Here is a 72089-nt window from a genome sequence, read left to right on the forward strand (position 1 = left end):
TTGATTTTGACCACCAGGGGTTTGTTAACGTGCACCCAGTGCACTCGAATCGACATGCAACATGTGCTAGAGCTGCCGAATGTGAGCACTAAGGTACCAATTAATAATTAAAAGTAATTAGATAATAAGATCTTGAAAAAGACCCGCCACGGTGGCTCAGTGGTTGTTGGGTTATGCTGCTGAGCGTGTGATCGCGGGTCGATCCCTGGCCGCGGTTCCCGCACTTCGATAATATAATTACCAACGCTCGTGTACTTATATTTAGATTCTCGATAAGGAATCCGAGGCGGTCAAAATTCCCCCGGAGCCCTCTACTATACGGAGCCCTCCATAGCCCTAGTGTTACTTTGGAACGTTAAACCTCATGGATCATAAATAAAAAGGCCAACTAAAAAAAGACAGCAAGCAGGCTTCAGCCATTCCTTCGGCTCTGAACTCATTACGACAGCAGCATTCTCCCACATTAAAGACCACCATCTATTTTGGTTCGCCTGCTTTTAGATGCGAAGCAGCTTATGGCGGGGGCTTTGTCAGTCCCTCCCGCGGCGTCCCACACCCCCACAGCGCATGAGCGTACCCTCCCCCTCTCTCTCCTCTCCTACGCTCCCCCCCTTTCTCTCCTCTAGGAATTCTTTACTGTACGGAGCGGCGCCCGCGTGCTACACCCCCACAGCGCATGCGCGTCCCCTCCTCCTCTCTCTCCTCTCCTACACTCACCCCCCCCCTTTCTCTCCTCTAGGAATCCGGAGCGGCGCGCACGACAGGTGTGCGACAGCTGCATACTCCGCTGGGGGCGCCACGGTAGTTCCGCGGTATGAAAACTACGGAGCGCGCGCGCCTCATTCTCTCGCCTGTGCAGCGCCGCGATGAGCGCTCGGGCCGCTGCCGCGAAACCATCTCCCGCTCAAGCTAACCATCTCTTCGCTGCTTCGCATCCACACATGATTCCCTTTAGCGGGAGATGGAGTAATTTTTTTCTTCAAATAATTGCGCTCACCTTCTGCGGGGGAATGGGCAAGAAGCCAATGGTTACATGGTTCTTGCTTCTGGTGGGGTAGGATTGCGGTCGTAAAACAATGTATTAAGTTTAAGTGAGAATTAGAAAAAGTTGAACATTTCTTATAATATTTAAATTATAATTACTCACTCTGTGATATTACAAACAGAAAAGTGTTTAAATCAGGGTGTCGAACCGAATCCGAACCCGAACCGCAAACCTCACCAGAACCATAATTCTTGAAGGTACTGAGCCCGAGCCGATATTATTAGAACGTGCTTGAACCCAAACCGAACCTGAACCAAAAAAAAAAAAAACATAATAGCAGTTACCGGTTTGGCACGAAGTGGTCCACGCATATAAGGTGCAAACTGGTGCTCAATAGATAAGCGATTCTTCGAAATAATTACTTTTCAGTCGGCGCACACCACGAGAACATCGTTACGACTTACGAGTTATGTGTGACAGTGGGGATAGACGATAGAAACGTGCTGGTAACTATACGGCCACTTCGGCAGAGACGCTTGCATTTATGAATTCGGCCGTGCCAGTTGTGTTCCGTCACTGAAACGTTGTTTCAGCGGCACCTCAGAATCACTGTTTCTGTTGAAGTTCCTACTATACACGCTGTTACGTACGCCAGTTCGCCGCTTTTACTAGACACATCGTAAAACGCACAAGACACACGGAGCGGAAAAAAAGACGGTGACAACAAGAAGGGAAAATAGGAAAACCAACTACTTCATCAGAACGGCTTCTTCTGAGAATAACAAAGAGTAGCAGTGCGGTCGTTACCGCATACTCAGTGCGTGGTAACAACAGCTGAAAACAGCACGGCAAATATGCCTTTGTTGCGTGCCATGGTTCAATGCACGTTCAGCGCCTCCAAGCATAACACAACGCTCTTAGGTTTCTGCAAATTGTTCCCCGGGTACAGTATGCGTGAGCTGGACTTTTTTTTTTTTTTTTTATCAGCGCTTAGTCAGCGCAAGACTCTGCGCTACATGCAGTTGCGTAAGAAATATGGTCGCGGTGTTAGGCGCAAACTGTACTTGTTCATGGTTCAGAAGCATCAATGTCTTCACCTGCTTTTGTCGAAGAGCAGAAAACTGAGCAAAATGTCACTTTCTGGCTACTTTTTTTGCTACAGACTAGAAGTTGCGAGTTGTCATTTGTGTAATAAAATGTGATTTTGCTTTGTATCACATGCCATAGTTCGCTCAACACCAGTTCAGTAGTAATTACTTGAAGCGGAACAAAAAATAGCTTACTATGCTGATGTCAAGGCATAGAAACTAAGCCTACCCATGTAGAAACAGGTATTCTCACTAATTAACTCTGTCTGATACGTACATAAACACTTCTCCGTGTCCGTGCAATCCATTCCTGAACTGAACGTTAATGAGAAAAACTCCGTCACTCATTCTTATAAGAAAAAATGAAGGTGCACTGCCTCTGCTGCTTTCCGATAGCTCATTTTCGACAAGATCATTGCTAGAATCACGGTGCTGCCGGCAATGCGAATAGTTTGTCTGAGATATCTGAGTAGTGCGCATCATGCTTCGAACGAGTGTCAAAAAAAAAAAAAATAGGACCCAGCGGGTCATCGCGCGGCTGCTGTTCGCGTCGTCGGCATCTCGGCGCCTAGATCTACGCTGCACCCTCAATCCGTGCGCTTATACGTACGTATACGTCTCGGAAGACTAGTATTTTTTTTTACTAGGTGTGTGCGAGTATTCGAAATATCGAATGCGAATTGAAGTCTCTATTCCAGGATCCACTATTCGAAGTTTCCGAATATTCGTTTGTGCAGATGATCGAGTTCCTGAACAAACCCACGGAGGTCATTTTTACGCACAATAGTTACCAACCGTTGAGTAAGCATGTCTCGTATGAAATCACTGTTTCGGCTTCGACAAATAACTTTATTATTCGGCCAATCTCGTCATGTTTGTGTGGGATGTCGCGACTGCTGAAGGAAGAGCCCCAACATAAAAGCGTAAAAACTATTTATTTGACTGGAAATGGCAGCGGGCGAGCATACCTAAAGCCCCTCAATGTAAAAGTAGCGACACGCTTTGAAGAATGCCGCCTCCTCCTCGCACGCCCTGTCGGCGATCGGCGAAATCTGATCAGCGGCGAAACGCGTCGGCTTTTCTACATAAGTCATCGAAGGTTCCAGAGTAATCCTTGGTGCCCGCGTGTCTTCCAGAAAATACTAGACAGTTCGCGTCGCTCATACAATCAGATTACATAAGCGCCGGTGACGACAGACAACGGATAGACACATCGATAACGTTCGAGAAACTCCCGATACATGCAGGCGCGTCCTACGCCGAGCGATAACGTTTAACTTTTGTTAGCCGGTGAAAAGCGGTTAGCAGTGAAAGTTAAACAATTGCGCGTGTCAATATATTTATAAAACCCTCCGTATAGAAATCCTATGCTATACACGAAGTTACTCGGAGCTAGAACGCCAACGCGAACGCTTAATAAAGCGGTGGGTGTTGCTATGGGTGTATTCACTCTGCGAAATGTCGTCTGCTACGCTCAAACGGTGCAGGCGGCGCCACGGTCGAGGAAGGAGCGAGAAAGAGAGGAGAAACAAGGAGGAGTGAAGGCGGAGGAGGAGAGTGTCGCTACTTTACGAAGTTTAAGGGGCCTTAAGTGCTTTAAGTGCTTTAAGCATACCGACGCTACGCTCGTCTCGGTAGCGAAAAGAGAAAGGCCAATCTTCTAGGCCGGGCAGTCTGTTTTTGTAGCCGCCGTCGGTGACGTATAACTCGGGCGACGCTGCGCTGGCGCTGTGTTTTATCGGAAACGCAGTGTGGCGTGTAGCCGTGTTACGCTGGGCCGGGTGATAACGAGGCGGAGGCTCCGCGGAAATATGAGCAGAGTGTGTCGCCACATTTGGATTCCCTCAAAATGATGCGCGGTGCTGTACCATTGCCCTCTGCTCTTTCAATGAGCACTATACACTCTTACAAGCCTTTGGGACGTCCTATTCCTTTTTCCTTTCACTACTTTCAATGTCACCATGCACCAGATGTGAGCTTACTGTATCACGATGTACATGTATCGAATAATGTATACCAGTCTTTTGTTGCCTTTGTTGCCGAACAGGCCAACCCCTCCACCCCCCCCCCCCCCGCCTCCGAAATTTTTCATTTCGCTCTTTTTAGAAATTGGGCGGTCGTTTTTCCTAAGTATTTGTACTTACGATTTGTTTAGCAAATTTTGCCATTACAAAACCCTTATAAATTTTTGTTGTTTTGCCCGTAAATAGTACGGATGACAATCAAAGAAAACGCGGAAAAGAGGCAGAACGCGTCGAGGCACCACACCGCGTGCACCACTCTCTTGCGACGACAATGCCTAAGATGACCGTCTTTATTTGCATGGCTGCTGTAGCTGTAAAACAGTAAACTTCATTGATAATTATCTATGAAACATTTATTTCTATCTCATGGGCCAGAAAGCCCATTTATTCCACCTCCTGACAAAGTCTGCGCATGCGCCATGCAAGCAAGTCTATAGCACTACGCAGCATTTTGTCATAGGGCAGAATGTTTACTATGCCCAACCGTTATGTAAATTTATTTATACGAACAGGTACTGAACCGGAACGAAATCGGAGCGCGCTGAACCAGAACTTGAACCAAAGCAATATTTTTTTGGTACGACACCCTGGTTTAAATTAGTAAATTGTTGCACTATCTTATTTGTACATAATTTCTTGTCTGTATGGCGTACGAATGGGATTTTTTTTTTTTTGAATTCCAAATGCGTGGACAGACTTCAGAATCCAGAATTCAGATACGCATGTCTGAATAGGTTAGAGTTATTCAGAGATAAATGTATAGCTTTATAGAGCCTTATGCTCGCAGCTGTTGGCCTAATGCTTATGTGAATACTATTTTCTTCGAAGCGGTCCAAAATTTTTCTATTTGAATATATTTGATGCAGACAATCTTGGTGCGTCACGTTTATTTTATTTCTTTGCGTGTTATCATGGTGAGGTTACCCTGTGGTTTGTGGTAAGTCCAATAGGTTTCGAGAAGTTTTGTAAAACATACTGTTTTCATTATTCAGTAGGACGCCTATGCTCCTACGTGCCCGACTAGTAGCTGCGTGGCACTTGAGATGATCTTTAAAATTGAAGTTTTCTTACATATTTTTTCAAAGTCAGTCTTTGCGTAAATCAATGCTTAAGCCGCAGGTGATGAGGAGGCTGCTGTATTAAAGGCTTCTTGCTTTTCGGGCTCGGTGAGTCGCTTTGGAAGCCCCGGAGGGGGATTGATCAACTCCGAGGCCAAAACTTCTCCAACGAATGTCATAAGCGAATTGCAGAGCCGCGAACAAGATTTGAGTGAGTATTTTTTTTTTTTCTGTACATTTGGCAATGCCGCGAAATCGGGCACTTAGCGGCTGTGAATCTCTGAGCTACTATGTAACAAACTACGTGTCGTAATTGATGCCACGTAGTGTTCCCGTGCTTCGAGTTGTCGGTTAATTTGCCCTCGCGGTGCGATCTGTTACCTTCTTGGTTAGCTCAGATGGTAGAGCGACCGCCCCCGAAAGGCCGTGGTCCCAGGTTTGATCGCCGGACCAGGACGAGTTTTTGTTCAATTGTAAAGCTTTCTTTCAGAGAAACCCGTATGGGTTTCCTCTGTAGCTTCGTGCTCCAGTCGGGTGGATGACAACGTTCCCTTTCTTTAGTGTGAATGCTGCTCAGGGCGTTCCCCACCGCATGTTATTACGACAGGGGCGGTTTCATTGCTACATTCCACAGTTGTTCCGTGGAGATTTTATTGGAGGTTTTGATTGTAGTGGAGGTTCCTCCGTGCAGCTTTTCCGTGACAAGCCTTTCAACAGTCATCATTTCATCCCATAGAAGCATTGTTGGCGCTGATGGAGCACGCGGTTGTTTAATGCCACCGGAAAAACTATTGTATTAACGCTCGCAAACTAGCTTGAAGACCGGATAACGTCTGCAAATAGAGAACAGAAAGAGGGTGAGAGCGATATACTTAAAGAAATTCTACTCAATTAACAGATTATTGTACTTGAAGCAAGCCCCCCCCCCCCCCCCCCCCCCATGCAAGTTCAAACTGCCAAATCTCACTAGACAGTCATCTTTTATTTTTTAATATTTCCCTGGATTTCTGAAGAAAGCCCGATATTAAGCACCCCGAACAAGATGGATGAGGTTCAGAACCCTCTGGGGCTTCATGGATGCAAATTCATTGGGTGTTTCTGAACACGCTCAAAAAATTTTTAGAGTACACCTTATACGCTTTAAAAAGAATATTTTTAAAAATGCATAATGAAACTTAACTAATCAGCTAAATAACTAGTTATCGAATTACAATGTAACTCAAAACCACTACGAACAATATGCCGTTGGTCTCATTCGCCCAAAAGGTAATTCTTTTCCTCTTTCTTCTTCTCAGATAAAAAAAAAAAGTTACGTGAAACATCCAGGTCAAGTTATCCAGGTCCAAACAAATCTTGAGAGGTTGGCTGCTGCCTGAAGACGTCTACATCGTCCTTAGACGACGCTCTGCCAAAGTACTATCTCGTCCATGATTTTAGTGTTTATAGCTGCTGAAAAGTGACGACAAAGATTCATAATGCAAAAAAGGTAAGGCGTGCAGACACGGACACAAGAGAAGAGAAGTGGACAACACAAACGCCGTTTGTGTTGTTCACTTCTCTTCTCTCGTGTCCGTGTCTGCACGCCAAACCTTTTTTGCATTATGAATTCTGACCAACTAACTCAGCTTTCTGTCGTGACTACAAAGGATCAAGCTTTTTCATTACATAGATTCCCATTTGAAATTCAGGCAGCAGACGTGATTTCAATTTTTTTATCACGGCATTGATCGTGACGAGGAGGCCCCCGGCATACACCTTCCTCTTCGTACCCGAGACACGCATCCATAACCTCAATGAACCGAACAGGCAAGCCATATCAGCGTTTCTTGTGGCGCTTACCCCGTATGAGATCACTGACATAAAAAAAGAAAAAAAAAAGAAAGAAAGAAAAACTTGCTGTGGTTGCTTAGTGGCTATTGTGTTGGACTGCTAAGCACGAGGTCTCGGGATCAAACCTCCGCTACGGCGGCGGCATTTCGATAAGGGCGAAATGCAAAAACACTCGTGCACTTAGATTTCTAAGCGCACATTAAAGAACCCCAGGTGGTCCAAGTTATTCCGGAGTCCCCCACTACGGCGTGCCTCATAATCAGATCGTGGCTTTGGCACGTAAAACCCTATAATTTAATTTAATTTTAACATTAAAAACAACAATCGAATAAGCATTCTTGCAATTATTTTAATTAATCTCAAAAACCGAAGTGCATTGTACTGGGAGACATCCTTGTCCGCGGCCCCATTCCAACGGATAGCGGCAATAGAGCAAGCGTTGCTTAAAAGGTGGTGAATCTACCTGTCTGTCTTGGGCGGACAGTCGACAATGACAGACGTGATACAAGAAGTTCATAGCCTCGGAAAGTATAGTTGTGTCAAGCTTACGTTCAAGAGGCATTGTATTCCATCTCGTGACGGCCCAATGTTTTCGAAATACCGTTCGACATTTCTTCCCGAAATCGCTTCAGTGTTGGAAGTCCCAGAGTTTGGGCAGGTGAATGGGTTTTGCTGCAATTCGCTGGTGTGCCTCAAATACTTGTAGGAGCACAGCCCTGACGCATGCAACGCAAGTGATCTCCAGTGTGTCAACTGCAAAGGCTGCGTGTCCTATCAAAAGACTGCCCAGAAATCAAGAAGTAGATGGCGGTTCTGAAGCCAGTGGTCAGAGACCACTCATCGCAAACAGAGGCCGCAATCAAAGTGCGACAGCATCGCTCCCACCTCTGCCGCTTTCCTGAAATAGCCGCTGCCATTGTAGGGTAAACGTCTGTGGCTAGGAGTTTGCTTCGCGAAGGCTTGCACAACACTAAATGGAATGACTGACACGGCTGTTTGCGATGTCTGCGGCTGCGGAGAAAGCCTAGACATAAGCAATTGTACCCCTGTCATCGATTATTATTACAAGTACCGTCACTCGGCAAGCGTTGAGACTGGACGACCGGCCGTTGTCCGTGCTGGCGCTACTGGGGCCGTACACATAAAGCTATTCCCATTCTGACTTTATTCCAAACTCCTGACGTCAAATTTACATAACCACCGACGCAAGCATTGGGCGGTAATCCGCAGTGTTGTTTGTACAGCCCAAACAAACGCTCTGCTCGTTTATAGGAGTTCGCTCTTGTTTGCTTCCAAAGCGAACAGCATTAGCTACCTTCACACGTTTTTCTTACCTGATTGACTGACAAGAGGCGAGGAGCGCGCACAAGTGGAGAAGGGTTTGGTGGGTCGAGCTAGCGCAGTAAATGTAGATAACCGGATGAGAAGGGCAGTGCCGGTGTCTGCGATTGGTCCGCTTCTTCTTGCTACAAGTGTACTAGAAGGCTTTGTAGTGGGCTCAGAGGAAGGCACGGGCTGATGCGCTGTATGTTGCCTGCCGAGAGGGGGCGCTGCAAGACGTTGCTCCTGAAGCTTCGCTCCGGGACACCGAGGCTGCCGAGGCGGGCGGCGTTAATTTTAGCATTTCACTGCGAAGTGCCGGTTTCTGCACTGCCGACCGGGCAATCATTTGTAGGGTACCCCGACGCTTTGGCAGGAATAAAAAAGTGCGATTCTCGGGACCGGCTCGGGGAAGATTTCACGTCGTTCCCGCGATGATATTAAATGTCTGCCCAGTTTGTTGTTACAATCATTACGCTTCCACGGGAAGTTTATTTGCCTATGTCACTGCCACAGCCTAATCCTACGCAAAGGGTTGATCCGTTACCTTCGTCATATGTCATTTGCTCTAACCGCATCGGGTTTGATTCTTTAACTGCCATGGTACATTACGCGGCTGCAAAAAAGGTAAACTTGCCAAGCTCTGGCATAGGCTCGAAGGCCAATTTGTTCAGTAATTATGGATATGCAACCTCAAATGGTTTGTCTACGGCACTCGTGCATGCCAGCTTTTACAAGAGCACTTTCTTACAATACAAAGCGTAAGAGTAAATTGGCCGAAACAAACAAGCATTTTTCAGAGCATGTATAAACATTTTATTTACAGTGACAAATACAACATAAGGCGCATCTTGCAAACAATGTAGCAGAACAGCATCCAGAAGCTAATCAGCATCCCAAACGACCACTCATATCCCCCCCCCCTGTTGCATATTTAGCCTACGTCTCATCTTTCGGAGTTTCATTGCTTGTTGCCTCGCTTCTCTGCATTAACCCCTTTTACGACGAAGTACGGCCGAGTATAGGTAGAAACTGACCACCTTCGTTGTTAGTTTAGCCGCGTGTTCGCTACAACCATACAGGTTCGGGAGATTTGTGGGGATGGCGCCTTCCGATAACAAGGGCCTTCCGCTGGGCAGAACCTAGGTAATTTTTGCCGTCGCTTGAAGATACTCCGATAATTTTTTGCATTTCGTCTCATTACCTAATTAGTCTTAATTAATTAGGCAACTTCTCAAATATTATAATTAGATGAAATGTGTCAGAAAACTGTGGAGCAACCTGAAAAACTCCCGATACAGCTTTCTGTTGATCAATACGTGCTGCATAAAAGTTTTTCCGAGCGCGAGAGGAGCCCGCGAATACACCCAAATTGCCGCGCGACTGGCCGCTCGAGGCACTTTGCCTATATTCGCAGGCTTCTTTCACGCTCGGAAAAACACTTTTATGTAGCATGTATTGAGCATCAGAAAGCTGTATCGGGAGTTTTTCATGTTGGTCTACAGTTTTCTGAGACATTTCATCTAATTATAATATTTGAGAAGTTTATTAATTAATTAAGACTAATTATGTAATTACACGGAATGCAAGAAATAATCTGAGTATCTCCAAGCGACGGCAAACAGCATTACCTTGGCTCTGTCCAGCTACGTGGCATTTGCATATTTTTAAATCTCGGTGCATGATAGTTCGGACACCCTGTATATCGCTGCACGAAATGTAGCTCGCAGACCGCGCATGTTTCATCCAATATTTTATCTGCACGGTGAAAGTTCCGTTCCCACTGCTTTCTTCGTTCTTCGTCTCGCGGAACATTGAATAAGGATGCCTTCGGTGCCTCATTCGCGCGGCTGAACCCGTACGGCCCTCGGGCGTGAAACGGCGACGGTTAGGCACTTTCGCCTACCCGGGACACACGTCTGTAACGTGAGCGACACGCAGAGACAGTCACTACACGGAAATGAAGCCGGCATCAAGCAACGAAGTCGCAGAAGACCGACCGCCACTGCAGCATAAAACAACAAATAACCACCTGCACGCGAGACAGCGAAACGGGCGGGCGGACTGGCGAGTTCAGGTGATGATGATGATGATGATGATGATGATGATGATGATGATGATGATGATGATGCTGATGATGATGATGATGATGATGATGATGACGACGATTTATTGGCATTCCCTTTGAAACGGGGCGGTGACAAATAGTCACCTAGCCTGCTTGATTTGATTTAATCAGGTATACTATACATGTTCTTTATCTAGCATTTTTGTATACCTCTCTATATTTGTCTTTTTTTTTTCAAAAATTTACCTTGTACCTGCTGCCTATGATTTTAAGAGATCAGGTCGCATCCATCTTTTCCCTGCTTTTTTTCCACCAGTACTCTAATCGTCTCTTGCTTCAGGAGGAAGCTGTTGCAGCGCCTCTAGCGGGCGCATCGGCAGGCGACAGCGGACGCTTCAGTGGTGAGCATAGGAAGAAGGGGCGAGTGAGCCCAATAGAAGAGCTTCTAGAACACTGTACCCTTGCTTAGCTTGCGGCGGCTTGTCGAAAATTGCGGCGGCGTGCCACGAAAGGTTAAAAATACGAGGACATCTGAGCACTTCTTATGGAGTTGTGAATGAGAAAGCATTATTGCCCAATTGAACGCTGCTCAGCGGTCCTTCGAGTTATGAACTCCTCGCGGACAAGCGAACGCGTTGAGACGCATGGCGCGTTTTGATTTGACCTTACTGAGGCGCAGTTAGAACGCTGGCGAGAGCTTGCGCGGGCAAGAAACGCGCGGATAACACATGCAGGTTTTCGAGAGCGAGGGTGACGTGGCGTCGAGGCGATGCCCTCTCCCATCACGCAACACATGGCGTACTATTGCCCCAGCAGGTGGTCCCTTTCGCCCGCTCTGCTCCGTCAAGCCGCGCTCGTGACGTGGCGTCGCAGCCAATGGGAATTTACCTGCCGTGTCGCTGCTACAAACGACAGACGCCGGCTTTTGCGCTCAATGGGCCATTTGACGCTTTCGCATCTAAAATACCGCTGAAACTCATCCGCAACGAAGAAGAGTGGCCAGAGCCGAAAGGGCTCGACAACGTTTAACTGCCACCCAAAAATGTTTATTATACGCACAGAAATCCATTTTCCCCGGCAGCTATACGAGTAGCCAGTGCCAGAGCGATCGATGGGAAGCTATATTTCATTCCTTTTAAAACGGGGTAGTGTGCGGCTATACCGAAAAAAAATCTGTTTTGTTCGGCATATTAATGTATCTTTAGTGTGTACACGTTGCTTCGTCGTGGTGAATTTTTGAGGTTTTGTGACGTCATGTGACAGACAGGTTTAGTGGGCGCAGCCCGAGAAATTGACCAATGGCGTAGGGCTCATGACGAAACAGGCGTAGAATCGTAAATAATTTTTTTCTTTTGTTCGGCCTATTTATGCATAATCAGTGTGTCCACGTCATATCAGATGGGTAGTTTTCGCGGTTTTCGTCATGTCGCGTGACAGACAGGCGGAGTGAGGGGTAACCTGAAAAAATTTGGACCGATCGTGGAGGGCTAGTGGCAGAAATAAAATAGAAACAGATTGGAATAGCTTTACGTTAAAGCGCCCCTGGTACACCGTCCCAGGGAGCCATATGCAGTAACTCTAACCGTCCCTCTCGCTCGTCGGCCCTAAGGGATGTCAAGGCATTGTTGTGCTTCTTGAAAGCGACTGGCCTGTGTGAACATCTTTGAGTGCGCGGCGCCTATCCGCGCGCATCCACGCATTCACCGAGTTTTTTTTTCTCTCTCTCTCTCTTCTTTCTATTACCTTCCCAAACGTAGGGTATAGCGGTATAGCCAACCAGGCGCTTTTCCTGATTACAACGCTGCTTTCTCCTCTCCTCTTCGTTATTTTTCGCAGCCGACACACGCAGCCTGAAATAGAGTATAGAACAACGACCGTGTGTACGTCCAACCATTTCGATACATCTCGGTCACAACTAAATAAGTTTTAATTTTTCCGCTCCAAACCTTTTCCAAACCTTGGCCTCCAAACCTCTTCTCTAGATGGTACACGCTTCAGGCAATGTTAAACACACGCCAGTAGCGCGCACACTGACATCTTTTACATTGAACTATCCTTGAGTGGAAATTCTCCGAGCACGCCATGAACGACGCCGATCCACGTAGGCCGAGAGTTCAGCGATTTTACATTAGGCGCGTAAGTTGCGCTACGTGGGTTCACCATTCTGCCTCGTATTTGATGACTAACTTATTTTACTGCAGCATACTGCAAAATTATTACTTTGGCTCTATACACCGGCTTCATTAATGCCCTCCTATATTCTTGTTTGGTTACTCAGTATCGTAGCAAGCTAGCTTTGCAAGCACTTCGCCCCGATATGAACGAATGAAAGTGAAGTGATACTGAGCATCGTGAAGCAACAAATAACGCGCAAATTCTGCTTTCACTAGACAGTAATGTCAAAAAACGACAATCCTCCAGTTCAGACTCTAAGCGAAGAGAATCCGGTATGCTACAGACAATTCAACGATTATTTTTTTTTTCCAGCTCACATTCAAGTTTCATAGCTTTCAGTTTTACTTGTGTACGTATATCTTTATCGGAATTCTCATAATTATGCGATGTTATTCAACACAGAGCGCACAGTATTAGAAACAAAAACAGTCGGCGCAAGAAAAATGCAACTCGAAACGTCCACCATTTTCCATCGTTTCGAATTTTGAAAGAGGGTCACCACATTCCATTGAGTATTATTCCCGGGAGCACGTGCGTTAAATTTTAAAAAGGACTTTCTGCGGAGGCGGGAGCCCTAACTGAATTTGAACAAAAAGTGCTACCTTGACCTGCCCTTATCTCTTCAAAGCGAATGCCATTCCCCTGGCAACGGCCATCGAGCGTAAAAAACCGAAAAGAAATCGAGCGCGCAAGTCGCTATTGATTCTCGCGTATATTTGCAGAAAAAAAAAGGAAACGGTAGCAATAGAACGTGGAAAATAATTGAATTTGTTGTACAAAAGACGAGAGAGCAAGTTGAAAGAATAATGAAAACAAGCCTGAAAAGACATGAAAAGCACGTTCTTCACATCCTACACTCGTCCCCCGCCCCCTCTCCTCCATTCCTTTTTTTTTTTTTCTGTAGCCTGACCAATTTCGACTGGACACTATGTGAAAGACGACAACAATCTCACAACAGTGTATTACACTGGAAAGACTGGTCGAAAGGAGAAAGCTTCAGCGTCGGAGATGCAAAATAAATAAATAAATAAATAAATAAATAAATAAATAAATAAATAAATAAATAAATAAATAAATAAATAAATAAATAAATAAATAAATAAATAAATAAATAAATATTGCGCATGGCCGCACCCAAGAGCTAGAGCACTAAAGAGTTATAAGCGAAAAGTAGCTTGGGTTTAGATTGAGAGCTGCGGAATGACTAAAAAATGCGGCCTCTATAAAGCAACCGCTTTTCATTAGCTGAAAATGTTGCTTCACCCACTACTTTGCATAAAGAATGAAATAAAAGAAATAATAGAGCAGCTGCTAAATCCAATAAGTGCAGAACTAGGCGCATACTGATTTATATTCTTATGGCATAACAATAAATCCGTGTTCACCTTAAAAAGGTGTGCGTGCGTGCGCGCGCGCGCACGCACGCGTACACTTAGGGATCACAGAGTAGCATAAAAGAATATCGCAAGAATTTTTCAATATAAAAAAACTGCATATTCGTGTGAGTACACGGACTCAGTACCGCGAATGAAGAGTAATTTGAAGACCATGCGCGATGCACACACAATTACACAACGATGGTTAAGCATGTCCCCCTTATGACGCAGTCTTTATGAGCATGTTCAGCTATTTCATTGCCTTAGGTTCGGAGTCTTCGATCAGCGTGAACACTTTGCGTGGAGCCGTGATGAAGGCACCAATGACGGCTACCGCAGTGTTAAATGACCACAGGAGAGTTCACGACCACATGAGGGTACAGAGCCAGGTAGGTATGCGGAACCATAACTGTAAATATCTACATTGCCTAGAGCCCTGTATAACGTGATATAGTATAATGTGATGTGCCAATAATAATTTTAGAGCGAATAACGTTAAGAGGGTAAATAAAACACAAAATAACCGTCACCCGCGAAGCAGGCCTTTTCAGGTGCATCAAGGGCATGGCACACGTAGTGAAGTTTTTCCAAAAAAAGTCCACCAAGAAAGAAAGTCCTGTAATTCACAGATTCCAATACAGAGGCCTTGAATATACAGAAATATGCAAATCTAGGTTGCACAAACAATCGTAAAGGCTATACTACAAAAGTTACAAACTGCATGCTTTCACATAAGCAACCCACAAGCCTCACTCTGCGCGCTTCGCCATCTTCCGCGCACCTATACTCGGCTATACAAGCGGTTCACGAACCCGAGAGAATTTATCACGTACTAAAGAAAAAGAAAACTAGATGGCACTCGGCGTCCGTTCGCCGAACGTAACCTCACCGTGAGAGAGTTTGAATAGTTCTGCTGCCACGCTGCCACGCCACGTCGAAGCGCTCGGAAGAGCCCATTTTGCGCCTTTGATGTAACGTCGACGACGACATATATGGCTTAAGACCTGTAGCAGAGGACTATACCAAGAAACACCACGCAAAGACTCAGGCACGTGGCGCGTTAACAAACCTCGGTTTTGCAACAGGACACCCTTTGATCCCACACACTGCATGGCGCCGGAAGACGGTAGTTAAGCTCCCTCCAGATAATGACTTCGCGTGGCTTTCCGCTCTGAAGTTTTACTTCTAGCAAAGCTAAATGTAAAGCATAACGTTCGGAGAAATAGAAAAACATTAGTGATACGTAAAGTAGAGCTAAACAAAAAATTAAAAGGGCAAATGCGAGTACTCTTATTAAAGTTTCAAAAAGGTTTCCTTTAAATGCAAGTGCTCTGATCAGTGTTTCAAAAAGGTTCCCTTATTTTAAATTGCGCATCCTAATGAACGCGCCCAGGAAATCCGCACGAAATTACCCCTTCCCCCAACAAGGTGCTGGAATGTATAAGAGGCTGAAGTAAAAGCTGCGTGTATAAAAAAATCAGTATACGTTTTAACATTAATAAGGTCACTTTCAGCTTCACTGCACGCTTTTAAGACCAGACGTAATGCATTGGCAGTTGAGTCCCTTTGGGATTCTAGCATATGCTGTATTAATCCAATTAGGTATCGTCCTCTCGTTGTAATGCAGCGCGACACACTGAGCACTCAAGGAGAAAAAGAAGGGAGGAAAAGGGGAGGAGAAGAAAGGAGGGGGGGGGGGTTGAGAGAAGGACGGTAACATTTACTAGCAGCAGAAGAGATCGTAATCGAGCGTTTTGTTCTTGCCATGCATAAATTCATTTCAGCACCGGCAGAGCGCTGGCATCTCTCGATCCAGACAAGCATGAGGTCCATTAAATGGCCGGTTTCAGTACTGTGCTTATTAATACGTATTAGAAATGCAGCTGTAGACAAGTAGCACCAGTTCGATGTAAGGACAAAATATGAATGCGACAAAACGTGGGTGTAGCGAGTGACCAAACGCATAGAAAAGAACCCAAATAATCGTACGCCTTATCGTAAGAGCTCATGAGTAATCCATGATTTAACAATTGCTTATTCATACGAGGGGAGATCGCGCATGCCCTCGATGGGTTTGGCAGCACCACAGCTATGGCGACAAACGCTAACCTACGACGCTTGTTTGTCACGCAGATGCTCCTGCTGTCGTACCTCCTGCATCACAGTAAGGAAATTCTTGATGTCACCGATGGAACCGCCGGCCCCACGTCCTGGGACCCCACCGCCGAAGTACTTTTCGCCAGCTGGCCATGCTGTCCCCCGTTTAGCACGATGCACTCAGCCCGGCTGGGTTCCTGCCCAATGTCGCCGGCGCGGGAACCAAGCGATGGGTGTGCCGTCGACGTTCCGAGTAACTTCATAACCCCTGTCCAGTCGACCATTCCTGCTGCACCACCACCTGTACAGCCGTATCACACGAGCGCCCTCGGGACATCAAAACAATCCCAGTGCACGGCTGCGCTGAACCTGCCCCCGTCCTGGACCGCGCATGCCCTCGTGGTACCGGCCACATCTAAGCGGGAAACATCTTCGCCCTCTCCGCGCCTCTGCCTTATAAGGCCGTTCGGATCCAGTGCGGCCTTTCATGGGTTTGGCAGCACCACAGCTATGGCGACACACGCTAACCTACGAAGCTTGTTTGTCACGCAGGTAAACTATCACTATTCCTTATTCACGCCTCGACGTACTCGCTATGCTGCTTTATTGGTGCTGCCAAGCCCAAGTTGTTGTTTTTTTCGACTGCTTTCGTGTTCTTCGGCAACTACTAATTTTATCCGGTAACATCGAGCTTAACCCAGGACCCACCACCCGCGGCAATGAAGAACCAAGTGATATATTGGAAGCACTTATCGAAATCCGTACGGGCCAAACATCATTATTAAATGACATGAAGTCAATCAAGCAAAAGTTATCTCAGAGCGACAAATCGACAAAAAAAAAAAACGACGAACTAAGATAGAAGAAGACTGCTCAACACTTGTCGTGGTAAAAAAGGAAGTCGACGAGCTCAGGACGCTCGCCGAACAGAGCGCAAATAAGATTGCGTCTATTCGGGCTAAACTCAACGACTTCGAAGATAGGGCGCGAAGATCAAACCTAGTCTTTTTTGGTTTGAAAGACACTGAAAACGAAACGTGGGCTGCGTCCGAAGCCCTAGTGATTCAACACTGCAGTACACAACTAAACTGCCCCGTTGAATATTTAGACATAGAAATAGGCCTATAATTGTTAAATTCGCGCATTTTAAAGTGAAAGAACGCGTGTTGTCCTGTGCTAAAGAACTAAAAGGAACTGAATATCGGATATCAGAAGACTATTCCCCAAACACGCTAACTGCTAGAAGGCACCTAATTCAGTTTGCCAAAGCACAACAGAGACCCTTCAAACTACGCCACGACAAATTACTAATGGAGAATACAACTTACACATACGACCATAGTTCCGATAAGGTAGTCGCTCAATCACCAGGTTCCTAGCATCATCCGACCATCCCAATAACCGTCACAATAACTCCCTTTCATTTCTTTACACCAATATTCGCAGTATTCTTCCCAAACTTGATGCCCTCCAAAGCCTACTCAGTACAACGGCATCGAACATCGTCCTGCTTACTGAAACTTGGCTTAACCCATCCGTTAATAATGCAGAAATTCTTTCACATTTTCCAATTTTTTTTTTATATATTCCGACGCGACAGAACTCACAAAAGGGGAGGGGGGGGGGGGGGGGGGCTACTGATATGTACACACGAAAGTCTTCAGTGTGCTGAAATAACAGTAACAACGCCCTTTGTGATAAGCAACGCTTCCCGCCCAGCCCTTGTTATCGGTACATGCTATCGTCCACCCGACGCAAACCGCTCTTTCATAGCTGACTTCCATGAGGTGCTTCACTCGGTAACAGTGCTTTATCCCCAATCACCTGTCGTACTGTTCGGCGATTTCAACTTCCCTGACATCAATTGGTCCAATAAACCTGAAACAGCGTCAAAAAACACTGTTGAAAGTGATTTCCTGAATACATGTCTTACGTTTGGCTTAACGCAAATCGTCAGTAACCCCACGCGACACAATGATAAGTCTAACTTATTAGACCTTATCCTCACTTCTCACTCCGATTATGTTTCACCACTGACGCATTTACGTGGCCTTAGCGATCATTCAGTGCTACATGCCTCATTCCAATGTGGCATCACAGCCCCCCCTAAAACTAGAAAAACTATTACGCTTTACGACAAAGGCAACTATACTGATATGAATATTAAACTAGCGGAATTTGCCAGCTCGTTCTTTACCGGTTTCTTAGAACGTTCTGTTGAAACTAACTGGCTTCTTTTCAAAAATAAAATACATGAGCTGATAAAAACTTGCATACCTACTATCACTGTAACCGAAAAGCACTCATCACCTTGGTTCAATACGACACTAAAGCGCTTCAACAATAAAAAGAAAAGGCTTTACCGCGCTGCTAGGCATTCTAACTCCGAGTTCGCATGGCAGAAATACTACACCGCTAAAAAAACGTACCTATCCCTTGCTAGTCAAACAAAGCGCTCCTTTTTTTTTTTTTTCTTTTTGACTACGCTACCAAACATTCTGCGAAATAACTCTAAACAATTCTGGAATATTATAAATCCAAAGCGTTCACAACCTCTTGCACTGTGCGATGAGAAAAATAAGCCTATTCCAGATCACTAAATCGCCGAAGCGCTTAATCATGCATTCTCTTCCGTGTTTACGAATGAACCCAAAGGTGAACTTCCTGAATTTCCATATTTCAGTCACCATACCATGTCCGCAATCACCTTCAGTTCTGGTGGAATCAGGAAATGTATTGATTCCTTGAAGCTGTCATCTTCCCCCGGCATCGATGGTATTAATTCCAAAGTCCTAAAAAATACTAAATATGTTACAAGCGAGTTCTTATGTCATATTTTTCAGCATCTTTATCATCAGGAGTGGTGCCGGACGACTGGAAAGTGGGTAAGGTTATACCAGTCCCAAAGAAAGGCCCTTCATCATCATGTAGTAGCTACCGCCCAATTTCTCTAACCAGTGTCTGTACAAAATTAATGGAACATGTACTTCACTCCCACATTGCTACATTCCTAACGTCTGTCAATTTCTTCCACCCTAACCAGCATGGCTTCCGTAAAGGTGATAGCCAATTGTGATAGCCAATTAGCACTCTTTATAAATGACATAAGCACTAACCTTGATCAAAACATCCCAGTTTATGCCCTCTTTTTAGATTTCGAAAAGGCGTTTGACAAAGTTCCGCACCAACGGCTTCTCCTAAAACTTTCTCGCTTGCACCTTAATCCTCTTGTTTTACACTGGATACGAAATTTCTTGACTAAAAGACAACAGTTTGTGTATGCTAACAACCATTCCTCCTCTAAAAGCCCTTTTCTCTCCGGTGTGCCGCAAGGCACAGTTCTCGGGCCCCTCCTCTTCCTTATATATATTAATGATTTACCGGCTAATCTTTCTTCTAACATTCGCCTTTTTGCTAACGATTGTGTCATTTATCGACCAATCCTCTCTGGTACCGGCAACCACGCATTGCAAGATGATCTTGACAAAGTTACCACTTGGTGCAACATGTGGCTAATGTCACTGAACACTACAAAGACATTACTAGTACCTTTTCATCGACGGAAACTTCACCATACCCCGAAGTACGTTCTCTGCAACTCGGAAATATCATCTGTGGAGTCATGCAAGTACCTTGACCTTACACTTTCAAATAACCTTTCTTGATCCTCTCATATTACGAACATCACCAACGAAGCCAATCGCACGCTTGGTTACTTCCGCCGCAACTTGCGCTTTGTACCCCCATCCTTAAAAATACTAACTTATATAACTTTTGTCAGACCTAAGCTAGAATACGCATGCTCTGTCTGGGACCCACACCAAACCTCCCTTTCTAACACTCTAGAAGCAGTTCAAAATCGTGCAGCTCGTTTTATTTATTCTGATTATTCATACCACACTGGTGTCTCTCAGCTAAAATTAAAAGCAGGAATTTCCAATCTAGATATAAGGCGTCATGGTTTTAGACTGTGTCTTTATCACAAATTTTATCATTCTGCTCCTAGTACTTCAGTCATCCTTCCAGTGCACCGTAAATCTTACCGATTACGTCACGAAAAATCTGTGTACCCTACGCCAGCCCGGACCACTGCGCACCTACATTCATTCTTTGTGAAGACTGCCCGGGACTGGAATGTCCTTTCCGCTGACGCCGTGCACCACTCCAATCCACATCATTTCAAGGCTGCCATTGAGTCCACATTTTACTGAAGTGATCACCCATCCCTCATGTAATACTCCACATCAGGGCCTTTGAGGTAATAATAAATAAATAAATAAATAAATAAATAAATAAATAATAGATAGATAGATAGATAGATAGATAGATAGATAGATAGATAGATAGATAGATAGATAGATAGATAGATAGATAGATAGATAGATAGATAGATAGATAGATAGATAGATAGATAGATAGATAGATAAATAAATAAATAAATAAATCTACGTCGAAGCTCCGTACAGTGGTAGAAATCGCAAGCACCCAAGATCGTACAAGCAAATGTCACGCCTCGCATTGGCAGTCAGATCGCGGGCAATTTTTCTGCGGTAGTACGTCGTATTGGTCTGTCGCATCGCGCCACAGGGCGCCTGTATTCGCCTGTAATCTGAATTCGCCTGTAATAGTCTGTATTCGCCTGTAATCCTGAATTGAATTGACGCCGCACATATTCTAGTGTGGACTAAAGTCGAAAGTTGCAATCCCTATATTTTCTCACCAGTTCCGTGCAGTGCAGCGATCAGCAACATGAAGCACTTGCGTGTTTGGGAAATAGACGGGTTTACACTGTCCAATGCTAATCCTTCCACGGCCTTTGCATTCAACCGACGGTACGCATGGGAGGATTTTCGGTGAATATTAGGCAAACCTCTTTTTTTTTTTTTTTATCAATAGTGAATGGCTGGCGATACGCAGTGCATTCGCTGCACTGCACGGAACTGGTTAGACACAGTTGAAGATAGCCAACTGAACTATCACCTGTAAAGGGTGCACCGCCACATACACATGCGCAAAGAGGCGAAGCCAGCATAACTCGGTTACGAGCCGCGAGAAGCGTGTATTCGCTTTTATTTCTTGATACTCGTATCGTAGACACTAAGCCGTATGAATATTTAAAATTGTGCACACGTACGCTTAAAAGAAGATGCAATCAACGCGGTATACTTAAAAGCAACTAATTGCTTTGAGAAATTTGTAAGGAACCTCGCCTTTCAAGCACACAGCGTTAATTTTTTTTTTTCGAGAAAGAACTAATAAAGCCTCTCCTTGGGAGTTTCCAGATGCACTTTAATTGGTTTGCTTTACAACCTCATCTGCGTTTCACCTTTCACGGGCAGTATAGGAGAATCTTGAAAGACACATTACGATGTGTATATTACAAGATGAACGTACGTACGTACGTACGTACGTACGTGTGTGTGTGCGTGTGTGTGTGTGTGTGTGTGTGTGTGTGCGTGCGTGCGTGCGTGTGTGTGTGTGTGTGTGTGTGTGTGTGTGTGTGTGTGTGTGTGTGTGTGTGTGTGTGTGTGCGTGCGTGCGTGCGTGCGTGCGTGCGTGCGTGCGTGCGTGCGTGCGTGCGTGCGTGCGTGCGTGCGTGCGCGTGCGTGTGCGTGCGTGTTGTGGACAGTGTAGTAGGCCCTCGCTACCGGACCGGGGCTCTGTGCAGCGTAGCGGGCGAGTATAATAAATCGATTCCTTTTGTTCGATTATATTCCAACTTTTTTTATCATCCACTGTTCACGACCGGCCGATACTGGTGATGACGTAGGCGCAGCGCGACTCGGACCCCTGACGAAACACGAAAAAGAGGAAATATTGTAATAGAATCGTCACATTATAACGGCCCTGCATGGCATTCGGGCCCCGTCTGAAGTCTCCGCTGCACGCTGCCGCCAAATGTAGCAAATGAATTTTTCTTGCATTGTCGGTTTCATGCAACTGACCCGTTTCAATTCATAGTATCCATTCATTTCAATTCGTTATGACCTGCCCAACTCCAACTAATCTCAACCCGGCATAGGATGGGCATGGCTCACACAGGTCATGGGTAAGTTGGGGACGGCTGGTACCTGCCTTTGTGAATGTGAATGTATTTGACAGCATGACAATTCGTTTATTATAAGATTATTAACATTGCACCAGACAAACTCATTTAATGTAAAGCCCGTTTTTTAACCACGCTTTGACTTCAGGGCAACTGTAGTTTGGTACACATATGGCATAGCATCCACATGAATAATGTTAGTAAACAGCTTGTTTCACCTACAATCTATTCAATGTATTTTTTTTCTCACAAATCGTTATTTTCAATTTATTGTCATCCCAGTGTAATTTATTTCATTTATTTATTATTAGTGCAACCTCTCTTTTGTCTCCCTCAGCTTTCGACAAGATGTGTACTCTGCTTTCAGTTCCCAATTTTGCCTTTAACCAAACACATCTTGATAAAACTCGGGTTTCCGTTTCTTATCCGGTTTTTCTTTTGTTTTATTGCTCATTTTATTGCGATAGCAATTATATGGACACTTCAACCGGATTTCTGCCGTCGTCGTCACCGTGAGGTTCCGTATAGATAAAATCTTCGCCGCGCGCCGTATGCCCGAGCGGAAGCGAGCGGGGACGCGCGCTATCACGGAGAGCGAACGCACTCAATCTCCCACGCGCAAGCAAGGAAGCGGGAAGCCAGCGCCGGAGGGAGCGGAGGGGGGGGGGGGGAGGGCACTTCTACGCTGCGAACAACCGCGCTCGTCGCTCGCCCGCACCGTCTCTTATCTCTCCCACGCGCAAGCAAGGAAGTGGGAAGCCAGCGCCGGAGGGAGCGGGAGGGGGGGGGGGGGGCGCTTCTACTCTGCCAACAACCGCGCTCGTCGCTCGCCCGCACCGTCTCTTATCTCCACACGGCTCTGACCTTTATGCGCTGTGCATTCGCCGCTCAGTTTCTGTTGAAGCGATAGACCGCACGTACCTTCGCCCGCTGCGGCGTATGCGCTTGCTGCCAGCGTTTTGACAGTCGTTGTCTGCAGTCATTCAGTGTGATCTATTCATGTTTGTTTGTGCGCGCTCACACCACGCTTGTTCATTCAGTTAGTAATAGTCGGGCCACATTTTCCAACGCACGCTACACATGTAATGCTGCCCGGATCGGCAGTGCAGCGCTACAGGTGTGTCCCTTCGCACGCGCTGCCCACGGGAAGCGCTTCTCAACGCCACCGTTTCACACGCGCCTTCTCGTGGTCATCCGAGTCTCTCTTCATGTCGGTCTACTTACGCCGCAGCACACCTGCTTACTTAATCAGCTCATGTTTACTACAATTCATATTGCTGCCAAAGCCGCTCACCTTACTTCGTATGACATTGCTGTGTTGCTATCGCATTCATTGCTTCGCCCTTAGGGCGAAACTGTGACATTTTTTCAAACGTCCAAACCGTGCATCTTCGGAGTCCCTTTTGTTTTCTAGAAAAACTGGGCCCACCAGATTCATAATGCCTGCTCACACGTGTAGATACTTTTCCGTTTTTGTCACTCCTACGTCTTGGAAGAACCAACAGCACCCTACCGATTCTCCATCGCAACGAAGCACTAAATCTCATTTCTCACACTTCGCTACCCTCTCCCTACCATTGGCGCCAGCTTGTTCTCCTCCTCTTTCCCCATTGAGGGTGGGGGAGAGTGAGCTACGCATACATAAACGCTGCTAGGGAAAGCAGTTGCTTAAATCCTCTTCCCGAAACATTGGCTACAGCAACGGTTTTAGTTCTACCACTGTTAATCACTTCAAGACTCTATCCTTCTGTTAACTTCTCTCTTGGTTGTTTTCGTTGCTGTAGGAAAGGCATATCAGCCTTTCAAATTAAGTCACACCAGCGAACTTGTGACCAAAAACATTTCCTATATAAATGGAAAGCCTACGTGGGGTAAAAGGCACAGCTTGCAGTAACTAAAACCAAGATAAACCTTTATCCCGCTGGTGGTCACTTCTTTATTAAATACACGGCACAAAAGCATAAAAGCTTTACCCTATTATCAACAACATGCTAATTTTACCTGGAATGCTTGTGAATGCATTTATACCTTAAAATGAAAATGAGGCCCTAAATAAAAAACTAGAAGGCCCTTCGTTCAGGTATCAAGGAGTTGTCACTTTCTGTAGTTCAACTCTGCACGAGCTCAGTGTCACATGAAAATTAGCAGCACATCTGCAGTCTCACTGCACTGTACAGGGTGTGATGTACGCTAGTCCCGGCACATCAGCTTGGAATCTCTTATGCTTGGCTATGAACTTGTCTACAGCCTCAGGGCATGTGTGCCAACCTAAAATACAAAGGACTCGAGACCAAAATATCCAGAAAAACATTTTATTCGGCCCTTCTGATACAATAGAGGGAACAAAAAAAAAATGTCGCAGTTTCACCCGAAAGGCGAAGCATCAATTGCGATAGATTTGTAGAGAGCTATACGGAGTAAGGATAGTAGCTTTATCAGCTGTATAAACTTGGACATGCACCAGCAACGCGCTGAACTGTTGTCGACGCCGTCGGCGTTTTGCCCGCGTTCGCACCGAACGCGCGTGGCGTTGGTGACTATTGCCGGTCCCTCTAGGGGCGGCTCGGAGGTTTTCGACGAGTCAGAACGGGATACTCGTCGAGCAGCGTCCGAAGTCTTTACCACCTTGCCTCGCAACATTTTTATATAAATACGCATTCGGTGCCGCAGCTAAACGTCGCCTCCCCTCTCTCCCGTCCCCCCACGGCCTTTCGCGCGATGGAATAAGTCGCGTTTGCTCTTTATATATATATATATATATGGTAATTGTAAAGGAGGAAAGAGACGCTTAATTCTGCAGCCCTTCAGGGAGCACGGCGCAGAACGCGCGTTCGCTCTCCGCCGTGCGTTTGCTCCCCGTGATAGCGCGCGTCCCTCGCGCGCTTTCACTCGCACATAAAGCATACGGCGCGCGGCGAGGATTTCATCGCCGTTTGCCGTCATACGCAACCTCACGGCGACGGCGACAGCGACGGCAGAAATCCGCTTTGAGTGTCCATATAATTGCTATCGCAATAAAAGTGGTTATTTTACATCTCTCTATACGGGGATACAAAAGTCAACATGGTGATCCACTAGAGCAAACAGCACACACATGCAGCCAGCCCCACTGAAACAAAAAGCCATGCCGTGATGTCACAGACTCAGCTGTCAACGAAGGGGCCTTTCACTACACTACTCTGCCGGCTACGGTTGGGTGTAGCTTCCAAAAACTCATACTCCTGCTTCATTGCAATAACTCATAATCCTTCCTCATTGGAATGGCTGACTCTCCTATATGCGACCACTATAACAGTGAGACCATAGAGCACATCCTTTGCCACTGCACCCGCTTTGACGTCCAACGTAAGTGTTTTTGGATCGCACTCTGCCGACTGGACGGGTGACCCTTTACAGAGACAAAGATTATGGGTGCTTGGCCTCATCCATCATCAAGCCAGAAAGCTGCACCTTCTCTCATCGCTTTTTTTTATTGCGATAGCAATTATATGGACACTCCAAAGCAGATTTCTGCCGTCGGCGTCGCCGTCGCCGTGGCCGTCGCCGTGAGGTTCCGTATGACGTCAATAGAGATGAAATCGTCGCCTCGCGCCGCCGAACGCTGTATGTGCGAGTGAAAGGGCGCGAGGGACGCGCGCTTTCCCGGGGAGTGAACGCACGGCGGAGAACAAACGCGCGTTCTGTGCCGTGCTCCCTGAAGGGCTGCAGAAGTAGGCGTCTCTTTCCTCCTTTACAATCACCATATATGTAGAGCAAACGCGCCTTCTTCTGACGCACGAAAGGCCGTGGGGGGGGGGGGGGGGGGGGAGGGGACGTTTAGCTGCGGCACCAAGTACCTATTTATATCAGAGGCTCCGGCAACAGTCACCAACGCCGCACGCATTTTGTGCGAACGTGGGCAAAACGCCGACGGCGTCGACAACAGTTCTGCGTGTTGCCGGTGCTGCTGCATGTCCAAGTTTATACAGCTGATAAAGCTACTATCATTACTCCGTATAGCTCTCTACAAATTTGCTATCGCAATTGATGCTTCGCCTTTCAGGTGAAACTGCGACAACTTTTTTAATATCAACGAATCTGAAAAGACGCTTTTAGACACCCTACGCCTACTACGGTGTGACTGAACTCAGTCTCTCTTCGGTTTCTCTTCCTTTAATCCCTCATCCCCTCTCCCCTGTGCATGATAGCAAACCGGACATCTGTCTGGTTAACGGTTAACCTCCCAACCTTTCCTCATTTAGATCTCTCTCTCTAAGTGGCCTTTCCTGCACTCTTTGTGTGGTTTGCACAATTGCCTGCACAACATTTTGTGATCATATTCAGCCACCTAGAATGTTCAAAACAAAAATTTTTTTTAAAAAGCATTTTATTGCACACATGAGATGTGGTGGTAAACTCAATTTCCGAGTGCAATTATCAAAATTAGCACACACAATGTACCACTATAACATATACCCAGTCATTTCTTTCTATGTACCAATCCTAGAAGCTTTACGGCCCTTACACAAAAGCTGCACTGTCTTGGTGGTCGTAGAAGCCTACTAATCGGGGATGCCATTTTCAAGCCCATAATTGCTGGAAACGCAAGAAACCAATCGTTTTTGATAATATTACTGGAACTTTTCCAGGTGATTCCCATATAGCAGCTAAAAAAGGAATCGGCCAATATGTTAAAATAGAAAGAGCAAGTATGCCATGTTTTGGCCTTCAATATGAACATCGGAATCTGTGAATAAGTCACACTTATCCTCAAAAGTCCAACTGCAACGAAATTTCACTTTGGCTAAATTTGTTATAAATGAGTAGTGTATAAGAGTACTATTGAAGCATCTTGGCAAAGCTGAGGGGCCGGTAATTCTCCAATTTTCTTGTTAGCAGCCTTTGAATAGCCCCTAAGCAGACGACGCATGAACCTGGAGGTTAGTGGATATGATGTAAATCTCAGCACATTGCCTCCGAGATATTTCAGCTTGCAGGGGCTGCAGCCACCGAATATTGGAGGTCATGCCGAGCAGTTGCACCCTGGTCAACTACTCAACTTTCTGGGCCATACGGAACTTGGCGAGCGGCAAAGGCGGCGTCTTTTTTCTTTCTTTTCTTTTAAAGCTTCAATACCAAAGACGTCTATTTTTGTGAGCCTTTCGAGATGGATCCACTCATATTTCAAACATAACATTTCTCATGGAGACTGCTCTATATCAACACTATCTGGAACTAGGCTTTATTACGCTGCCCAAAATTTTGCTGCAGTTGGCGTTTAAGGGGAGGTGGGTGTCGAAAAATCATGTTTTTCTTTTTGAGAAACATTTTTCAGATTTTGGTTGCAATATTACGCTTCAACTTTCTACTTTCCTTTCCAAACAAAAATGACAGCCATTTCTCCAAACAAGAGATTGCGAAAAATGATTCAAATTAAAGCATGGTAGCTGTAGGGACCTCATTTTTCTATTTATGCTTGGTTGATGAGGACCACAACAGTAAGTTCTGCCTCGATGTTGAGCTTTCCTGGTGTAAATACAAGCAAGCATTAGCCCTGGCTGACTCGGCACCAACTCATTCTCCAATTTCCACCAGTGCTCAGGCGAATTCAATGATTTTTATTTTTTAATACCTCAAAGGTCCCATCAGAGGGTGCATGCAAATGCCTTACATTTGAGAGGGTGACAGATTGCTCTCCGATTGCAGTCTAATCAGCCAAGCCACTGGCCAAAACACGCAGGCACGTAAAGTGTGTGTCATTTCATGTTACCACTGGTAGACCTTTTGAACACGGAGAGGACCACACGAGGAACTGTACTCTAACTCTGCCGACTGCACTGCTAAGGCCTCTAGGACTAACCAGCGCCGTTTTGTCGGCAACCAAAGTTGCAGTTTCGTGCCAGCCAACATGACAGCAACAATGTTTATTGCCACCATGTTTGCGACATCACACACGTCGTTCATGCCCGAAACGTCGTGTGGCCTCCAAAATTTCGACTATTAGACAGTATTAGATTAGGGGATGCAAGGCTGCACCGAAGCGCTGGGGAACACTAACCACCAGGCATACAAAAGAATAGCGAGCACAAAAGAGGGCGAAGGGCCCGTAATGGAGTTTGCTTCCCCCAACGCTTGGGTGCACCTTGCATCTCCCGAGTCTACATAAAAGTGTTTTTCCAAGCACGAGAGAAGCCCGCGAATACACACCAAGTGCCTCGAGTGGCCAGTCGCGTGGCAATTTTTCGTGTATTCACCGACTTCTTTCATGTTTGGAAAAACGCTTATATGTAGCACGTATTGATCAACAGAAAGCTGTATCAGGAGTTTTCATGTTGCTCTACACTTTTCTCATTGACACTTTTCATCTAATTATAATATTTGAGAAGTTGATTAATTATAATTAAGACTTAATTATGTAATTAGCTGGAATGCAAAAAATAATCTCAGTATCTCCAAGCGACGGCAAACATTGCTTTGGTTCTGTAAAGTTTTGTGGCATTTGCATATTTTTAAGGTTTGGCTCAAGTTACGTGGGACACCCAATATACGACCAATGTAGATTTTTTTTTTAAACTCTCCTAGGCCTACAATGAAGCAAACTTGCAGAAGAGGCCATACTTTTCCCACTTTCTGGCTGCACAGAAGAATACCATGATAAGATCCAAGAGAAACTAAAACATATTCGAAAATTAAACTAGATTTAGGTGCACGTTAAAGAACCCCAGGTGGTCCAAATTTCCGGAGTCCCTCACTACGGCGTGCCTCATAATCAGAACTGGTTTTGGCACGTAAAACCCCATAATTAATTAATAAATAAACTATATTCTGCATAAATTTCATCCAGTTAGCTTTATTAATAACGAAAATGAATCTCTGAGGCGCATTTCCACTTACCAATAGGTGTTCAACTGGCCGGAATAAAATTTCAGCACACTTCAACACACTAGAGTGCTAGTGTAGAATTATATGCTTCCAACAAAGATCAAAGGGTCGCTAAAACAATTTCTGCTGTGCCTACGAATGCCATCTACACAAAGAAGACTATATCTCAGGCAATGTTCCGTCAATGAGCTATTCATGGTTAAATATTACCCTCCTTTCAAGCCATGGCGTTAACCCTCTACTGATATTCCGTGTGGCCCCTCTGTCCCACCTCTTTGGGCAAAACGGTGTGCAGAGACGAAAGTGTTTTCTGCTTCCGTTTGATTTGAAGAGAGTGTTTCAGCGTCTCTTTCCAATGTAGCTTTTTTTTAGCCTAAAAATGAAGTTTACGTGCAGCGTTCTTGTCTTCTACGGCACACAGTCGTCTCAGTTTGCTCTGCACACACCGGCAACAAGCGCTAAAGAAAACTAGGACCGGTGCCATTCATGTCACGTGTTGCTGGTGGCCTTTGCCACTGCAATGTTGTTAACCTTTGTTGCATTCATCCTCGACCCTCCCCTTATGACATCACCCTCACAATTCTGCCACAGAGCCCAGCTCTTTCGAAGAAACCCTTTATTCTGTTCCTTCCCTCACATGCACGCACAAATGCACATGTACAGACAGCTGCAGCACATGATCCACATTTTTAGGCAGAAGTGCACCATTGGTTTAAAGAAACATCTACATTTATTGTATCTGTGTATTTATTTTTACATGCACACAAACTAGTGTGAATAGATATACTATTAAAAAGAACCTTAGTGGAGTGGCATGCTTGAGGCATTTTCAAAAATGTCCATCTGGGACGCACATCAAATTTCTTGCTCGAGTGACAACACACACCCATTCTACGTAGAACAGGTAGAGGCGCGTAAAACGTTGGAAGCGCCACTGCTGCAATCTGTAGCGATGCAGATCTTTAAAAGCCAATAATAAATTTCACAGTTAACATAGTGTATCGTGTCGCCATCGGGCTAAAAAGGATGTTCCACATCCGCCCACCGTGGTTCTGAGTGGCACTGGCTAACACTCCTAGGGCTAGATCTTGTAAATATAAATACCCAAGTTAGTGGACGAATTGATGGCCATCGCCGTAGCACAATTGGTAGTGAAACACATGCGTATGCGGAGGTTGCGGGCTCGGCTCCCGCCGGCGACAAGTTATTTTTTCATCCACTTTCATTTCCCTTTTCTTCATTATTTTTTACATTCCATTTTCAACTACACTTAATTTCCCCGATGCTTTAGTATCATTGTCTGTTGGCTTTATGTGGTTATGATTAACAAAATCCAGCCCCTCGGTTCACCTTCTTCTTTCACAGTTAACACAGAGCACTTAAACTTGGTCTTGGCCTTTGATGACCCCAAGCCCCTACCCTACCGACTCAGTGCATTTGTGCACAACCGTCAAAACCGTGGTTCAGTTTGAGTTTATTATTCATACAACGTACAGTAAATGGATTACACGTAACACATAGACAAGGTTCCAAAGTCAGAGACTGCATTATAAAAATGTGGAAACATGAAAAAAATAGCAAACTACAAAAAGCATTATCAGCAATAACGAAAAAAAAACAAAGAAAAATAACTAACATTAATGTGCGAAATTCATCGTAACGAAGGAGCAACACATGAGAAGTCAAATATAATGCTATAGCCACATATGTGACACAATACATACAAATATCACTCTTGATTCGCCTTTTTAAAATGGAAGTTATGCCTTGGCAGCTCCCATTTAAGTACATTGGTCAGTGTCTTTCAGTAGAAGAAAATTATTACAACACACCGAACTGGCAATTCAGCCTGCGCAACATGCTTCATGGGTACCAAATCATGCTGCAAGCAGCGAGGTCGCAGTGCCCTCATGCACATCATGGTGTCATGCTTCTCAGTGTACAGATTGCACTTTGTAAGAATCCACACTAAATAGAGTGCAGCAGGCCCAACAAAGAATTGAACTCGACTCCTCGCAGGAAGTCCAAGGTGCCATCAATATGGGGCAACAAATGAACATAGCACTTGCACATAATCTTATAGGGCAATGCTAGTTTATAACCATGTCAAGCAAAGTGAACTTGAGTAGCCCCCTTCAGGTTTACACAAACAAGACAAAGGCACACTAAAGAGAAATAACTTAATCAGTTTAGACTAATAAAGTACTCTTTCAAAATACTATTTTCATGGATTTTGTGGTAAAACATTGATTAGTACAGAAATAAGAGTCAAAATTTTCTGTTTTTGGAACGGCAAAAAAAGGAAACAATCTCAGCACAGCATCAAATCTCAAACAGCAATCTCAGCAACAGCACATCAGTGTGACCTCAGAGATTTCAAATAATTTTTTAATATTTGGGCCATTACGACTCAGTAAAATTTATTTAAACTTGCTAATTTCAGTCTTTCGTTTTTTTAGAATGCAATGCAGTTGATTTTTACTGATAAAAAATGAACTAGGTCTGAGCAGACACCGTCAGAACCAATGACGTCACAGCGAGCTGGTGCAGGAGGCAGTGTCGCAAACCATCTTTTGTCTTTGCGTCTTTTCTGGCTTATCAAGCATCCTTTTACCGTTTTTTGTATTGTAGGAAGGTAATTTGCCAATACAGCTCAAATAATTTTTCTCTAAAGTGTCCCTTTAACAAGTCTGCCACCGGTGGCCCAAAGACAAGGGTGCACCGCAAGAGTGAGTTGCCTTAAAGATTGTGTCTCATTGCCATGAACAGGAGAGGCCACAGCACGAAGAGAAAAAGTAAACCCCTTCATTGACCTCACTCCACAACTCATCCATGTTTACGCCTCATGAGAGTGGCTTGTTGGGGTAGTTGGTACATGGTTATACTAGGAGAATGCCAGCAAACTTGAAAAAAAAAACAAAAAAAAAAAACACGAACAGCCACTTTCACGATGTTATGTCTATGTCTGCCCCCCCCCCTCTCGATTTTTCCATTTTTCAAGTTTGCTGGAATTCTTCTAGTATAACTATGTTTACGCCTACTGGGAAAGTTCAGCAAGTCCAGCCACCTGCTTGACACAACCTACTACTTGAAGCCAACACCCAGCTTTGAACACAATGAAGCAATAAGAGTAGAGTTCTCTGTAGAGTTCGCGTGAGCAAATTTTATGGAGTATTTTATGGAGAGGTTCATGGGCTGCGGGAGAATGGCATCACACCACCATGAAGCGTGTTGTCTCCTTTTTGATCAATGACACAGTTTTCAGCAGCTGGCACACTGCCTGGGCCCTGGCACGATGAGGCATATGTAGCAATATCAGGGTGGTGCACGACTGCTGACATGCAGCCGGCAGGTGCCCTCGATTTGTTTTGTGGTGAGCTAGACTGAGTTACACAAAGCACTATGGAATGAAAAATTCACCATGTTGGTAGAACTGATGGTGTCAATGACAAGTCAAGCTGCTGGTTGAGCACATGAGGAGGAAGCTGCTGATTATTGAGGTGTCCATGACACTCACTACAATGTAGAAATGTAGGACAAGAAAACAAAATGGGAATGGAAATGTCACCAAATCAACTCTGAATGGTGACAGTTAACAATGAGAGCAGAAAGTGCTTACGACTAACACAGTCTTCAAAAGGCATAGACGCCACAGTGCTGGCGCGGACTGCTGTGAGCAACGAGTCAATGACATGCATGTGATTGGTCGATACCATCAGATTTTTGTTGAATGTGCCGCAACAGGTGGTGTACAAAACAAACAGTTATTTTCATTTCAGATGAAGGGTGCTTCCAGCGCCCTTTGTATCGTATCGATGCCCTGATAAGCTGATACGAAAAGTTGTTTCGGAGTTGGCACTTGGATATTCATGCCATTGATGCTGTCAGATACAGCCGTGGAGGACTAGGAGAAAGTACAGTCAACTCTCTTGACCGTCTTTCACCGGAAGAGCTCAGGCAGAGTTTCAGAGAAGCGAACAAAAAGATCAAGGAGGACTACTCTGTTTGTGTTTGGTCTGAAAATAAACCTCGTTGAGTGGCTTAAGGGCACCGAAGTTTACGAAAGTAGAGACAAGGTTGTAGAATGAATCTGTCTTGAACAATTCCATTACAGCGTTCCACAGCTGCAACAGCTGCACAACTGCTGCACAGCTGCAACCAAAGCCTTACAGGCTTTGGTTGCAGGACAGAGAGGCCGTAGTCCCGGTAGAAAAAGCAGCTCAGCTAGCTGATGAGTATGCGTTGCAGTGAAGACTCACTGCCAAGGATGGGCATTCAGATGAAAGGGATAAACCGAGAAAGTATCACCCCCCCCCCCCCCAAAAAAAAAAAAAAAAAAAAAAACATGCACAGGTGAAGCCTACCGAGCAGGTCGAATCTGTGAAAAAGACCCCAGAAACAGCCCGGATAACTGCGCTAGTCACTCCACGGAGGAAGTGACAGTGAAGGTAATCACGAAATAATTAGAGAAGAGACAACCCGTATGGTGTTAAATTTGTGACGGACTAGGGCACTATGCTTCGCAATGTAAGAAAAAGGCAGTAGTACTTCCATACAGTAGTGGAAGCAACGAAAGTTTGGAGCTTCTTCGTCCATATCTTCAGGAGATGCAGGTAAACGGAAAAGCATGTAGGGTATTAGGGATAGCAGAGGGACCATGGTCCTAGTTCACCCTTGTTTAGTATGAGCCGAAGACTTTACAGAGGAAGTAACTTGGATTAAGGCAGTACTAGAAGAGCATAGTGTGTGCCTGCCGGTAGCACGAGTGACATTTGTTGGCTCATTTAATTGTTGCACAAGTGCGGTCAGGAGTTCGGAGAAGAATATGCATTAGCCCACTCGCAAGCCCGCCAGATTACTGCTAAGCTAATGAAGAATCTGAGATCAGACGTAGCAGGACACGATGAAGCCCTTCCCAAAATAGAGATTATGACCAATTGAGGGAAAAGCAAACAGTGCGACAGTGGAGGTGCCAGTTGAAATAATACTCGAAGGAAACTAGCGTAACACAGAAACAACGTCAGTAGAAATGAAAGCTGTGGAAAAGGGCTCGGTGCTGTCACTTGCCTCTAGGAGCTTTGACAGGCTATTGCAGGCAGATAGAGTGCTGCTCAGTGCAGAGCAAAAGAAAGCCTGAGTCTAACATGTTTGCACTTCGACAAGAAAGAGGGTATCGCTAGATGCAATGTAACCAACCACGAAAACAGAAGAGTCCTGTACAGACACTACAGAGATTGTATAGGCCAGATTCTTGATCAGCTAATTGTACCAGGTATCGAGCTGATCTGACTTTGTGGCACAGAAATGGCTGGTTGGGTCATCTAGGAATCAACAAAACAAAAGAGAGGCTTTTGTTAGAATATTACTGGCCTGGATGTTTTAAGGATGTCGAGAACTATGTAAGATCGTGTGATGCGTGTTGGCGAGTTGAGAAGCCGGGAGATAAATGCAAAACGCCTTTAAAGTTGGTTCCCCTGATCTCAGTCGTTCCGACGACTGGTAATCAACACAGTGGGGCCTTTGCCGCAGAGCAGAGAAGGCCTTTCGACTATGACATACCTTTCCATGTTTCTCTCCCGCCATGTCACAGGATGTACCCATACTTTCTCTCCACTCAGATGTGAGCACTAACACGCAGTTCGCGAACTCCCAAGTGGTTCTGCCATCTACCGTGTATTTCTAGAAGCTCAGTTTTTGTAAATTCTGAAAGGGTTGCTTTTTCATCACTCCTTCTCTAACAAGGAGCGATGAAGAGAAGGAGCCCACCTAGTAAAAGAGCATGTCTTCTTCTAGGTGGGCATAGCTCGATGTGTTTTATGTGCTCATTGTAATATACCGTGTTCCCCGGTAGAGGGCCTCAGGGAATGACAGACACTGTATATTTAAGGACACCATTTTGCAATAAAGTCATTCTCACACATGCCTCAGTACCTGACATGGTATCAGAAGTGGCAGCTTTATCGTGCTAATTTTGGCTAGCCTCAAGCCGCCGGACCTCTTCGACTTCACCAGCCCCAGTGACTGGCCCACCTGGATAGAAGACTACAGCTACGCGTTGAGCCTCCAGGAAAAGGATGGCAAAAAACAAGCAAGAACGTTGCTGTACACCATGGGTCGGAAGGCACGCAAAATTTTACCGTTATGCTACAAGAGCTCGAACGTTTTGATGCTGTTAAACAGAAGTTTCAAGTGCACTTTGTTCATACAAAGAACGTGGTTTATGAGAGCGCACGCTTCAACCAGCGCAAACAAGAGACAGGCAAAATAGTCGGCGAGTTTGTCACCACTCTTAACGAGCTTGTAAGCTGCTGCAAATTCAAAGAAAGAGTGCATGGTTCGCGACAGGATTGTAGTTGGCTTCCGGGATGAGGAGAGGCTCTTCAAATGGACCCGAAGCTTACTTTGGCAACCGCAGTCACCAGGGGTAGGATTAGCGAGACTGTAAAGAAACAACAAAGCGAGCTGAAAGTGCTAGTAGAGCCTGCAGCCGGCGACGCAGACAAAAACAGAAGAAAGCCAAAACAAGGCAAGCCGATCACCAGCCGAAAGCCAGAGGCCAGACTCAAGTCATGCAGATATTGTGGCCGAGAATTCCAGATTCATTCTGAATGCCCTACCAAAAATGTAACTTGCCGTTTTTGTCATGACTGGGACAGTGTCACGTTGGAACCAGAACAGCCTATGGTTCACGATGGTGTGATTTCAGTGGAACCAGAGGACGAGAAGAATACCATACCTGATGAAAATCAAAAGCTGGAGCAGAGCAAGCATGTTTCCTCTTTGGACATTTCCTCTTCGAACAGTGATCATCTGCAGTGGCTTGAACAACTCGAATGGGAGAACGAGCAGCTAAAACAGCACCTCACCTGAGAAACATATGCCGACAGACTAGGTCGAGCCATATCGTGAAGAAGCCTTGTTGGATAGGTTTTGATGAGTTAGTGGTGTTCTCAGTGAACAGGTGCTTTGATGAGTGAGTGGTGTTTTCAGTGAACTGTTTGTACTCATTCCCAAAAGCTGGAATAGAGCAAGGACGTTTCCTCTTTGGACATTTATCCTTTGAACAGTGATCATATCTGCAGTAGCTTGAACAACTACAATGGGAGAACGAGCAGCTAAAAAAGCACCTCACCTCAGAAACATATGCCGACAAACTAGGTCGAGCCACGTCGTGAAGAATCCTTGTTGGCTAGGTTTTGATGAGTTAATGGTGTTCTCGGTGAACTGAGGCTTTGATCAGTGGTGTTTTCAGTGAACTGTTTGTACTAATTCCCAAGAGCTGGAGCAGACCAAGGTTGTTTCCTTTTTGGACCTTTCCCCTTCGAACAGTGATCATCTGCACTGGCTTCAATAACTTTAATGGAAGAACGAGCAGCTAAAGAAGCACCTATTTCTGAATCACTTTCCAAATTGGTTGTCTTGGTGAAGACCATTCAGCAACTGCTACCCAAGCGAGAGAAATGTGACAAAAACAATCCCAGGAACAGCTGCGAGAAAAGTGCAGACACTTTTCCCGCAGCGATCAGTGCAGACACTGCCTGAGTACCAAGGTCCTACACTCTTCAAACAAGCAGTGGCACCATGCATCATAAAAGGCAAGTGATTGCCTTACCCAGCCAATCACCGGAACCCATACGAACGGAGGCATGGACAGGCAACCCCATCGTCATCCAGCTACAGCAGTGGGACACCCGGTCACCATGTGTTTGTGAAGGTCAGGACAGCAACACATGCTGACAGACTAGGTCAGTGTTGTCTCCTGTACATATTTTACCTGGTTTCGGTTTCAATGTTTAGGTGGGCAACACTGTGTCCCTGTGCTTGTATATATTGGTGGAACGTCTATTAAAGAGTCAGTATGCAACACGCGGCCGGTGTGCTGTTCACGTCACTCCTCCACCACAATGACGATGAGGATGGCGCCAGTTCGTATGTATCTCTGTCTGTCTGTTGAAGCCCAACGATAGGGCTTCATGCTTTCAAGAATGAACAGAAGGCCTAGACAAACTATATTTAGGATAAATCAAAGCAGGGTCAACCACAGCTTGGCAGAAAACTGTCACTCTTAACAAGTTAACCTTTAACTTCAAAGTCAACAATGGCACGGATGTGATTGCAATTGCACACGACCAGTATGATTTTAACATCACATGATCCATCCAGGCAACAAAACAGCATCTGATAGGCCCAGGCCAGACAGCGATCACCACTGTTGGCTACATCAATGCAGCAATTGCCTGGCGAGGCACTAAAATCCACGAAACAGTTGTTAACATCAAAGGATTAAAAGAAGTGCTGCTTAGTCGGCCAGCCATAGAGTCACTTGACATTCTGCAACGCCCTCTCAAGTTGGTTGAAACATGCAAGAAAGCAACTGACGTTTCTGACCTTCTGGCTCCATACCCCAAGCTAATGTCCCGGCTTGGACTCATGAAGACAGTGTACTGCATAAAAGTCAAGAACGATGCCAAACCCTAAGCAGTCACCTATACACTAGGTGCATGCCACTTCCACTACCACCACTTTTAAAAGAGCTAAAGAGGTTGGAGGAGATGTGAGTCACCCAGAAGGTAGAGCAAGCAAGAAAATGTTCTTTCCCAATAGTCATTGCACGGTAAAAGAACAACAAGGTCCAGATCTGCATTGACTATGGCCAGCTGAATCAGCAGATATCATTCGTGAATATGCGCCTAAGCCTACAGTCGACAAGTGCATGGCAAAACTAGCAGGTGCAACAGTTTTCAGCCTCCTAGATGCGCGAGCAGGGTACTGTTTCTTTGGCCAAGGACTCTCGCAAGTGTACATCCTTCATCAGACTAGTTGGGAGGTTCCAGTTCTTGACACTTCTCTTCGGAACCTCCACGGCACCAGAGTTGTACTGACGTGAGATGCTCCAAGTGGTGGAAGGAGTGGACGGAGTGAAGTTTCTGCAAGACGACATCGTCTCAGGAAAGACAATTAGAGAACATGATACTAATCTACGGCGAGTGTTAAAGAATTTGCAAGACACAGGTGTTACCCTCAACAATTACAAGTGCTCTTTTCGTCAAACCGAAGTCGCATGCCTAGGGCATGGTTATCTTGCAATAGGCATCGCACCAAGTCGGATAAAGTCAAGGCCATCAACCAGCTTGACCCACCACTAGACATATCAGAAGTCAGGTCTCTGTTGGGCTTCACAAACCATCTGGCGTCCCCTCATTGGCGATGGGACGAAGGATTACTACAAGTTTCTCACTTGTGATGGGACGAAGGATAACTACAAGTTTCTCACTTGTATTTTTTTTTTTGAAGGACACTAAAACATCAAGATTTCTTGCAGGCGCTCACATACACAGTTTGCTTACGCTATGGGCGTGCGCACCGGTTGCTATGCTGCAAGTGAGTTCAGTGGCCATTCCTCCCATGTGGACTATACTGCCCAAGTGCCGAATCAGAATCAGAGTCATTGGAAGGCAGCTTTTCAGACGAGGAACTACTTCTAAACAGTTCGTACTAGGAAACGAACCAAGAAGCAACTTCTCAAATCCATGTGCGGCGTGAAGACGCTGACTGAGACGAAAGTGACTTTTCACCCTTATTGTTTCTACTTGTAGCCCCTCATTCTGGAAAAGCATCCAGTTCTACATTATTACTTCAAGGTTTTTTTTTTTTTGTTCGACGAAGATTTCATTTCGCAGATCATGAGAAACCAACAAGCATGCAAATCGGAAGGTTTGCCAGTGTGGTCTGGCCTGAAAGTCGCGATTTGGGTCATGGCTGGAGATGGGATGTTACAGAAGTTTACTCCTTTCCCACGAAACACAAAACCTCTTAAAGCATCTTGAAACGGCTACAAACGGCTATAGATGTCTTGGTCTACAAGACCACAAATAGAATTTCTTCTAAACATAGCCTAAGTGCCTAAAGTATACTAGTATATGGTCTATTTGCGGTAACAACTCACTACTACTGTTACCAGAGTCTATTTTGTTAAACGCATTCAGAATGTCTAACTCAGGAACTTTTTTAGATGTTTTTGTCTAAAAGTGCATAACATGCCAGACGGAATGTTTAAGAGTACGGTTACTGTCGGCGTTACGAACAACTCCGACTTCAAAAAGACGCCACAGATAAATGCACTCATAATAAGAAGCAACATAACAAGCTGGCTTCATTGTTGAATAATTTCACACCGGAACTTCAACAATCAAATGTGTATAATCGTTTTCAATCCAGCGCGCACACACGTACGACGCCTGGAAACCATTATTCCACGCTCGCGCAGTATGCAGGAGCTGACAGCTGGCACGAAACGCCGGTGTCAAAGTGATCGGTGTCACAGAGCAGCCACCGGGGCGCGATCACTTTAGCGGTAGTCAAGTAGACAGGCTCTAAATTTGTCAGGCATCCCATACCGTGCTGGCAACACTGGGAGGCAGGACGGCTGGCGTACGCATTGTCTCGTTCGTGGGTTCGTGTGCTAGTTGTGTGCTGTTATAAGCTGTTCTATACATTTATTTGATATCAGCTGGAGTCACTTAACTGTGCAAACGCTGTTTGCCATGTGTTTAGCACCAGTGCTTGGTGAAATCGGCTATATTGTGTCTTTTCGCCGACGGATTACTACCACAATGACGGGATCTGCATTCGCTGTATTATCGTTTTCAATCCAGCGCGCACACACGTACGACGCCTGGAAACCATTATTCCACGCTCCCGCAGTATGCAGGAGCTGACAGCTGGCACGAAACGCCGGTGTCAAAGTGATCGGTGTCACAGAGCAGCCACCGGGGCACGATCACTTTGGCGGTAGTCAACTAGACAGGCTCTACATTTGTCACGCATCCCATACCGTGCTGGCAACACTGGGAGGCAGGACGGCTGGCGTACGCATTGTCTCGTTCGTGGGTTCGTGTGCTAGTTGTGTGCTGTTATAAGCTGTTCTATACATTTATTTCATATCAGCTGGAGTCATTTAGCTGTGCCAACGCTGTTTGCCATGTGTTTAGCATCAGTGCATGGTGAAATCGGCTGTATTGTGTCTTTTCGCCGACGGATTACTACCACAATGACGGGATCTGCGTTCGCCGCCTTCATTATCGATGCGCCTTTGTACGTCACACGTTTGGATAGCACTTTTCCAGGTAAGTGAAATACTTTGCACTTCGTTTCTTGTCAACAATAGCTGAATTTCTTTTAGGTGTTAACCACGACAATTATTGATGGTTGGGCTCTTCTGCCGTGCCGGTTTTTGTCAGCTTTATTTTTATACAAGGGTTATTTTTATACCATGCATCGTAATAGAAGGCAAGCGATTGCCTTACCTAGTCCATCACCGGTACCTAGTCCATACGAACGGAGGTGTGGACAGGCAGCCCCACCACCATCCAGCTACAGCAGTGGGACACCCGGTCAGCATGTGTTTGTGAAGGTCAGGACAGAAACATATGCTCACAGACTAGGTCGGTGTTGTATCCTGTACATAATTTACCTGGTTTCGGTTTCAATGTTTAGGTGGGCAACACTGTGTCCCTGTGCTTGTATATATTAGTGGAACATCTATTAAAGCGTCAGTATGCACACGCAGCCGGTGTGCTGGTAACGTCACTCCTCCAATACAATAGCGACGAGGATGCCATCAGTTCGTATGTATTTCCCGGGAGATAACCAGCCACGCTTACCCGATGGCTTTCGAGGGCATTGCTCCGCGGGATCGTTCCTTCCGACGCCGGGTCGCCCCGTGCAGCCATGGTCGCGATGGCACAACATATTTGATTGAGGTCTACCTGCTGGCATCCGGTGCTTCCAAGATTCCCCCAGGGCGATGCAAGGCTCTTCTACTACATTTCTTGGGACCCAGAGGTCAACAACTTTTCAAGACCCTCTCTGTTTTGCAGGCAGCAGAGAAGACAGAGGAGGAGAAAGAGACCGCAGCTACGCTGGACATGTAAGACTCCGCCATAGCTGCACTGTCCAAGCACTTCGATACCACCTGCAACCTGGTCCTCGACCGTAACCGATTTCACCGCCGGTTTCAGTCCCCAGGAGAGTCTGTTCAAGAGTACATGACCGCAATTACAGAGCTCACAGCGATGTGCTTATTTAAATCGCAAGAATAATTACGAAACCAGTTCGTTGCCGGTGTGTCCTCGCATCGTATTCGGGAACGTCTTCTGTTGAAAGGGTCTTCTCTTTCATTCAACAAAGCAGTTCTTCTCTAGTCAAATCGAGCATGCTGCCATGGAAAAGAAGGAATATTCCATTTCTGTGCAACCAGTATCTGCGCATACTGTCACACAAGGCAGTTCATCAGCGTCGTCACCGCATTCACGGCCACGTGCTCACACTTTCGGTCAGCTTGATAAGCCGAACAAGGCAGCTACGCATGGGAACCACCCCCCATCTCGAGTGTGCCGTCCCTCGAATTCGCAGCAACACGCAAATTCTCCCCACTGCTTCAGATGTGGCTCCAGCCGGCACCGCGCCTCATGGCCAGCTGCCCAGCTAATAGAGAAAAATGTTTACCTGGTTTCGGTTTCAATGTTCACGTGGGCAACACTGTGTCCCTGTGCTTGTATATATTGGTGGAACGTCCTTTAAAGAGTCAGTATGCAACACGCGGCCGGTGTGCTGTTCACGTCACTCCTCCACCACAATGACGATGAGGATGGCGCCAGTTCGTATGTATCTCTGTCTGTCTGTTGAAGCCCAACGATAGGGCTTCATGCTTTCAAGAATGAACAGAAGGCCTAGACGAACTATATTTAGGAGAAATCAAAGCAGGGTCAACCACAGCTTGGCAGATAACTGTCACTCTTAACAAGTCACCTTTTAACTTCAAGGTCAACACTGGCACGGATGTGACTGCAATTTCACACGACCAGTATGATTTTAACATCACAGGATCCATCCAGGCAACAAAACAGCATCTGATAGGCCCAGGCCAGACAGCGATCACCACTGTTGGCTACATCAATGCAGCAATTGCCTGGCGAGGCACTAAAATCCACGAAACAGTTGTTAACATCAAAGGATTAAAAGAAGTGCTGCTTAGTCGGCCAGCCATAGAGTCACTTGACATTCTGCAGCGCCCTCTCAAGTTGGTTGAAACATGCAAGAAAGCAAGTGACGTTTCTGACCTTCTGGCTCCATACCCCAAGCTAATCTCCCGGTTTGGACTCATGAAGACAGTGTACTGCATAAAAGTCAAGAACGATGCCAAACCCTAAGCAGTCACCTATACACTAGGTGCATGCCACTTCCACTACCACCACTTTTAAAAGAGCTAAAGAGGTTGGAGGACATGTGAGTCACCCAGAAGGTAGAGCAAGCAAACAAATGTTCTTTCCCAATAGTCATTGCACGGTAAAAGAACAACAACGTCCAGATCTGCATTGACTATGGCCAGCTGAATCAGCAGATATCATTCGTGAATATGCGCCTAAGCCTACAGTCGACAAGTGCATGGCAAAACTAGCAGGTGCAACAGTTTTCAGCCTCCTAGATGCGCGAGCAGGGTACTGTTTCTTTGGCCAAGGTATCTCGCAAGTGTACATCCTTCATCAGACTAGTTGGGAGGTTCCAGTTCTTGGCACTTCTCTTCGGAACCTCCACGGCACCAGAGTTGTACCGACGTGAGATGCTCCAAGTGGTGGAAGGAGTGGACGGAGTGAAGTGTCTGCAAGACGACATCGCCTCAGGAAAGACAATTAGAGAACATGATACTAATCTACGGCGAGTGTTAAAGAATTTGCAAGACACAGGTGTTACCCTCAACAATTACAAGTGCTCTTTTCGTCAAACCGAAGTCGCATGCCTAGGGCATGGTTATCTTGCAATAGGCATCAGCACCAAGCCGGATAAAGTCAAGTCTCTGTTGGGCTTCACAAACCATCTGGCGTCCCCTCATTGGCGATGGGACGAAGGATTACTACAAGTTTCTCACTTGTCTTTTTTTTTTTTTTTTTGAAGGACACTCAACCATAGAGATTTCTTGCAGGCGCTCACATACACAGTTCGCTTACGCTATGGCCGTGCGCGCCGATTGCTATGCTGCAAGTGAGTTCAGTGGCGATTCCTCCCATGTGGACTATACTGCCCAAGTGCCGAATCAGAATCAGAGTCATTGGATGGCAGCTTTTCAAACGAGGAACTACTTCTAAACAGTTCGTACTAGGAAACCAACCAAGAAGCAACTTCTCAAAACCATGTGCGGCGTGAAGACGCTGACTGAGACGAAAGGGACTTTTCCCCCTCATTGTTTCTACTTGTAGCCCCTCATTCTGGAAAAGCATCCAGTTCTACATTAGCACTAGATGAAAAAGAAGTCGACTACTTCAAGGTTTTTTTTTTTTTTTTTTTTTGACGAAGAGTTCATCTCGCAGTACACGAGAAACCAACAAGCATGCAAATCGGAAGGTTTGCCAGTGTGGTCTGGCCTGAAAGTCGCGATTTGGGTCATGGCTGAAGATGGATGTTGCAGAAGTTTACTCCTTTCCCACGAAACACAAAACCTCTTAAAGCATCTTGAAACGGCTACAAACGGCTATAGATGTCTTGGTCTACAAGACCACAAATAGAATTTCTTCTAAACATAGCCTAAGTGCCTAAAGTATACTAGTATATGGTCTATTTGAGGTAACAACTCACTACTACTGTTACCAGAGTATTTTGTTAAACGCATTCAGAATGTCTAACTCAGGAACTTTTTTAGATGTTTTTGTCTAAAAGTGCATAAAATGCCAGACGGAATGTTTAAGAGTACGGTTACTGTCGGCGTTACGAACAACTCCAACTTCAAAAAGACGCCACAGATAAATGCACTCATAATAAGAAGCAACATAACAAGCTGGCTTCATTGTTGAATAATTTCACACCGGAACTTCAACAATCAAATGTGTATAATCGTTTTCAATCCAGCGCGCACACACGTACGACGCCTGGAAACCATTATTCCACGCTCGCGCAGTATGCAGGAGCTGACAGCTGGCACGAAACGCCGGTGTCAAAGTGATCGGTGTCACAGAGCAGCCACCGGGGCGTGATCACTTTAGCGGTAGTCAAGTAGACAGGCTCTAAATTTGTCAGGCATCCCATACCGTGCTGGCAACACTGGGAGGCAGGACGGCTGGCGTACGCATTGTCTCGTTCGTGGGTTCGTGTGCTAGTTGTGTGCTGTTATAAGCTGTTCTATACATTTATTTGATATCAGCTGGAGTCACTTAACTGTGCAAACGCTGTTTGCCATGTGTTTAGCACCAGTGCTTGGTGAAATCGGCTATATTGTGTCTTTTCGCCGACGGATTACTACCACAATGACGGGATCTGCGTTCGCTGTATTATCGTTTTCAATCCAGCGCGCACACACGTACGACGCCTGGAAACCATTATTCCACGCTCCCGCAGTATGCAGGAGCTGACAGCTGGCACGAAACGCCGGTGTCAAAGTGATCGGTGTCACAGAGCAGCCACCGGGGCACGATCACTTTGGCGGTAGTCAACTAGACAGGCTCTACATTTGTCACGCATCCCATAGCGTGCTGGCAACACTGGGAGGCAGGACGGCTGGCGTACGCATTGTCTCGTTCGTGGGTTCGTGTGCTAGTTGTGTGCTGTTATAAGCTGTTCTATACATTTATTTCATATCAGCTGGAGTCATTTAGCTGTGCCAACGCTGTTTGCCATGTGTTTAGCATCAGTGCATGGTGAAATCGGCTGTATTGTGTCTTTTCGCCGACGGATTACTACCACAATGACGGGATCTGCGTTCGCCGCCTTCATTATCGATGCGCCTTTGTACGTCACACGTTTGGATAGCACTTTTCCAGGTAAGTGAAATACTTTGCACTTCATTTCTTGTCAACAATAGCTGAATTTCTTTTAGGTGTTAACCACGACAATTATTGATGGTTGGGCTCTTCTGCCGTGCCGGTTTTTGTCAGCTTTATTTTTATACAAGGGTTATTTTTATACCATGCATCGTAATAGAAGGCAAGCGATTGCCTTACCTAGTCCATCACCGGAGGTGTGTACCTAGTATGTATGTACCTGTGTATGTACCTAGTCCATACGAACGGAGGTGTGGACAGGCAGCCTCACCACCATCCAGCTACAGCAGTGGGACACCCGGTCAGCATGTGTTTGTGAAGGTCAGGACAGAAACATATGCTCACAGACTAGGTCGGTGTTGTATCCTGTACATAATTTACCTGGTTTCGGTTTCAATGTTTAGGTGGGCAACACTGTGTCCCTGTGCTTGTATATATTAGTGGAACATCTATTAAAGCGTCAGTATGCACACGCAGCCGGTGTGCTGGTAACGTCACTCCTCCAATACAATAGCGACGAGGATGCCATCAGTTCGTATGTATTTCCCTGGAGATAACCAGCCACGCTTACCCGATGGCTTTCGAGGGCATCGCTCCGCGGGATCGTTCCTTCCGACGCCGGGTCGCCCCGTGCAGCCATGGTCGCGATGGCACAACATATTTGATTGAGGTCTACCTGCTGGCATCCGGTGCTTCCAAGATTCCCCCAGGGCGATGCAAGGCTCTTCTACTACATTTCTTGGGACCCAGAGGTCAACAACTTTTCAAGACCCTCTCTGTTTTGCAGGCAGCAGAGAAGACAGAGGAGGAGAAAGAGACCGCAGCTACGCTGGACATGTAAGACTCCGCCATAGCGGCACTGTCCAAGCACTTCGATACCACCTGCAACCTGGTCCTCGACCGTAACCGATTTCACCGCCGGTTTCAGTCCCCAGGAGAGTCTGTTCAAGAGTACATGACCGCAATTACAGAGCTCACAGCGATGTGCTTATTTAAATCGCAAGAATAATTACGAAACCAGTTCGTTGCCGGTGTGTCCTCGCATCGTATTCGGGAACGTCTTCTGTTGAAAGGGTCTTCTCTTTCATTCAACAAAGCAGTTCTTCTCTAGTCAAATCGAGCATGCTGCCATGGAAAAGAAGGAATATTCCATTTCTGTGCAACCAGTATCTGCGCATACTGTCACACAAGGCAGTTCATCAGCGTCGTCACCGCATTCACGGCCACGTGCTCACACTTTTGGTCAGCTTGATAAGCCGAACAAGGCAGCTACGCATGGGAACCACCCCCCCATCTCGAGTGTGCCGTCCCTCGAATTCGCAGCTACACGCAAATTCTCCCCACTGCTTCAGATGTGGCTCCAGCCGGCACCGCGCCTCATGGCCAAGCTGCCCAGCTAATAGAGAAAAATGTTTTACCTGGTTTCGGTTTCAATGTTCACGTGGGCAACACTGTGTCCCTGTGCTTGTATATATTGGTGGAACGTCCTTTAAAGAGTCAGTATGCAACACGCGGCCGGTGTGCTGTTCACGTCACTCCTCCACCACAATGACGATGAGGATGGCGCCAGTTCGTATGTATCTCTGTCTGTCTGTTGAAGCCCAACGATAGGGCTTCATGCTTTCAAGAATGAACAGAAGGCCTAGACGAACTATATTTAGGAGAAATCAAAGCAGGGTCAACCACAGCTTGGCAGATAACTGTCACTCTTAACAAGTCACCTTTTAACTTCAAGGTCAACACTGGCACGGATGTGACTGCAATTTCACACGACCAGTATGATTTTAACATCACAGGATCCATCCAGGCAACAAAACAGCATCTGATAGGCCCAGGCCAGACAGCGATCACCACTGTTGGCTACATCAATGCAGCAATTGCCTGGCGAGGCACTAAAATCCACGAAACAGTTGTTAACATCAAAGGATTAAAAGAAGTGCTGCTTAGTCGGCCAGCCATAGAGTCACTTGACATTCTGCAGCGCCCTCTCAAGTTGGTTGAAACATGCAAGAAAGCAAGTGACGTTTCTGACCTTCTGGCTCCATACCCCAAGCTAATCTCCCGGTTTGGACTCATGAAGACAGTGTACTGCATAAAAGTCAAGAACGATGCCAAACCCTAAGCAGTCACCTATACACTAGGTGCATGCCACTTCCACTACCACCACTTTTAAAAGAGCTAAAGAGGTTGGAGGACATGTGAGTCACCCAGAAGGTAGAGCAAGCAAACAAATGTTCTTTCCCAATAGTCATTGCACGGTAAAAGAACAACAACGTCCAGATCTGCATTGACTATGGCCAGCTGAATCAGCAGATATCATTCGTGAATATGCGCCTAAGCCTACAGTCGACAAGTGCATGGCAAAACTAGCAGGTGCAACAGTTTTCAGCCTCCTAGATGCGCGAGCAGGGTACTGTTTCTTTGGCCAAGGTATCTCGCAAGTGTACATCCTTCATCAGACTAGTTGGGAGGTTCCAGTTCTTGGCACTTCTCTTCGGAACCTCCACGGCACCAGAGTTGTACCGACGTGAGATGCTCCAAGTGGTGGAAGGAGTGGACGGAGTGAAGTGTCTGCAAGACGACATCGCCTCAGGAAAGACAATTAGAGAACATGATACTAATCTACGGCGAGTGTTAAAGAATTTGCAAGACACAGGTGTTACCCTCAACAATTACAAGTGCTCTTTTCGTCAAACCGAAGTCGCATGCCTAGGGCATGGTTATCTTGCAATAGGCATCAGCACCAAGCCGGATAAAGTCAAGTCTCTGTTGGGCTTCACAAACCATCTGGCGTCCCCTCATTGGCGATGGGACGAAGGATTACTACAAGTTTCTCACTTGTCTTTTTTTTTTTTTTTTTTGAAGGACACTCAACCATAGAGATTTCTTGCAGGCGCTCACATACACAGTTCGCTTACGCTATGGCCGTGCGCGCCGATTGCTATGCTGCAAGTGAGTTCAGTGGCGATTCCTCCCATGTGGACTATACTGCCCAAGTGCCGAATCAGAATCAGAGTCATTGGATGGCAGCTTTTCAAACGAGGAACTACTTCTAAACAGTTCGTACTAGGAAACCAACCAAGAAGCAACTTCTCAAAACCATGTGCGGCGTGAAGACGCTGACTGAGACGAAAGGGACTTTTCCCCCTCATTGTTTCTACTTGTAGCCCCTCATTCTGGAAAAGCATCCAGTTCTACATTAGCACTAGATGAAAAAGAAGTCGACTACTTCAAGGTTTTTTTTTTTTTTTTTTTTGACGAAGAGTTCATCTCGCAGTACACGAGAAACCAACAAGCATGCAAATCGGAAGGTTTGCCAGTGTGGTCTGGCCTGAAAGTCGCGATTTGGGTCATGGCTGAAGATGGATGTTGCAGAAGTTTACTCCTTTCCCACGAAACACAAAACCTCTTAAAGCATCTTGAAACGGCTACAAACGGCTATAGATGTCTTGGTCTACAAGACCACAAATAGAATTTCTTCTAAACATAGCCCAAGTGCCTAAAGTATACTAGTATATGGTCTATTTGCGGTAACAACTCACTACTACTGTTACCAGAGTATTTTGTTAAACGAATTCAGAATGTCTAACTCAGGAACTTTTTTAGATGTTTTTGTCTAAAAGTGTATAAAATGCCAGACGGAATGTTTAAGAGTACGGTTACTGTCGGCGTTACGAACAACTCCAACTTCAAAAAGACGCCACACATAAATGCACTCATAATAAGAAGCAACATAACAAGCTGGCTTCATTGTTGAATAATTTCACACTGGAACTTCAACAATCAAATGTGTATAATCGTTTTCAATCCAGCGCGCACACACGTACGACGCCTGGAAACCATTATTCCACGCTCGCGCAGTATGCAGGAGCTGACAGCTGGCACGAAACGCCGGTGTCAAAGTGATCGGTGTCACAGAGCAGCCACCGGGGCGCTGATCACTTTAGCGGTAGTCAAGTAGACAGGCTCTAAATTTGTCAGGCATCCCATACCGTGCTGGCAACACTGGGAGGCAGGACGGCTGGCGTACGCATTGTCTCGTTCGTGGGTTCGTGTGCTAGTTGTGTGCTGTTATAAGCTGTTCTATACATTTATTTGATATCAGCTGGAGTCACTTAACTGTGCAAACGCTGTTTGCCATGTGTTTAGCACCAGTGCTTGGTGAAATCGGCTATATTGTGTCTTTTCGCCGACGGATTACTACCACAATGACGGGATCTGCGTTCGCTGTATTATCGTTTTCAATCCAGCGCGCACACACGTACGACGCCTGGAAACCATTATTCCACGCTCCCGCAGTATGCAGGAGCTGACAGCTGGCACGAAACGCCGGTGTCAAAGTGATCGGTGTCACAGAGCAGCCACCGGGGCACGATCACTTTGGCGGTAGTCAACTAGACAGGCTCTACATTTGTCACGCATCCCATAGCGTGCTGGCAACACTGGGAGGCAGGACGGCTGGCGTACGCATTGTCTCGTTCGTGGGTTCGTGTGCTAGTTGTGTGCTGTTATAAGCTGTTCTATACATTTATTTCATATCAGCTGGAGTCATTTAGCTGTGCCAACGCTGTTTGCCATGTGTTTAGCATCAGTGCATGGTGAAATCGGCTGTATTGTGTCTTTTCGCCGACGGATTACTACCACAATGACGGGATCTGCGTTCGCCGCCTTCATTATCGATGCGCCTTTGTACGTCACACGTTTGGATAGCACTTTTCCAGGTAAGTGAAATACTTTGCACTTCGTTTCTTGTCAACAATAGCTGAATTTCTTTTAGGTGTTAACCACGACAATTATTGATGGTTGGGCTCTTCTGCCGTGCCGGTTTTTGTCAGCTTTATTTTTATACAAGGGTTATTTTTATACCATGCATCGTAATAGAAGGCAAGCGATTGCCTTACCTAGTCCATCACCGGAGGTGTGTACCTAGTATGTATGTACCTGTGTATGTACCTAGTTCATACGAACGGAGGTGTGGACAGGCAGCCCCACCACCATCCAGCTACAGCAGTGGGACACCCGGTCAGCATGTGTTTGTGAAGGTCAGGACAGAAACATATGCTCACAGACTAGGTCGGTGTTGTATCCTGTACATAATTTACCTGGTTTCGGTTTCAATGTTTAGGTGGGCAACACTGTGTCCCTGTGCTTGTATATATTAGTGGAACATCTATTAAAGCGTCAGTATGCACACGCAGCCGGTGTGCTGGTAACGTCACTCCTCCAATACAATAGCGACGAGGATGCCATCAGTTCGTATGTATTTCCCGGGAGATAACCAGCCACGCTTACCCGATGGCTTTCGAGGGCATCGCTCCGCGGGATCGTTCCTTCCGACACCGGGTCGCCCCGTGCAGCCATGGTCGCGATGGCACAACATATTTGATTGAGGTCTACCTGCTGGCATCCGGTGCTTCCAAGATTCCCCCAGGGCGATGCAAGGCTCTTCTACTACATTTCTTGGGACCCAGAGGTCAACAACTTTTCAAGACCCTCTCTGTTTTGCAGGCAGCAGAGAAGACAGAGGAGGAGAAAGAGACCGCAGCTACGCTGGACATGTAAGACTCCGCCATAGCGGCACTGTCCAAGCACTTCGATACCACCTGCAACCTGGTCCTCGACCGTAACCGATTTCACCGCCGGTTTCAGTCCCCAGGAGAGTCTGTTCAAGAGTACATGACCGCAATTACAGAGCTCACAGCGATGTGCTTATTTAAATCGCAAGAATAATTACGAAACCAGTTCGTTGCCGGTGTGTCCTCGCATCGTATTCGGGAACGTCTTCTGTTGAAAGGGTCTTCTCTTTCATTCAACAAAGCAGTTCTTCTCTAGTCAAATCGAGCATGCTGCCATGGAAAAGAAGGAATATTCCATTTCTGTGCAACCAGTATCTGCGCATACTGTCACACAAGGCAGTTCATCAGCGTCGTCACCGCATTCACGGCCACGTGCTCACACTTTCGGTCAGCTTGATAAGCCGAACAAGGCAGCTACGCATGGGAACCACCCCCCATCTCGAGTGTGCCGTCCCTCGAATTCGCAGCTACACGCAAATTCTCCCCACTGCTTCAGATGTGGCTCCAGCCGGCACCGCGCCTCATGGCCAAGCTGCCCAGCTAATAGAGAAAAATGTTTACCTGGTTTCGGTTTCAATGTTCAGGTGGGCAACACTGTGTCCCTGTGCTTGTATATATTGGTGGAACGTCCTTTAAAGAGTCAGTATGCAACACGCGGCCGGTGTGCTGTTCACGTCACTCCTCCACCACAATGACGATGAGGATGGCGCCAGTTCGTATGTATCTCTGTCTGTCTGTTGAAGCCCAACGATAGGGCTTCATGCTTTCAAGAATGAACAGAAGGCCTAGACGAACTATATTTAGGAGAAATCAAAGCAGGGTCAACCACAGCTTGGCAGATAACTGTCACTCTTAACAAGTCACCTTTTAACTTCAAGGTCAACACTGGCACGGATGTGACTGCAATTTCACACGACCAGTATGATTTTAACATCACAGGATCCATCCAGGCAACAAAACAGCATCTCATAGGCCCAGGCCAGACAGCGATCACCACTGTTGTCTACATCAATGCAGCAATTGCCTGGCGAAGCACTAAAATCCACGAAACAGTTGTTAACATCAAAGGATTAAAAGAAGTGCTGCTTAGTCGGCCAGCCATAGAGTCACTTGACATTCTGCAACGCCCTCTCAAGTTGGTTGAAACATGCAAGAAAGCAACTGACGTTTCTGACCTTCTGGCTCCATACCCCAAGCTAATGTCCCGGCTTGGACTCATGAAGACAGTGTACTGCATAAAAGTCAAGAACGATGCCAAACCCTAAGCAGTCACCTATACACTAGGTGCATGCCACTTCCACTACCACCACTTTTAAAAGAGCTAAAGAGGTTGGAGGACATGTGAGTCACCCAGAAGGTAGAGCAAGCAAACAAATGTTCTTTCCCAATAGTCATTGCACGGTAAAAGAACAACAACGTCCAGATCTGCATTGACTATGGCCAGCTGAATCAGCAGATATCATTCGTGAATATGCGCCTAAGCCTACAGTCGACAAGTGCATGGCAAAACTAGCAGGTGCAACAGTTTTCAGCCTCCTAGATGCGCGAGCAGGGTACTGTTTCTTTGGCCAAGGTATCTCGCAAGTGTACATCCTTCATCAGACTAGTTGGGAGGTTCCAGTTCTTGGCACTTCTCTTCGGAACCTCCACGGCACCAGAGTTGTACCGACGTGAGATGCTCCAAGTGGTGGAAGGAGTGGACGGAGTGAAGTGTCTGCAAGACGACATCGCCTCAGGAAAGACAATTAGAGAACATGATACTAATCTACGGCGAGTGTTAAAGAATTTGCAAGACACAGGTGTTACCCTCAACAATTACAAGTGCTCTTTTCGTCAAACCGAAGTCGCATGCCTAGGGCATGGTTATCTTGCAATAGGCATCAGCACCAAGCCGGATAAAGTCAAGTCTCTGTTGGGCTTCACAAACCATCTGGCGTCCCCTCATTGGCGATGGGACGAAGGATTACTACAAGTTTCTCACTTGTCTTTTTTTTTTTTTTTTTTGAAGGACACTCAACCATAGAGATTTCTTGCAGGCGCTCACATACACAGTTCGCTTACGCTATGGCCGTGCGCGCCGATTGCTATGCTGCAAGTGAGTTCAGTGGCGATTCCTCCCATGTGGACTATACTGCCCAAGTGCCGAATCAGAATCAGAGTCATTGGATGGCAGCTTTTCAAACGAGGAACTACTTCTAAACAGTTCGTACTAGGAAACCAACCAAGAAGCAACTTCTCAAAACCATGTGCGGCGTGAAGACGCTGACTGAGACGAAAGGGACTTTTCCCCCTCATTGTTTCTACTTGTAGCCCCTCATTCTGGAAAAGCATCCAGTTCTACATTAGCACTAGATGAAAAAGAAGTCGACTACTTCAAGGTTTTTTTTTTTTTTTTTTGACGAAGAGTTCATCTCGCAGTACACGAGAAACCAACAAGCATGCAATCGGAAGGTTTGCCAGTGTGGTCTGGCCTGAAAGTCGCGATTTGGGTCATGGCTGAAGATGGATGTTGCAGAAGTTTACTCCTTTCCCACGAAACACAAAACCTCTTAAAGCATCTTGAAACGGCTACAAACGGCTATAGATGTCTTGGTCTACAAGACCACAAATAGAATTTCTTCTAAACATAGCCTAAGTGCCTAAAGTATACTAGTATATGGTCTATTTGAGGTAACAACTCACTACTACTGTTACCAGAGTATTTTGTTAAACGCATTCAGAATGTCTAACTCAGGAACTTTTTTAGATGTTTTTGTCTAAAAGTGCATAAAATGCCAGACGGAATGTTTAAGAGTACGGTTACTGTCGGCGTTACGAACAACTCCAACTTCAAAAAGACGCCACAGATAAATGCACTCATAATAAGAAGCAACAAGCTGGCTTCATTGTTGAATAATTTCACACCGGAACTTCAACAATCAAATGTGTATAATCGTTTTCAATCCAGCGCGCACACACGTACGACGCCTGGAAACCATTATTCCAAGCTCGCGCAGTATGCAGGAGCTGACAGCTGGCACGAAACGCCGGTGTCAAAGTGATCGGTGTCACAGAGCAGCCACCGGGGCGTGATCACTTTAGCGGTAGTCAAGTAGACAGGCTCTAAATTTGTCAGGCATCCCATACCGTGCTGGCAACACTGGGAGGCAGGACGGCTGGCGTACGCATTGTCTCGTTCGTGGGTTCGTGTGCTAGTTGTGTGCTGTTATAAGCTGTTCTATACATTTATTTGATATCAGCTGGAGTCACTTAACTGTGCAAACGCTGTTTGCCATGTGTTTAGCACCAGTGCTTGGTGAAATCGGCTATATTGTGTCTTTTCGCCGACGGATTACTACCACAATGACGGGATCTGCGTTCGCTGTATTATCGTTTTCAATCCAGCGCGCACACACGTACGACGCCTGGAAACCATTATTCCACGCTCCCGCAGTATGCAGGAGCTGACAGCTGGCACGAAACGCCGGTGTCAAAGTGATCGGTGTCACAGAGCAGCCACCGGGGCACGATCACTTTGGCGGTAGTCAACTAGACAGGCTCTACATTTGTCACGCATCCCATAGCGTGCTGGCAACACTGGGAGGCAGGACGGCTGGCGTACGCATTGTCTCGTTCGTGGGTTCGTGTGCTAGTTGTGTGCTGTTATAAGCTGTTCTATACATTTATTTCATATCAGCTGGAGTCATTTAGCTGTGCCAACGCTGTTTGCCATGTGTTTAGCATCAGTGCATGGTGAAATCGGCTGTATTGTGTCTTTTCGCCGACGGATTACTACCACAATGACGGGATCTGCGTTCGCCGCCTTCATTATCGATGCGCCTTTGTACGTCACACGTTTGGATAGCACTTTTCCAGGTAAGTGAAATACTTTGCACTTCATTTCTTGTCAACAATAGCTGAATTTCTTTTAGGTGTTAACCACGACAATTATTGATGGTTGGGCTCTTCTGCCGTGCCGGTTTTTGTCAGCTTTATTTTTATACAAGGGTTATTTTTATACCATGCATCGTAATAGAAGGCAAGCGATTGCCTTACCTAGTCCATCACCGGAGGTGTGTACCTAGTATGTATGTACCTGTGTATGTACCTAGTCCATACGAACGGAGGTGTGGACAGGCAGCCTCACCACCATCCAGCTACAGCAGTGGGACACCCGGTCAGCATGTGTTTGTGAAGGTCAGGACAGAAACATATGCTCACAGACTAGGTCGGTGTTGTATCCTGTACATAATTTACCTGGTTTCGGTTTCAATGTTTAGGTGGGCAACACTGTGTCCCTGTGCTTGTATATATTAGTGGAACATCTATTAAAGCGTCAGTATGCACACGCAGCCGGTGTGCTGGTAACGTCACTCCTCCAATACAATAGCGACGAGGATGCCATCAGTTCGTATGTATTTCCCGGGAGATAACCAGCCACGCTTACCGATGGCTTTCGAGGGCATCTGCTCCGCGGGATCGTTCCTTCCGACGCCGGGTCGCCCCGTGCAGCCATGGTCGCGATGGCACAACATATTTGATTGAGGTCTACCTGCTGGCATCCGGTGCTTCCAAGATTCCCCCAGGGCGATGCAAGGCTCTTCTACTACATTTCTTGGGACCCAGAGGTCAACAACTTTTCAAGACCCTCTCTGTTTTGCAGGCAGCAGAGAAGACAGAGGAGGAGAAAGAGACCGCAGCTACGCTGGACATGTAAGACTCCGCCATAGCATCACTGTCCAAGCACTTCGATACCACCTGCAACCTGGTCCTCGACCGTAACCGATTTCACCGCCGGTTTCAGTCCCCAGGAGAGTCTGTTCAAGAGTACATGACCGCAATTACAGAGCTCACAGCGATGTGCTTATTTAAATCGCAAGAATAATTACGAAACCAGTTCGTTGCCGGTGTGTCCTCGCATCGTATTCGGGAACGTCTTCTGTTGAAAGGGTCTTCTCTTTCATTCAACAAAGCAGTTCTTCTCTAGTCAAATCGAGCATGCTGCCATGGAAAAGAAGGAATATTCCATTTCTGTGCAACCAGTATCTGCGCATACTGTCACACAAGGCAGTTCATCAGCGTCGTCACCGCATTCACGGCCACGTGCTCACACTTTCGGTCAGCTTGATAAGCCGAACAAGGCAGCTACGCATGGGAACCACCCCCCCATCTCGAGTGTGCCGTCCCTCGAATTCGCAGCTACACGCAAATTCTCCCCACTGCTTCAGATGTGGCTCCAGCCGGCACCGCGCCTCATGGCCAAGCTGCCCAGCTAATAGAGAAAAATGTTTTACCTGGTTTCGGTTTCAATGTTCAGGTGGGCAACACTGTGTCCCTGTGCTTGTATATATTGGTGGAACGTCCTTTAAAGAGTCAGTATGCAACACGCGGCCGGTGTGCTGTTCACGTCACTCCTCCACCACAATGACGATGAGGATGGCGCCAGTTCGTATGTATCTCTGTCTGTCTGTTGAAGCCCAACGATAGGGCATCATGCTTTCAAGAATGAACAGAAGGCCTAGACGAACTATATTTAGGAGAAATCAAAGCAGGGTCAACCACAGCTTGGCAGATAACTGTCACTCTTAACAAGTCACCTTTTAACTTCAAGGTCAACACTGGCACGGATGTGACTGCAATTTCACACGACCAGTATGATTTTAACATCACAGGATCCATCCAGGCAACAAAACAGCATCTGATAGGTCCAGGCCAGACAGCGATCACCACTGTTGGCTACATCAATGCAGCAATTGCCTGGCGAGGCACTAAAATCCACGAAACAGTTGTTAACATCAAAGGATTAAAAGAAGTGCTGCTTAGTCGGCCAGCCATAGAGTCACTTGACATTCTGCAACGCCCTCTCAAGTTGGTTGAAACATGCAAGAAAGCAAGTGACGTTTCTGACCTTCTGGCTCCATACCCCAAGCTAATGTCCCGGCTTGGACTAATGAAGACAGAGTACTGCATAAAAGTCAAGAACGATGCCAAACCCTAAGCAGTCACCTATACACTAGGTGCATGCCACTTCCACTACCACCACTTTTAAAAGAGCTAAAGAGGTTGGAGGACATGCGAGTCACCCAGAAGGTAGAGCAAGCAAACAAATGTTCTTTCCCAATAGTCATTGCACGGTAAAAGAACAACAACGTCCAGATCTGCATTGACTATGGCCAGCTGAATCAGCAGATATCATTCGTGAATATGCGCCTAAGCCTACAGTCGACAAGTGCATGGCAAAACTAGCAGGTGCAACAGTTTTCAGCCTCCTAGATGCACGAGCAGGGTACTGTTTCTTTGGCCAAGGTATCTCGCAAGTGTACATCCTTCATCAGACTAGTTGGGAGGTTCCAGTTCTTGACACTTCTCTTCGGAACCTCCACGGCACCAGAGTTGTACCGACGTGAGATGCTCCAAGTGGTGGAAGGAGTGGACGGAGTGAAGTTTCTGCAAGACGACATCGTCTCAGGAAAGACAATTAGAGAACATGATACTAATCTACGGCGAGTGTTAAAGAATTTGCAAGACACAGGTGTTACCCTCAACAATTACAAGTGCTCTTTTCGTCAAACCGAAGTCGCATGCCTAGGGCATGGTTATCTTGCAATAGGCATCAGCACCAAGCCGGATAAAGTCAAGTCTCTGTTGGGCTTCACAAACCATCTGGCGTCCCCTCATTGGCGATGGGACGAAGGATTACTACAAGTTTCTCACTTGTCTTTTTTTTTTTTTTTTTTTGAAGGACACTCAACCATAGAGATTTCTTGCAGGCGCTCACATACACAGTTCGCTTACGCTATGGGCGTGCGCGCCGATTGCTATGCTGCAAGTGAGTTCAGTGGCGATTCCTCCCATGTGGACTATACTGCCCAAGTGCCGAATCAGAATCAGAGTCATTGGATGGCAGCTTTTCAAACGAGGAACTACTTCTAAACAGTTCGTACTAGGAAACCAACCAAGAAGCAACTTCTCAAAACCATGTGCGGCGTGAAGACGCTGACTGAGACGAAAGGGACTTTTCCCCCTCATTGTTTCTACTTGTAGCCCCTCATTCTGGAAAAGCATCCAGTTCTACATTAGCACTAGATGAAAAAGAAGTCGACTACTTCAAGGTTTTTTTTTTTTTTTTTTGACGAAGAGTTCATCTCGCAGTACACGAGAAACCAACAAGCATGCAAATCGGAAGGTTTGCCAGTGTGGTCTGGCCTGAAAGTCGCGATTTGGGTCATGGCTGAAGATGGTTGTTGCAGAAGTTTACTCCTTTCCCACGAAACACAAAACCTCTTAAAGCATCTTGAAACGGCTACAAACGGCTATAGATGTCTTGGTCTACAAGACCACAAATAGAATTTCTTCTAAACATAGCCTAAGTGCCTAAAGTATACTAGTATATGGTCTATTTGCGGTAACAACTCACTACTACTGTTACCAGAGTCTATTTTGTTAAACGCATTCAGAATGTCTAACTCAGGAACTTTTTTCGATGTTTTTGTCTAAAAGTGCATAAAATTCCAGACGGAATGTTTAAGAGTACGGTTACTGTCGGCGTTACGAACAACTCCAACTTCAAAAAGACGCCACAGATAAATGCACTCATAATAAGAAGCAACAAGCTGGCTTCATTGTTGAATAATTTCACACCGGAACTTCAACAATCAAATGTGTATAATCGTTTTCAATCCAGCGCGCACACACGTACGACGCCTGGAAACCATTATTCCACGCTCGCGCAGTATGCAGGAGCTGACAGCTGGCACGAAACGCCGGTGTCAAAGTGATCGGTGTCACAGAGCAGCCACCGGGGCACGATCACTTTAGCGGTGGTCAAGTAGACAGGCTCTAAATTTGTCAGGCATCCCATACCGTGCTGGCAACACTGGGAGGCAGGACGGCTGGCGTACGCATTGTCTCGTTCGTGGGTTCGTGTGCTAGTTGTGTGCTGTTATAAGCTGTTCTATACATTTATTTCATATCAGCTGGAGTCACTTAAGCTGTGCCAACGCTGTTTGCCATATGTTTAGCACCAGTGCTTGGTGAAATCGGCTGTATTGCGTCTTTTCGCCGACGGATTACTACCACAATGATGGGATCTGCGTTCGCCGCCTTCATTATCGATGCGCCTTTGTACGTCACACGTTTGGATAGCACTTTTCCAGGTAAGTGAAATACTTTGCACTTCGTTTCTTGTCAACAATAGCTGAATTTCTTTTAGGTGTTAACCACGACAATTATTGATGGTTGGGCTCTTCTGCCGTGCCGGTTTTTGTCAGCTTTATTTTTATACAATGGTTATTTTTATACCATGCATCGTAATAGAAGGCAAGCGATTGCCTTACCTAGTCCATCACCAGAGGTGTGTACCTAGTATGTATGTACCTGTGTATGTACCTAGTCCATACGAACGGAGGTGTGGACAGGCAGCCCCACCACCATCCAGCTACAGCAGTGGGACACCCGGTCAGCATGTGTTTGTGAAGGTCAGGACAGAAACATATGCTGACAGACTAGGTCGGTGTTGTATCCTGTACATAATTTACCTGGTTTCGGTTTCAATGTTTAGGTGGGCAACACTGTGTCCCTGTGCTTGTATATATTAGTGGAACATCTATTAAAGCGTCAGTATGCACACGCAGCCGGTGTGCTGGTAACGTCACTCCTCCAATACAATAGCGACGAGGATGCCATCAGTTCGTATGTATTTCCCGGGAGATAACCAGCCACGCTTACCGGATGGCTTTCGAGGGCATCGCTCCGCGGGATCGTTCCTTCCGACACCGGGTCGCCCCGTGCAGCCATGGTCGCGATGGCACAAAATATTTGATTGAGGTCTACCTGCTGGCATCCGGTGCTTCCAAGATTCCCCCAGGGCGATGCAAGGCTCTTCTACTACATTTCTTGGGACCCAGAGGTCAACAACTTTTCAAGACCCTCTCTGTTTTGCAGGCAGCAGAGAAGACAGAGGAGGAGAAAGAGACCGCAGCTACGCTGGACATGTAAGACTCCGCCATAGCGGCACTGTCCAAGCACTTCGATACCACCTGCAACCTGGTCCTCGACCGTAACCGATTTCACCGCCGGTTTCAGTCCCCAGGAGAGTCTGTTCAAGAGTACATGACCGCAATTACAGAGCTCACAGCGATGTGCTTATTTAAATCGCAAGAATAATTACGAAACCAGTTCGTTGCCGGTGTGTCCTCGCATCGTATTCGGGAACGTCTTCTGTTGAAAGGGTCTTCTCTTTCATTCAACAAAGCAGTTCTTCTCTAGTCAAATCGAGCATGCTGCCATGGAAAAGAAGGAATATTCCATTTCTGTGCAACCAGTATCTGCGCATACTGTCACACAAGGCAGTTCATCAGCGTCGTCACCGCATTCACGGCCACGTGCTCACACTTTTGGTCAGCTTGATAAGCCGAACAAGGCAGCTACGCATGGGAACCACCCCCCCATCTCGAGTGTGCCGTCCCTCGAATTCGCAGCAACACGCAAATTCTCCCCACTGCTTCAGATGTGGCTCCAGCCGGCACCGCGCCTCATGGCCAAGCTGCCCAGCTAATAGAGAAAAATGTTTTACCTGGTTTCGGTTTCAATGTTCAGGTGGGCAACACTGTGTCCCTGTGCTTGTATATATTGGTGGAACGTCCTTTAAAGAGTCAGTATGCAACACGCGGCCGGTGTGCTGTTCACGTCACTCCTCCACCACAATGACGATGAGGATGGCGCCAGTTCGTATGTATCTCTGTCTGTCTGTTGAAGCCCAACGATAGGGCTTCATGCTTTCAAGAATGAACAGAAGGCCTAGACGAACTATATTTAGGAGAAATCAAAGCAGGGTCAACCACAGCTTGGCAGATAACTGTCACTCTTAACAAGTCACCTTTTAACTTCAAGGTCAACACTGGCACGGATGTGAGTGCAATTTCACACGACCAGTATGATTTTAACATCACAGGATCCATCCAGGCAACAAAACAGCATCTCATAGGTCCAGGCCAGACAGCGATCACCACTGTTGGCTACATCAATGGAGCAATTGCCTGGTGAAGCACTAAAATCCACGAAACAGTTGTTAACATCAAAGGATTAAAAGAAGTGCTGCTTAGTCGGCCAGCCATAGAGTCACTTGACATTCTGCAGCGCCCTCTCAAGTTGGTTGAAACATGCAAGAAAGCAACTGACGTTTCTGACCTTCTGGCTCCATACCCCAAGCTAATCTCCCGGCTTGGACTCATGAAGACAGAGTAGTGCATAAAAGTCAAGAACGATGCCAAACCCTAAGCAGTCACCTATACACTAGGTGCATGCCACTTCCACTACCACCACTTTTAAAGGAGCTAAAGAGGTTGGAGGACATGTGAGTCACCCAGAAGGTAGAGCAAGCAAACAAATGTTCTTTCCCAATAGTCATTGCACGGTAAAAGAACAACAAGGTCCAGATCTGCAGAGAGATCGCCACCTGTTGTCGCAGCGACTGGCCGCGCTCCGTATGGGCTCCGGATCTCGAACCTTCGACGAGCGGTTCCCCTGTTTTCTCACCACTGGAAATAGAATCAACCGACGCAACTCGGAGAGCGGCACCGATCGAGACCAATTTCTCCAAGATCCGGTGAGATCCTCGCATGTTATTGACTTTGGAAGTTTTGGACCACCGGGACCACCGCACTAAGCCTTATTCGCGCTTCACCTCCCTCGACACGGGCGCGTGTCCGTTCCCACGCCAATTTCCACGCCTACTCCGCTCAGATGGAAATCGACGGCACCCGATCCTCTGACATATGGACGCCGACGCTTCGTCCGGTCAAGACGAGGATGACACTAATTGGTTTCTTGTCGCTCGGAAGAAGAAACGTAAGCTTAGCTCAAGCTGCTGCGGACCTGCCGCCTCCTCCGGCACCCGAAGTCCCCCGCAAGACGAATGCACGTCTCCCACCACTGCCTATTGACGACTACAAGATTGTGTTCCGCCCGAGAGACGGCCTCAACCTCGGTGCGTGGCCTCAACCTTCTGTTGACCGAGCCATCAGCATAGCAGCGGGGCTCGACAGTGCCGTTCTCAACGAACTTATTATTCGCATCCGCACTGACCAAAATCTTGCAGTGCTCAGCACACCGGATGAGAACCTCGCGGCACGGCTTCAGAGAGTTCAATTTATCTGCATAGGCCTTACCCAACACGCCGTCCAAGCGTATGTAGCTGCCCCCGACAACTCTTGCAAGGAAGTAGTCTCGGGCCTTGAACCAAACACCCCTACAACGACGCTTCTGGAAAACCTCCACTGCTCAGAAGCTCCTGTCCTACACGCTCGCATGATGGGACCTACGAATACGGCCCTGATAACATTCTCCGGCACCCATGTACCCCACTACGTCCGTATGTACGGTGCTGAACTCCGCTGCCACATCTACCGACCGCGCCGACAAGTATGCAGCGTGTGCTTGTCGATGGGCCATCGAGCTGACGTCTGTCCCATGCCCGACAAACCCCGTTTCACGGCGTGTGGTATCTCCAACCCACCGAAGGAACATGAGTGCACACCTAAATGCATTCACTGTGACGGCACTCAACCCGCTACTGACCCTCGCTGTCCATCGCGTCAACTACCGGCACACAACAAGTCGCACATGCTCCGTGAGCACAACAAACGCAAGGAACAGCGTCCCCCGCCCGGACCAGCACAGGGCCAGCTTGGGTCGACGACTCAGCAGGGCGCTCAGCAAAACCCGACCCAATCGGAAAAGACACCAGGGAGCTCAGCGGAGAACCCCTGGACTAGGGGACGCAGCCGCACTCGCGGCTCACCCGGGGATCGCCTCCAAACTGACCGGAGTCGCTCGGCTGGCGGCTCCAAGGGCCGGACTCCCAGCCACGGCCGTTCGAGGGACCGTGGCCACAACAAAAAGAGATCCGACAAGAAAGAGCAAGCGGTAAGCTGGGCAGCGCAGTTCCCACCTCTATCCCCCTCTCCACACACCCCCCCTTCCGTCACACAACACTCCAAGCCCCAACCCACTCCGCAACCCATGATGACCGACAATGAACCGCGCCTTAATGACTCCCTGCAAACCTCTCGCACAGTCTATTGCACACAACAGGCACTGAACGCAATGGCCGCCTCCCAAAAGACTGAATTGGTAACCCTAATGCAGGCGGGAATGCAAAAAATGAAGGAGGTCATTATGGCTGAAGTCACAGCTCTGCTTTAACAGTTAATACAACAAGCCCTGCAACCCGCTGTCCAGCAGATGGTGGCCGATATTAAACAACAGATAGCGGCTACACTCGGCCAACTTTCAATCTCTCCACCTTTGTCCAAACGCTCCCTTTCTCCTTCACGTGAAACACAAAGATCACATCCTTACCTTCGCCCTGCCCGATTACCATCACCGGACCGAACACCCGCCCCGCTCTAACCCCGGAAAGCTCACTTCCCAGCACCTCCCAGGCCGATGTGGCGCCATCCGGAAAGCCCCCAGGTATCAACCAAACACAAATAATAGCTGATCATGGCCAGAAACCGTAGGGTGACACGCACTACCCCCCAACTCCTAAGCGTGTGGCAATGGAATTGCAGGGGCTACCGCCGGAAACTAGGGTCTGGCCTTCATCAAGAGTGATGAATCAAGAGTGACTATATATATATTATATATATTACATATATATAATATTTGTGGCATTAATATTCTATGGGTACTTCGATCTCGAAGTTTTCGATAGCCACGCAGATGCCTGGTTGCGAGATTGCTCGATGGCGCAGCACAGTGGTAGTTTTACAGCAGTGGGGTTAACGATCGGCACTGGAGCACGTGATATGCCGAGGTGCAATGCTTGTCTCGCGATCCGAGCCCGCACGCGAAAGGAACGATATCTCATGCCCGCCGCGCAGAGCACATCCCGAGCCAAGGAGCTTTCGCACCGCCAGCTCCATTGCCTAGCTCACTCGGTCGACTATCTTGACAATCAGCCGATACTATAGGTAAGATACCCTCGCACAAAGCATGTATAAGTGCTCGAGCCGGGTAAACGTTGATGCATTATGCTGCGCAGAACGGGCATCCAGTAACCCTTCGGCCGATGCAGATCGCATGCTGCTACCCGGCCATTTTTTAAACACATGTAATTTACTAGCGCTTCTTAATCAAGCGCACTTGATGACCTCAATGAGGATGGCAAGCGGCACCGTATAATTTCGCTGCCGCACGAGGACGCGCAGCTCTTGCTTCATGCAGTGCCCGTGCTATCGGCCGGCTCGCAATCTTCTCGGATGAAGATCATTGCAGTGTTGTGGAGGCTGCAGGAAGCTTTCCTCAGATGTATTCATCCACAGCACGTTGTGTGCCAAGGCAGGAACCAGCCAAGGGAGCCAAGGGCCGCCATCCCGCACGCGTTCGCAAAACCGACGCTCAGCCTCGTCTCACGCAATTGTCCAGGCTGTGCTGATATCGCGGCCTATAGGCCAATCTAGGCCAATCGCGTGAGACAAAACTGAACGTCGACCCCCCGACCGCGTGCAAGACAGCGGCCCTTGGCAGCACCAGCCAATTCCTGCCCCAGCGCACAACGCGCTACGGATCCAGGCCAAGCCGATATCGCGGCCTAGGCCAATCCAGGCCAATCGCGTGAGGCGAGACCGAACGTCGGCCTTTCTAACGCGTAAACAAAAGCGGCCAAGGTCTACTCGCCGCCCTGTCTATCCTCGCTCCGTGAATCCGCAGGCGCGTTAACAACCGGGAGATGGAATGACGCTACGAGTTTGCATTAGACTACAAACATGACATTATGCATTTCATTTATTTTTAGTAAAGTGAAGGACCTGGACCGCTGTCTTGTACGCGATCGAAAAGCCCACGTTCAGTTTCGTCTCACACGATTGGCCTAGGCCGCGGCATGGGCGCGTCTTGCACAATCGCGTGAGACGAAACCGAACGTGGGCTTTTCGACAGCGGCACTGGCCTGGCCGCAACATATGCGCGGCCCAGGCAATCGCGTGAAACACAACCGGACGTCGGCTTTTCGAACAAGATAGCGGCCCTGCCAGCACTGGACCCCGAAACCCTAGACAAACTATAGGTATGCCTGGGAGCGAACAATTTCGTACGAACCCCGCAGTATTGCTTTCGTTTTCCAGGTGGCGAATAACTCGTGACGGCACGACCTTCCTTTGTGACTGTCAGTGACACATGGTCACACCAAAACTTCGCTAGTACACTTTCAACTTCGCTGCCCGTCCCTTCACTATCGTGGCCATATCAGCGCTGACACTCGCAGATGAAAGGGCACCACGCGTTTGCAAAGTCAGCTTGTTAGTTGTCTGCTACCTACACTCATCGAAACTGCAGTGTAGAAAGTGTAGTATTCATGCTACACTAATGCTATAAAAATGGCTTCGTGTAGGTGGGCGGAGCTACACTTTTTTCTACAACAGTTAAAAGACATTTTTCCTACACTACCTACACTTGTGTAGCCAGTGTAGGTAAAAATAGCCCTACTCACTGAGCAGCCCAATTAAAACAGACCACTGAGCGAGCCGGAGCGTACTCAGCGTAAGTCATAACGTCGCAATACCTTCCAGTCACGTGACCACCTTTTGTGTCATGATGTCATGATACATGCACCTTATTAAACGAAAACGATAAACGAAACCGAAATGTGTTCCTAGAAAGCTAGTCAAGATGGGTACAGCTGGGTGTACTACATACTACCAGGAAAACCCATAGGAGGAACCTTAATACGGGTGACACACGGCGCACCCTTGACCGTGATCAAGCCCGATCTGGATCGAATTTCGCGGTTGTCATTGGCTCCTTCGCGCAAGCTGCACGAGGGAACCAATCGCAGTCGATAATTTCGATCCTGACCGGGCCCGATCGCAATCAAGAGCGGCCGTGTGACACCGGTATAAGAGGGAGCTTCAGTTCGGGGGATCCTCCTATCTAAATACATTGGAGAAGAGAAATCGTTTCTCTCGGCAACCACTGAACCACATTGGATGAGGTTTGTTGCATTTAAATGTAAAAGTCAGTCTAGTGACCGGTGGTAGAGAAATTTTAATTTAAGCGATCAATTCTGTCATAAAAATTGTTGAATATAGGAGATTTTTAGAAGATAAAGCTATGAAGTTTAGAATTCAACTCAGGAATGAAAAGTGATATTATGCGCTCAAAATTACTTCCCAGCTATGCAGATATATCTGATACACTTCAACACTTTCAAACTACGAGAGAATGGCAAGCTGCAGTGTTGTTGGTATACTGAAGTCACTGCATCTCCCAATGTGATGTGCCAGCCCTTCGTCGCATCCACGCTTCAAGAAATTGCATCTAACAGTACATCCAAAGCGGACAACATTGACGTGCTTGGCATGGCTCTCAAGTAGAGCACTAATACGTCAGTAGGACTTCTGCAAAACCCTTGTAAGCAATGTAACAAATTCACATAAGATATAAATTGATTTAACAAATTTGTCCGCTTTGAATGCTCCAGCAGGTGCAATTTACAAAACTGCGAAATCTGTTCTTCGTGCAGAGCTACGAATTTGTTTACTTCATGTGTATTTTTTTTTCAAGCGTAAACATTCTTGAAAATTCCTTAAAAAATTGCAGCCCTAAATCGAAATTCCGTTTCCAACCGTCCCCAGAATCCAATTTTCTCTCTCAATTGCAACAACTATCCTTAAAATTGGCCCAGTGGTTATCTCGGGAAAGCGTTTCTGCATTTTACATGTATTTGAATAGGCGGCATAATAGTTGAGCCCAAACTAAAAGCTTAAAAAAATAATGGGGTTTTACGTGCCAAAACCACGATCTGATGAGGCGCACCGTTGTGGGGGACTCCGGAAAAATTTTGACCCCCTGGGGTTCTTTCAGGTGCACCTAAATGTAAGTACACGGGCGTTTTCGCATTTCGCCCCAATCTAAATGCGGCCGCCATGGTCGGGATTCAATCCTGCGGCCACCTGCTTAGCAGGCCAACAGCATAGCCTCTAAGCAACCACGGCAGGATAGATAAAAGCTCCCTCTTAAACGACTGCAGAAAATAGCGCCTCTTCCATCTCCACAGTCACTCTCTTCGAAACCATTTTTTCAATCTAGGTATTTAATTGTGCTACAAGGCTGAATTCTTCCCCGCACCTGACGATTTTGGCTGTGCTCGATGGGCTTATTGCGCTGCTAACACTTGAGGCGCACGTCCTCTTCGTGTCTGCTGGTAGCACGAAGAGGAGGGAAGAAGGAAACTATTTCTTGAAGCGTGGATGCGACGAAGTGCAGGCACATGCCATGGTCAAGCTCAAGAAGCAGGTACTACTCATCCTTCAAAGCTGTCCTCTTTAAATGAAAAGAATGGATTCCAATAACTGCGTTGGACGTGGTTATAGACGTCTGCTCAATTATAGGTGTATGGTTAACCGAGCTCGTCGTTTTGCACATTCAGTGCATCAAGTACACAAATTAAACCCCCCCCCCTTCCCTTTTACACTGCAGGTCTACAGGAATGTCGGAGAAGCAGAAGTTGACTGCTGTAGACAAGGCCGATGCTGTGACACACTTCTGCAACATCAGAGGGCTACGTCTCTAATGTGACGAGTGGATATGGCTTCGCTGTGATGGAATATCCTGTGAAAGCGACCATTTTTGTGCACAGGACAGTCGTTGATCATGGCGGACAAAGTGACCCAAACAGACTACGATAAAAGGACATAGTCATTATGGATGGTTAGCACCATTCACTTGCTTGAACACAAGAGTGGTATCTTGAACCTCGGTCGTGAAGGCGCAGAACGCGCCTTCTTTATGAAGAGCTGTATTTCGAAAACCCTGCTGAGACCCACAGAGGCGTTGTATAAGGCTTCTCTGTTGCATGTGATGAGAGATATGGCTTCGCTGTGATGGAATATCCTGTGAAAGCGACCATTTTTGTGCACAGGACAGTCGTTGATCATGGCGGACAAAGTGACCCAAACAGACTACGATAAAAGGGCATAGTCATTATGGATGGTTAGCACCATTCACTTGCTTGAACACAAGAGTGGTATCTTGAACCTCGGTCGTGAAGGCGCAGAACGCGCCTTCTTTATGAAGAGCTGTATTTCGAAAACCCTGCTGAGACCCACAGAGGCGTTGTATAAGGCTTCTCTGTTGCATGTGATGAGAGATATGGCTTCGCTGTGATGGAATATCCTGTGAAAGCGACCATTTTTGTGCACAGGACAGTCGTTGATCATGGCGGACAAAGTGACCCAAACAGACTACGATAAAAGGACATAGTCATTATGGATGGTTAGCACCATTCACTTGCTTGAACACAAGAGTGGTATCTTGAACCTCGGTCGTGAAGGCGCAGAACGCGCCTTCTTTATGAAGAGCTGTATTTCGAAAACCCTGCTGAGACCCACAGAGGCGTTGTATAAGGCTTCTCTGTTGCATGTGATGAGAGATATGGCTTCGCTGTGATGGAATATCCTGTGAAAGCGACCATTTTTGTGCACAGGACAGTCGTTGATCATGGCGGACAAAGTGACCCAAACAGACTACGATAAAAGGACATAGTCATTATGGATGGTTAGCACCATTCACTTGCTTGAACACAAGAGTGGTATCTTGAACCTCGGTCGTGAAGGCGCAGAACGCGCCTTCTTTATGAAGAGCTGTATTTCGAAAACCCTGCTGAGACCCACAGAGGCGTTGTATAAGGCTTCTCTGTTGCATGTGATGAGAGATATGGCTTCGCTGTGATGGAATATCCTGTGAAAGCGACCATTTTTGTGCACAGGACAGTCGTTGATCATGGCGGACAAAGTGACCCAAACAGACTACGATAAAAGGACATAGTCATTATGGATGGTTAGCACCATTCACTTGCTTGAACACAAGAGTGGTATCTTGAACCTCGGTCGTGAAGGCGCAGAACGCGCCTTCTTTATGAAGAGCTGTATTTCGAAAACCCTGCTGAGACCCACAGAGGCGTTGTATAAGGCTTCTCTGTTGCATGTGATGAGAGATATGGCTTCGCTGTGATGGAATATCCTGTGAAAGCGACCATTTTTGTGCACAGGACAGTCGTTGATCATGGCGGACAAAGTGACCCAAACAGACTACGATAAAAGGACATAGTCATTATGGATGGTTAGCACCATTCACTTGCTTGAACACAAGAGTGGTATCTTGAACCTCGGTCGTGAAGGCGCAGAACGCGCCTTCTTTATGAAGAGCTGTATTTCGAAAACCCTGCTGAGACCCACAGAGGCGTTGTATAAGGCTTCTCTGTTGCATGTGATGAGAGATATGGCTTCGCTGTGATGGAATATCCTGTGAAAGCGACCATTTTTGTGCACAGGACAGTCGTTGATCATGGCGGACAAAGTGACCCAAACAGACTACGATAAAAGGACATAGTCATTATGGATGGTTAGCACCATTCACTTGCTTGAACACAAGAGTGGTATCTTGAACCTCGGTCGTGAAGGCGCAGAACGCGCCTTCTTTATGAAGAGCTGTATTTCGAAAACCCTGCTGAGACCCACAGAGGCGTTGTATAAGGCTTCTCTGTTGCATGTGATGAGAGATATGGCTTCGCTGTGATGGAATATCCTGTGAAAGCGACCATTTTTGTGCACAGGACAGTCGTTGATCATGGCGGACAAAGTGACCCAAACAGACTACGATAAAAGGACATAGTCATTATGGATGGTTAGCACCATTCACTTGCTTGAACACAAGAGTGGTATCTTGAACCTCGGTCGTGAAGGCGCAGAACGCGCCTTCTTTATGAAGAGCTGTATTTCGAAAACCCTGCTGAGACCCACAGAGGCGTTGTATAAGGCTTCTCTGTTGCATGTGATGAGAGATATGGCTTCGCTGTGATGGAATATCCTGTGAAAGCGACCATTTTTGTGCACAGGACAGTCGTTGATCATGGCGGACAAAGTGACCCAAACAGACTACGATAAAAGGACATAGTCATTATGGATGGTTAGCACCATTCACTTGCTTGAACACAAGAGTGGTATCTTGAACCTCGGTCGTGAAGGCGCAGAACGCGCCTTCTTTATGAAGAGCTGTATTTCGAAAACCCTGCTGAGACCCACAGAGGCGTTGTATAAGGCTTCTCTGTTGCATGTGATGAGAGATATGGCTTCGCTGTGATGGAATATCCTGTGAAAGCGACCATTTTTGTGCACAGGACAGTCGTTGATCATGGCGGACAAAGTGACCCAAACAGACTACGATAAAAGGACATAGTCATTATGGATGGTTAGCACCATTCACTTGCTTGAACACAAGAGTGGTATCTTGAACCTCGGTCGTGAAGGCGCAGAACGCGCCTTCTTTATGAAGAGCTGTATTTCGAAAACCCTGCTGAGACCCACAGAGGCGTTGTATAAGGCTTCTCTGTTGCATGTGATGAGAGATATGGCTTCGCTGTGATGGAATATCCTGTGAAAGCGACCATTTTTGTGCACAGGACAGTCGTTGATCATGGCGGACAAAGTGACCCAAACAGACTACGATAAAAGGACATAGTCATTATGGATGGTTAGCACCATTCACTTGCTTGAACACAAGAGTGGTATCTTGAACCTCGGTCGTGAAGGCGCAGAACGCGCCTTCTTTATGAAGAGCTGTATTTCGAAAACCCTGCTGAGACCCACAGAGGCGTTGTATAAGGCTTCTCTGTTGCATGTGATGAGAGATATGGCTTCGCTGTGATGGAATATCCTGTGAAAGCGACCATTTTTGTGCACAGGACAGTCGTTGATCATGGCGGACAAAGTGACCCAAACAGACTACGATAAAAGGACATAGTCATTATGGATGGTTAGCACCATTCACTTGCTTGAACACAAGAGTGGTATCTTGAACCTCGGTCGTGAAGGCGCAGAACGCGCCTTCTTTATGAAGAGCTGTATTTCGAAAACCCTGCTGAGACCCACAGAGGCGTTGTATAAGGCTTCTCTGTTGCATGTGATGAGAGATATGGCTTCGCTGTGATGGAATATCCTGTGAAAGCGACCATTTTTGTGCACAGGACAGTCGTTGATCATGGCGGACAAAGTGACCCAAACAGACTACGATAAAAGGACATAGTCATTATGGATGGTTAGCACCATTCACTTGCTTGAACACAAGAGTGGTATCTTGAACCTCGGTCGTGAAGGCGCAGAACGCGCCTTCTTTATGAAGAGCTGTATTTCGAAAACCCTGCTGAGACCCACAGAGGCGTTGTATAAGGCTTCTCTGTTGCATGTGATGAGAGATATGGCTTCGCTGTGATGGAATATCCTGTGAAAGCGACCATTTTTGTGCACAGGACAGTCGTTGATCATGGCGGACAAAGTGACCCAAACAGACTACGATAAAAGGACATAGTCATTATGGATGGTTAGCACCATTCACTTGCTTGAACACAAGAGTGGTATCTTGAACCTCGGTCGTGAAGGCGCAGAACGCGCCTTCTTTATGAAGAGCTGTATTTCGAAAACCCTGCTGAGACCCACAGAGGCGTTGTATAAGGCTTCTCTGTTGCATGTGATGAGAGATATGGCTTCGCTGTGATGGAATATCCTGTGAAAGCGACCATTTTTGTGCACAGGACAGTCGTTGATCATGGCGGACAAAGTGACCCAAACAGACTACACTAAAAGGGCATAGTCATTATGGATGGTTAGCACCATTCACTTGCTTGAACACAAGAGTGGTATCTTGAACCTCGGTCGTGAAGGCGCAGAACGCGCCTTCTTTATGAAGAGCTGTATTTCGAAAACCCTGCTGAGACCCACAGAGGCGTTGTATAAGGCTTCTCTGTTGCATGTGATGAGAGATATGGCTTCGCTGTGATGGAATATCCTGTGAAAGCGACCATTTTTGTGCACAGGACAGTCGTTGATCATGGCGGACAAAGTGACCCAAACAGACTACGATAAAAGGACATAGTCATTATGGATGGTTAGCACCATTCACTTGCTTGAACACAAGAGTGGTATCTTGAACCTCGGTCGTGAAGGCGCAGAACGCGCCTTCTTTATGAAGAGCTGTATTTCGAAAACCCTGCTGAGACCCACAGAGGCGTTGTATAAGGCTTCTCTGTTGCATGTGATGAGAGATATGGCTTCGCTGTGATGGAATATCCTGTGAAAGCGACCATTTTTGTGCACAGGACAGTCGTTGATCATGGCGGACAAAGTGACCCAAACAGACTACGATAAAAGGACATAGTCATTATGGATGGTTAGCACCATTCACTTGCTTGAACACAAGAGTGGTATCTTGAACCTCGGTCGTGAAGGCGCAGAACGCGCCTTCTTTATGAAGAGCTGTATTTCGAAAACCCTGCTGAGACCCACAGAGGCGTTGTATAAGGCTTCTCTGTTGCATGTGATGAGAGATATGGCTTCGCTGTGATGGAATATGCTTGTCTCGCGATCCGAGCCCGCACACGAAAGGAACGAGATCTCGTGCCCGCCACGCAGAGCACGTCCCGAGCCAAGGAGCGTTCGCACCGCCAGCTCCATTGCCTAGCTCACTCAGTCGACTATCTTGACAATCAGCCGATACTATAGGCAAGATACCCTCGCACAAAGCATGTATAGGTGCTCGAGCCGGGTAAACGTTGATGCATTATGCTGCGCAGAACGGGCATCCAGTAACCCTTCGGCCGATGCAGATCGCATGCTGCTACCCGGCCATTTTTTAAACAGATGTAATTTACTAGCGCTTTTTAATCAAGCGCACTTGATGACCTCAATGAGGATGGCAAGCGGCACCATATAATTTCGCTGCCGCACGAGGACGCGCAGCTCTTG

General features: G+C 46.7%; 1 long non-coding RNA gene across 1 annotated transcript; it reads right to left on the reverse strand.

Annotated features, from left to right (window-relative positions):
• Nucleotides 1-33279: 33279 nt before the first annotated feature.
• Nucleotides 33280-57862, reverse strand: LOC125946111 (uncharacterized). The gene is made up of 3 exons (XR_007467413.1): nt 57574-57862; nt 47239-48143; nt 33280-37785 (listed from the first exon to the last, which is right to left on the reverse strand). It is a non-coding gene; the product is annotated as an uncharacterized LOC125946111 (long non-coding RNA).
• Nucleotides 57863-72089: the final 14227 nt, after the last annotated feature.

The sequence above is a fragment of the Dermacentor silvarum genome, chromosome 1 (assembly GCF_013339745.2).
Source record: "Dermacentor silvarum isolate Dsil-2018 chromosome 1, BIME_Dsil_1.4, whole genome shotgun sequence".
In the NCBI taxonomy this organism is placed as follows: domain Eukaryota; kingdom Metazoa; phylum Arthropoda; class Arachnida; order Ixodida; family Ixodidae; genus Dermacentor; species Dermacentor silvarum.